This window comes from Lygodium microphyllum, chromosome 30 (genome assembly GCF_053477565.2).
Source record: "Lygodium microphyllum isolate KBCC chromosome 30, Lygodium_microphyllum_v1.1.10, whole genome shotgun sequence".
Lineage (NCBI taxonomy): Eukaryota > Viridiplantae > Streptophyta > Polypodiopsida > Schizaeales > Lygodiaceae > Lygodium > Lygodium microphyllum.
In genome coordinates this window covers 96,738,841-96,810,929 of record NC_141164.1, presented here as the reverse complement: position 1 = coordinate 96,810,929, position 72,089 = coordinate 96,738,841, and the positions used below count along the sequence as shown (strand labels likewise).

Here is a 72,089-nt window from a genome sequence, read left to right as displayed (position 1 = left end):
TTTGGAAAATGAGCATAGTGCCATACATAAAATCTCAAAACAATGGTTCAGACTCTATGTGGTAAGGTAGGTGTTTGATAATGCTACTTATGCATTAAATGAGTCAGATGGGATAGCCATAAAATTTTTGTAGTAGAGTAAATAATCAAATTATTTAAGAGGCAGGAATCAACTCCCTATAAGTTGCCAAAGTTGGATGAAAATTTGCAGTCGTTGTCATGCCGCTATGCGCACATCATGTGAAAAACTCTAGAGTGCAGCTTCCTTACAGATTCAGAGAGCCCATGCCATTTTAAACATTAGTGTTAGTATCCATGGTTCAAAAATATTAGATTTTAGCCATTTTTTGATATTTTAGATATTATGTCTTGTAAAAATCAATAAAATTGTAGATAAATTGTAGATTATGATAACATGTAAAAAAAGGCATGTAGCTTTCAACCAATTTGAGAGGATTTTATGTGAAGAGAGATATTGACGAAATCACACGACGTGCGATCTTTGTTTTCAGGTAGTGAACGACACTCCAAAGTGGGAGATGAAGGAGTGATCTGGTTGAATTCTGGGCAGGTGTCCTGCTATTTTACCCCCCTTTTGGATCCAATGGAAGCATCAGATTGGTGATTTGAGTAGCATAGAGGAAGGTATTATTTTATACACATTTTTGTCTATTAGAGTTTTATCTTCTCATAATGCTGAAAGAAACTGATAGGCTTTATCTCTATTAGTATTCTTCTACATTTTCTAATTCTTTTTGGGATTATTCTTCTACATCTTCAATTCCTTTGAACCCCTTCTCTTCCGCCTACTTCTCTCCCTGAATTTTCCTTCACCCTACTGTCTCTTACCCTCGTAGTAGACTCTCAACACCAAACATATGGACACTGTATTAGGGGAAGTTTATGCTATCATCAGAGGTGAATTCTGGAAGATATTTGGGCTGATTTGGGGCTAATATCTTCAACCATATTCAAATAATTAGCTACAACATTGTTCTTTTAATTCATTTTTAACTCTATAGAAGTCATCTTGTCAAAATATGCAAGTATTATGTGCCCCTATGGCAGGGCAATGTTTGTAGATCATTCATAGATGCTTTGAGTTGAACTAAGAGGAGATTTTTCTCTTATTTCTTGGATGTGGTAACCTATCCTTATTAGGAACTCAATTTGAAGCCCTCTTGAAGCAAGTCTCTTTGCCCTACAAGCCTTGTAATTGACTCATAAGCTTTTGTCCCTAATAGTCTAGTTTGAATGTAATCATGCAAAGTTGATTCATGCTACAGCATCATGTATGAATGATGGGATGATGGAGAGTTGTTTATGATACATGATAGCATATTGTACTTGGTTTTGTAATTTTTGATTGCTCTTATAGTCAAGAAAACAAGCTTGATTTGAGTTAAAACTTATGAGATAATACTCTTGTGATATTTGCTAAGAACATGCAGTTGGAAGGTCTATTAACATCTTCAAGAACTTGGCTTGAAACCTTCAACCCTTTTCTTATCTCTACCATCTCTAGAGTCTAAGCTCTTGAACCCCCATACATGCTTCTCTCTCGAATCCCTATGATTGAGTGTGAAGTACCTCTTAAACCTTTAAACATTCACTGTAATCTACTTATCTCTTGAAGACACATCTCTATCTATCTTGTCTAGTTTTCTTGCCAAACCCCCATGATGACCTTCAACCCCATGTGCTGCGACATTGGTGAACCCGATGTGAAGGTCAATGTGAGTGAAATCCAAGATAGGGGATTCTTTAGGAGATACTCTACAACAATTGGTGTGCATACTGCAGCAGACTCAGCAACAAAAAATCCAAATGTTATGACAACAACAACAAAGGCAAGCTGAAGAAAAGATTGATTCCATAGCTATCAAGGCCCTAGAGGAAGTTGGGCGAGAATTAAACAAATTTAATGGTCAAAATTTCTATGTTTTCATTCGCTTGTATGTTGAGAAAATGCTCTTCTTTGGTGTACTCCAACATGCATGGAGTTGTTATTTTGCCAGACTAGCCAAGCATGGTCTTTAAGAAAGAACCCACGGTCTTTTTCAGCAAGGTTTAGCTGCAATAGCTTTATACCATGAGTTTGAAAGTAAATTTGGACAACTTGATGTTGAAGACCAACAAAGTATGGAAGGTCAGAATATTGAATTATTCCTTAAGGTTGCAGATCCCATTCTACAAGAGAAGCTTGTTTATCACCTAGAAGATGCTACCTTCGAATTAGGAGTCAAGACTGCATGGACAAATATTACTGATGCAGTTAACATGATTGCTCAAAGAGAGCAAATACAACTAAGATTGGGCTCTACTTCAACTTCAACAACTCCATTGATGGAGCTTGTTTCACCTTCAAAATCCCCTATTCCTTTGACTAATCAACCAACTCTTTTTTCTTTTGTTTCTACTAAAAATGATGTCATGGATAAACTCATTAAAAGCATGCATGACCTTCATCTGAATCTTACATAAATTAGTTCCAAGGTGGAGAAACTGGATGTCAAAGTTGAAGAATGAGGACGATCATCAACTCAAAGACCCATGAGAGAATGCTTTAAGAGGCATTGTATTTGGTGTGACAGCCAACAACATGACAAGAGGGAGTGTTCTACCCTTCGTGAGGCTAAAGCACAGAAGCTCGTCTTTTGGAAAGACAGAAAATTTCATGCAACTCAAACTGGTCTGCTACTGGAGCCAAATTTTGGCAATGATGCAATGAAGAAAATATTAGAAGATTTAGCTATAAAGAATGCCTACACAGCAATTGGTGTAACTACCTATGGGTTTAAATTTAACCAACTAAATCAAATTTGAAAGCATGTAAAGCTAATGTGTAATCTAAAGTATGGATGCAAGCACTGGATCAAATGGAACGTGGTAAAGCAGTCAAAGAAGATTTGGCTAATGCCAATCAATGCATTCAAGGAATAACTAGTTGGAAAGAACCGGTAGATTTTTTTTCCACCTTTGCACTTTTGGCTGACATCAATCATAAAGAAGTCTTGATTGAAGAAAAGAGAAGAAGAGAAGATGAATTAGGGCCTTCCTCTTTTGGTCCTCCGAAACGGGTAACTAGAAGAACGCCTGAACAACCAAATCTTGATGAAAATATAACCCCAGATCAAGAGATGGAAGATGCGCCACAAGCAAAGAAGATTGAAGGAAAGAAGAAAGGCAAGCAACGAGGCTATAAATTGCGGTTTGACATAGAATCTACAATCGATCCCAAATGAGTCCTAAAAGAACAAATTTTGGGAAGCAAAATTAAATTCACCTTAGGCAAAATTCTTGGAATTGCCAAACGTGAATTCCGTGATGTAATTATTAATGTACTCAAAAGGAAAAGAAAATATGTTGGTGATGAAGCTGAAGAAACAATGCATGCTTTTTTGCAAGTTCTTCGAGTTTTTGTGCAGGATGAAGAGAAGCTGACTTCACAAGGAATTCATCTTGAAGCAGTTAAAGAATTAATTGCAGTAATTAAAGCTTAAGATAAAGAAAGCATGAATGCAAAAATTAAAGAAGTGAAAGCTGAAAATATAATGGTCAGATGGTCCAATTAGTTGAGCAGTCCATCTCTCAAAAAGAAGGCCATCTATAGCACATGTATGAGGAGGAAGAGGCTCGGTTCATTCCAAGTAGTCACTACTCTCGTATACATTGGGCAAGAGCAACAACGGAGATACTCGTCAAAATTGGAGAAAAAGAAACACCATGTATGGCACTCTTAGACCATGGCTCGGAGATAAACGTCACGGCAAGGAGTCTCTATGAGAGTAGTGGATGGCCCATAGATGTTGATCCAGGCTGGCAAATGAGAGCTGCAAACCACTCTTCTGAAGAGTTATATGCTGCATGTCCTAATGTGCAGGTAACTATTGGAGACATAAAAGATAATTTTCACTTTTTATTCAAGATTCTTGTAGTTACCCTATCATTCTTGGGAAACCTTACATTTCTCAAGCCTGCTTGGAAACAAAAGCTCTTGATGATGGTTATTCCTATGCTCGAATCCAAAGCAAGGATAATGAACGAGCTATCCACTTTCTTACTATGTGTGTTAACCATCATCGAAACAAAGATGGGCTGCGTGATTATCGTGTGCCTCCTAATGCTCGAGAATTCAAGGGTTTTCGAGCTACACTGCTATAAAAGGAGGCTATGGCAGTGCATCATGTAAATAGATTGAACCTCTTTATGCTACAAAAAGTGTGTCTCTAGCAAATCTGTATGTATGTACATGAAATAGTATGGGTTGTTATAAGTCTCTTCCAGCCATGACTAAAGCTAAAAGAAAATATTTTTGTCATGTAAAAAGGGAGCTGAAAACTTATGACATGATGGCTGAAAATGAAGATATTTCAGGCATTTTTTTGGACTAATTACTACTATTGACACATTGGATGAAATATATGCAGCTGCTCATACAAAAAATCAGGCTGAAAATTAGTCCATAGAAATATGTACATTGGATTTTTATCAAACAATTCAAGAATTTTTTGAGTAGGAAGACATTGGTTCACTCAACAAGGCTGAAGTGCAAGTGGAGACAAAATACAAGATGGTGGATAAGAAAGTCAAGCCTATGGTAGTCCCACTGCCTCCTGAAAGTGAAAGGCGGCTGGCTGAAAGGGTAGCAAATTAGCCAAGTCTTCATGATCCTTCCAACATTGGTCACAAATTCACATCTAAAAGTATTAAAAAGCTCAAAATAGGTGAAAATTCTTTCCTTTCACCGGCTAAAAAACACTCTTTTATGCAAATGCTAATGAAACATGAAAAATATTTTGCATTTCAACCAAGTGAAATGGGATGTGTGGATCCAAATATTGTGGCTTCTATGGTCATTTTTTTAGTCCCACATGTGCCTTGGAACCTGTAACATTTCGAACTTCACGCATGAAGCACCTCTAAAAAGGATAATTGAATTAAGTAAATGACAAAAAATTTTATTTATTATTCCCCCCAGCCAACTGTCGTGCTGGAGGGGGGAGGGGAATAGGAAGTGTGATTAAGCTCCTCGATGGAGCTTGGAGGATAAAGGAGGGCATGCATGATGCCACACAGGGGAGGGAGGATCCCCTAGGACCCCCCTCCCCTCACCTATTTAAATCGTGCTGTGATTTGGGTAAGGCTACAGAGGTGTTGTCGTGAGAGCCTAACGGGGATGCCATCCAACTGCATAGAGGGAAAGAGTGAGGCTCTTTGTGCAAATCGTGAGAGAAAGGGAAAGATTGAGAGCGTGGCTACTGCCATAAGAGGGCTGCCGTGGAGTGAGAAAGTTTGATGCTAGCTGTGAGAGGGAGAGGAGGAGTGGAGAGGAGAGTGCAGTCGAGACCCTGCGGACTGTCGTCGTGAGCCAGGAGGTCACCACCATCAGCCACCAAGGTCGTTGCCACAGGAATCACGCCGTCGGGTTGCCGATTGTCGACTGCCTTCCCCCCCCCCCCCCACATGCTTCTTTTTAGAAGCTCTAGAAGTTTCTAAGGGGGGCCCTCTATAAGCCCCCTTCCCCCCCCAAAAAAAAAAGCTTTACCTTAAAGGGCCTTCATACGACCCTTAAGCCCTTCCTCCCACCCCCTCAAAATTCCCCCCTAAGGGCTCCCTTAGGCCCTTCCCCCCCCCCCTCGATTTGCCAGTAAAGGGCTTTCAAGTGGCCCTTAAGCCCGTTTCCCCCCTCCCTATGCAAGAATTCCTTCTTTAGCCCTTTCATACCCCTTTCCTTTTCCCCCCTAGCCATGGTTCGTGTGGGATTGTTAAAACACCCCCTGCCCCCCCGGGAGTTCCAAAGCCCTTTATGTGCTCTTGCATATAACACCCCCATACACGAAATTTCCTCCCTAAGGGCCCTTTCATACCTTGTTCCCCCCCCCCCCCCCCCCCCACACACAAAAAGAAAAGAAGGTGTTAAGGGTTTTTTTTTACACCTTCTTTCCCATACCAAAAGCCCTCGTAAGGGTCTTTTACACTTTCCATTTTCCCCTTTCTTGTAAGTATTTAAAAGGCCATTAAGCCCTTTCCCATGGCTTTAATGAGCCTTACTTGCAGAGGATTTTAAAATACCCCCTTCCCGGGTTTTTAAACCCTTTCCGTGGTTTCTTCCCTCCTCCACAAGTATCCCTTCAAAGAGCTTCTACGAAAGGAAGGAACAGAAGACTCATAAAGGATGGTGGTATTTCAAAAGGAAGTTCGCAAAGCCACATCCAAGACGGAAAGGCTGCATTCGCGATGGCTCCTAAGAAAGCCCAAGGCACAACCACAGGAGGATCGTCTCCTAGCATCCACGTGGACATCTCACCAGAAGTCCGTGCTTTTCTTCCTGATTTTTATTTTATGTCATTATAATTCAATTGGGTGTAGATAATCTTTGGAAATAGGATGCATTTTTCATCTTAAATGCTTTAGAAAAATTAACTTATGACGAAGGAATTCAGTCATTAGTATTTTTAATAACATGAACAAAATAAAGTGAGCAGAAGATTGATATGCATTCCTAGCAAGTAGTTTTGTGCATTTCAATGAATTGAACTTAGATTATTGTCCATATTTACAAAATGAAATTAAGATAATGTACTCTGTTTAAGCATGGAAGTATAAATTGCATGCCGCATTATTAGGCCATATCTTCTTCGCAATGAGTCATCATGGGAAGTGCTAAGAATCCATAGGAAAGTGCAAGGCATGAAATGATTCCTAAGTTGCTTAAATTGGTCAATTATCATTTTTCAACTACATTATTATTACTAAAAGGTTGCTTGTTTAACAGGAATCTTGTTCGCAAGTTATAGGATGATTAATTGGAATTAGGTTATAACCTAACCTATGCTTGATCTTAAATCGATAAGTTAGGGTTAAAAATCAATTTACGCGTAGGCAATGAGTCATGTGTTTATGGAAATGATAGCATAATTATCTTCAAGAATTAAACAAATTTGCATAAACCTAAACACCTAAACCCGCGGAGTACTCGTTTTAGAAAGAGTTAATTCAATTCCAAAGAACTCACTAGGATTTTATACGTGACCTAGTCGCACGTATTGCTAAAACTGAAACTCCTATACCCTAAATACTTGCCCACATTCACCGAATGTAAGGACAGTGGAACCTACTTAAGAAGTGATCTAGGGTTTGTCCCTAAGAATCTTTCGCTAAAAAGATGGAACTTGGAACCCTAGGACTGACAATGTCAACCTAATGTAATCAGGAACAGATTGTTTTGTGACTCCATTTGATGGGTAGAATAGTCCCATAGTTTGATGCGACACTTGTGCAACAAGTGCAGAGTCGTATGATCTTGTGATTGGATCACAAGGGAATGGCCAATTCTCGGAATGAGGTTAGCAGACTCTTATGCAAGTTATCTTGCAAGAGGATGAATAATCGTCCTAATATAGTATCTTTCTGGGGTAAAGATAATTGCTTGGAGTAAAGGACAAACCAATAAATTGGAATAACATATGAACTTAAGGTATTGACCAAGTCGGGTTAATAGAGTATGACCCTAACCTAGGATATAGGGGATCTTGCCAAGTTGCAAGTCATCCCGGATCGAGTGCTGGATGCAATTCGAAAAGAAGGATTCATTCCTTAGCAGTTTCCCAACAATAACAACCAATGGAAATGATTATGCTTAGTACAGATTTAAGAGCACTATTTTTCTTTGTTTGATCAATGAATTAAAGGATAAATGGATATCTAATGCTTCAAGTTGAAGGCCTGAAGGGAGAGGCAGCTTCAGTTACCCTCGACTGCCTGCCTGACCCTAACCAAGGGTGTTGTCAACTGCACCGGGAAGGTGGACCGAACCCGCCGCGAGAGGTCTCTCCATTGAGCGCTACTTGGAGCAGGAGAATGCTTGGGTGCCAGGGGGGCTCTGGCCGTAAATCGCTCTCCTTTCGGGCCCTGCACAAGAGGCTAACGTGACTCGGGATTGGATCTCGAGGTGCGCATACTAGTCTACGAGCGGAATCTTGGATTAGTGATCCCTGTGGATTGCTGGACAGCCTTCGGGCGGATTGTGGATAAGCCTATGGGCTGAACTTTATGTATTTCCAAGATAAATATGATAACCTATTAACAAGGAACTTGTTTGACATTGCTTTTCTATGTCAAGTGATATGATTACGTGAAGGAACCAGTGCCTAACAGGCTAATTAAGGAAGTTGATTGATACATGTCCAACTAAATGTGTTAGGTAATTAAATAACTAAAACAACCCAAGGAAAGTGCGGTGGATGGGTCATAGGTACGTCCTATAGATGGGTCATCCCGGTTGGCCGAGAACTTTTCTCAAATCATGATAGACAGCAGGAAGATTGTTCAAAAGAACACGAACGACAAGAGCGTTGACGTAGAGTTATAATTAATCCCGATTTACACTGTTTTAGGGGAATGGAATGGGACTATGCCTTATGGCAGAGAGGTTGAGCTTGGCATCCCTCTCGTTTCCCATTCTCCTTGAACCAAGTGCAGCATGAATCTGCTTCAAACTTGGTGTTTCTGCGTAAAGTAGTTTGCTTGGGTTCGACGTTAGTTGCCGTTAGGAAATGACCAATAGGGAAAACCCTAATTCAGGTCGGTCCTAAGTGGGAATGGCCGGAATACTTCTGCTACGTGGTAGACACGGAGAGTCCTAGATCGCAAACCCCGTAACATTCCATGGGAGTGTCGGGCAGAGCCTTCTAGATATAGTTTCCAATGGACTGCTAGGACATGTCCTGAAGATAACAGGTGGATATGTTACAATTGGTATCAGAGCCAACCAATGAAGGAATTGTTTTTATGAAATCTTAATAAGATGAAGTAAAGCAAATGTTGTTGTTCCAAACATTTCCTTACTTTCAATGCTGTCTTGCAGAATTACGAAGAATGGAACAAGTTTTTAGTGTTCCGAGTCATGTTTATGACTGCGATGCGTTCCCTTGATTATCGACAAAGGGTTGAGATAATGAACATCCTAGAGCGAATCTATAATCCATTGCCTTTGTACATGGAACAAAGATGGACGAGTATCTCAGGAATCTACTATATAGCTGCCCACCGGTTTGCATACTTTCAAACCAACCTAAAGAGAATCAAGAGGTTGGAAAACCTAAAAGTCGTGAATCTGTTCATTTTTGTGGAAGCTCACGTAAACTCAACTTTACATATTCGAGGTCGGAGGGTTGAACTAAACTCATATGTATATGAGGAAGTGACTCGTGTAATCCCCACCGACAGGATTAAAGTGTTGGGGCACCATGAGAAGAATGGGTTCCAAAGGAAAGGATACCCTGAACATCCAATTACTTACCGATTCCTGAAAATCCATGAACCGAAACCATACTATTATCCAATTCTTGTAGATAAATGTAATACAACATTATTCACCCCAAACTAAATGTAAATAGTTGGCTTATCATCCCAAGACATGTTGTATTCCGAAAGGGCTATGCCCATATAAATACAAATAAGACTTCTTTTTATCAATGTCTGATTGTGTATGAGAATTGATAAAAAGTTAAGTGGTTAGATTGCTTGGTTGATAGCAGAATCAAAGATGTAATATAAATCAATAACGATTATCGTGTCATAACGTTAAGAAACCTTTATCTAGGCACAACCCCAGGTACAGGTTCCCAGTTCACCTCCTACATCAAGTACTGTTGCCAGGAGAAGAAGTTTCTTCTCAAGAAAATTAAGCCACCCGAATTTGACAAGAGAGGCAGATCCGTCCAAGCAGATGCTGAAATTTGGATTGAATCCATGGAGGATTACTTCAAAGCAGCCGATACTGCACCCGCCAATCAAGCTATGCTCGCCAAGCTAAAGCTCACCGGCGAAGCCAGGCTTTGATGGAAGTAATGGTGCAGGGATCAAGGGATCGCGGAAGGATCCGTTACCTGGGAGAAGTTGAAGAAAGCCGTGCACGAAAGATACTTACCACCTACATATCGCACGCAGAAAATGAATGAGTTCTACGAGCTAAAATAGCTAGGACTCACCCTTGACACATACTATTCTAAATTTGTCTCACTTCTTAAGTATGCGCCACAGATGGACATGACACAGCAGGTGTCAAAATTTTGTGTTGGTTTGAATCCACCAGTAAAATACCTGTCTCAAATCTATGCGTCCATCAGATCTTCAGGACGCTCTCATTCAAGCTGTGCCTATAATTCAGGAGGTGCAAGCTAGGCCAAGGGGCAACAAGACTTCGTCTTATAATGACCCAAATAGAGGAGCATTCAGGCCTCAAATGAAGAGAGTTCAAGGTCAGAATCAGGGACAAAGAAAGAAAGCAAGGACTAATAATGTCAACAACTTTGTCCCTACTCAAAGTAATGGCCAAAACCTCCGTTGTTTCCACTGCAACGAGCCGGGTCATTTCAAGAGGCAATGTCCTGAGCTTGGAGGAGGACATCGCCAAGCACCTTTCCAAGGAACGAGCCATGGTCACGGAGCCGCTACCTGAGGTAGAGGAAGAACCGCCTGCATTGCCAATAGGCAAATGTGTGAAGAAGAAGAAGATCCGACTATGGAAGCAGAATTTGAAAGGGTGATAGTCCATGCCGCTCTTCACAAGAAAGGCCCGAATCACCAGTTCTCGGTGACTCAAACAGTCTGAAGTGGCTCACGGCCCTCTCCCAGCGGCGCCCCACTTCCTGCTCCATAGCTCAGCGACGATGGCCTCAGGATGCACAGGTGGGAAAGGCAATCACATCATCCTTATTGCAGGGTGGATGAGCATGTGGCGACCTCTCTCCTACACAGCGACAGCAGATGGTGTTTTTTTTTTCCCCCTCCGATCTCAGGCGGCCCCCTCGTTTAAATAATGGAGGGGAGGGGGATCTTCCCTCCTTGCGGGTCGACAAGCATGTCCCCCCTACCTCATAAGGCTCCACCAAGGAGCTTAAATGGCTCCTTCTATTCCGCTCCCCCTCCAGCTCGTCAGTCCGCTGGAGGGATAAGGGGGGGAATTTTTTTAAAAAATATTTCTCCCATTTTATTTCTTCCGCGGAATATTACATTCTCTCCCCCTTGGAGGAATCGAGATGTCCTCATCTCGAGATAAACTGGGGATATTGATGGTTGAGAGAGCTTTCATCTATCCAAGTGGCATCCTCTTCGCGATAATCTTTCCACTGGACAAGGCATTCTTTCAAGGTTCTAGATCTTAACTGTCTTTCCCTAACATCTAAGATCCTTTATGGCCTTAGTTCAAGGACTCCTTGACTAGGCATTACAATTTTGGTCATGAAGTACATGATTAGGATTGGGTACATATTTTTTCAATAGGCTGATATGGAATACATTGTGAACCTTTAGGTTCTCAGGGAGTTTCAATCTATAAGCATTGGGTCCTAGGCAGTTGAGGATTTTATATGGCCCACAATATCTTGGACTTAGCTTCTTGCATTCTCCTAGGGATAGAGAACTCTTTTTAGGGCGTACACGGATGAAGACCATGTCTCCTTCTTCGAAGACTCTATCTTGACGTTTCAAATCTGCGTATGCCTTTTGCCTATCCTTGGCTGCTTGTATGTCTTGTCTTATTGACCTTATTTGATCATCCATGTCCTCCAACATTTGTCTTGAAGCTTCAACTCTTAGGGTTGGATCAGAAAAGTTTAGGGGACTTCGACAATCATGACCATATAATGCCTGGAAAGGGGTCATTTGAATGCTTTGCTGGTAAGAAGCATTGTAGGCAAATTCAACTAATGGCAAGTATTGAATCCACCTCTTCGGCTCTCGACAGCAGTATGCCCTAAGCATATCCTCAATGATTTGATTTACTCGCTCTGTTTGGCCATCCGTTTGGGGATGGTAGGCGGTGCTAAAACAAAGTTGAGTCCCAATAGCTTCAAAGATAGCTCTCTAGAAGTGTGATGTGAAGAGAGAATCTCGATCACTAATGATTCTTCTAGGTAACCCATGTAGCTTGAATATCTCCTTGATAAACAATCTTGCAATGTCGGAGGCTTTATAGTTTGTCTTTACTGGAATCAGGTGTGCAACCTTGGTAAGCATGTCAACCACAACCATAATGGAATTGTATCCTCCTTGGACTTGGGGTAAGCCCACAACAAAATCCATACTGATGAATTCCCATTTCATTTGGGGAATGTCAAGCAGTTGCAGTTTCCCTGGCATCATGACATGTTCGGCCTTGATACATTGGCAAGACAAACACTCAGTGACATACTTGAGAACGTCACCTTTAAGCCTCTCCCAATGATAGCTCTTCCTAACTGCATTAAGAGTTTTAGCATAGCCAGGATGTCCTGCGAAAGGAGAATCATGAGCTTCCCATAATATTTTCTGCTTAAGTGACTGGCTTGCTGGTACACACAGCCTTGTTCTGTAGTAGACAAGTCCATTATCAATGGAAATTTCCTGATACTTAGCTTGCAACTTCTAATTCTGCTCCTTGGTAGATATTTCATTTATCATTGTTTGGTAGGCCAAATCATGGCATGCTTCCTCTCTAGCTAGTTCAAGTATAGGGTTGTTTGGCATAGATACCTTTGTAGCCAGAGATCTGGCCGTTGATGGATTCTGCAAGATTAGGGAATTTAGGAATACCTTGCGACTGAGTGCATCGGCAACTACATTTTCTTTCCCTAGTCGGTACTTGATTTCAAAATCATATTCCTCCAATACTTCAATCCACCGACGTTGCCTCATGTTGAGCTCATTCTGGGTAAAAATCCATTTGAGACTCTTATGATCGGTTACTAGAGTAAACTTGTTACCCAACAGGTAGTGTCTCCAAAGCTTTAGAGCATGGATGAAAGCTAGTAATTCCAGATCATGCGTGGCATAATTCTTTTCATGACTCTTCAATTTCCTTGAAGAGTATGCTACTGGATGACCTTCTTGCATAAGTACACATCCCAAGGCAAGAATGCTAGCATCGGTTACTACCTCGAACTCCTTATTGAGGTCAGGAAGTTTTAGAATAGGTGCTGATACCAAACTTTGCTTCAGTTTGTCGAAGCTATTTTGTTCGGAAGTTGACCATGTAATGGAAGTCTGCTTCTTTAGTAGATCTGTAAGGGGTGCTGCAATCAAAGCATAGTTTTTGATAAAGACCCTATACCATCCTGTCAATCCAAGAAAGCTACGTATTTCTTTGACGGATACTGGTATTGGCCATTCAAGCACATCTCTAACTTTGGCTGGGTCTACTGATATTCCCTCTAATGATACTCTACTTTTGAGTTTATTGTAGCATATCTAGCTGCATATTCTATATTTTAAAATGCTACAACACTTTTCATTGCTATTGCAAGAAATCAAGTTTTTATTTCAAGAATTCATATTACAAAAATTCAAATTTTTATAATCCATTCTATAATTCAGACACTCCTAACAAACCTAAGTACTCATGAATTTTTGAAATTTGTTACAAGCCTTTAAATTCTAGCAAACCTAAACAATAATTTGGTAGATAAAGGATTTGAGCACTTCCTGATAGAAAAAGTTGCAATATACTTCTAGTACTATCATCCAACTGATCATAAAAAATTATCACTGTCATACTCAACAACTGATCAACATGGACAATATCAACCATTCATGTTATAGCATGAATAGCATAGATATCTACTTCAGGTAGTTGCATAATTCTTTTTTCTTCAACTTGATTCTCAAACTAATTAGAGTTATAGAAAATTCAAAATAATCAGGCTAAACTCAAATATCAACTTGATCATTCAATGCATATAGATCCTTGAGAAAAAAACTTGAATTGGAAGATGATAACAAGCCAATTAAGCATGCAAAGTAGCAATTTCATTATCCTTTCGCAATAAAACTTTCTCAAGATCATTAATAACCTCCACATAATAAGATACTTGTAAATCCATTGCGTTCTTGACATAAGAAACCTATTATTGAAGTAATCCATTCTTTTCTTGAAGTTGATTTATAACAGTTTCTATTATTTCTAATGCATTTCTTTTCTTTTCCAACCTAGAAGAAAGCCATTGAACCATCTCATTTGAAGATTGGTTCATAAAACATGCATCATGAAAATCTTCAAGATAACCACATAAATTGATTCATTTTGGTAAATTGTGACATTCAACCTACTATTGTAAACGTCAACATTGCTAAAAACTTATAATTTACTGTTCTAAAACTTTTTTAATCTTCAAATTTGCTCATATGGGCAAAGAACCTGAATATTTACAATAGTGAAGACATGTTGACCTTCTTCAGGTTTAATAGTACAATGACCTACAATAATATCTTGCATGCTAAAAATATAGGTATCCTAAAGCAAAACATCTAGACATGGTGCATTTTACACTACATATAGTGGAATTTCAAGTACTTTGAAAGCCTTTTCACTCAAATCCAACTTATAAGTTGCATTATCATCTTAATAAGAGCTCAAAAAAAAAATAACAACAACTACATCTTTACCAAAAACACCACTCTTGAAATCAATCATCCATGACAACATAATATTTTGAACACATAATTGATCTTCTTAATCCTTAAAATAATCAAATTTCTTGATGATAACTTCATTACTTCTTTCTTTTTCAGTAAGACTGATTGGAGATTGATTATGAAAATTCGTAGAACACCAAATTAAAGAAAACACGTTCAAGTTATTGATGCAAGATATATGATGCTCCACTCTCCCATTGTTAAGCTCCTTTGTTGGGTTTGGGGCACTCAAGTTTCCTTGCTTGCTTTGGCTCTTATCCTGTCTCACTCTCTCAATCTCAATCTTTGGCAAAACCATAAGTAAAGGGTAAAAATCATGATCATCACTTGAACTTGATTCTAAATTAGAAAGGAGAAGATCCTCATATTTCTCCTTGAGATTCTTATCTACTCTAAGCAATCTCTGCACACACTACAAACTTGAACAAGACTTAACTTTCCAATCTTCATGGTCATCATGCCATTGATAAGGATCATCAAGTACATTCTCAAAAGAACTCAACTTTTCCCATGCTCCATCGATCCCTAAACCTAAACCCTTCCTTACTACTATTGAAGAAAACTCCTTATAGACACCATTAAACTACTTATAGAAATCAACCATGTACAAATATTTGCAAACTTTTCCTCTTTCACAAGATTCATGCATATATGGACAATGTTTTGAAATATATCCCTATTTCACAAGACTCATGAATATATGGACAATGTTTTAAAATATGTCCATGCTCAAAAAAGATTTTGCATCTTCTTTCCTTATTCTTAGATTTAACCATGATAAAGTATGTCTATAGTTTGACAATTACTTGCTTTTTGGCCTATTAAGTTTTGCAATGATAAAGTAGCAAGTTTTCAACCTATTATATTCAGGTTACTCCTACAATTTCAACAGTTCATGTTACTTGAATTACTATTTTGCAAGAATTTGTGGAAAATTTCTCCATTGGTTAGATACATTGTCATTTCTACAAATCCTTAACACATTCACACTTTAGATTATTATCTTTAATAGGCTCAATTTTAATAAAGAGAAATCATTTTCTCCCCTTCTGTTATCTTATCTTCTTCCACATCTTCCTATTCATCATCTTAGCCTGAGAAGCATTTCTTGCCAATCCATTCCTCATTATTGTATTTTATTAAAGCTGATTTTACTCTCTCCTTGGTTGGTAGAAAATTTTTCTACTTTTATTTGTTTTTGTTTCCAACATCTCCTCAATATCTATTTCGTAGAAAATTAAGTGAACTAACTTGCAAGAAATTGCATAAATTATATGAAACTATTTGAATTATAGGAGACTATGTGAATTTCAAAAAACCACTTGAGTTGCAATAATCTATTTGAATTGAGGAATTTTCCTGAGTTATATGTCTAAGAAATTTTGCACATGTCAAATGAGGAGTAGGTTTAGAGTTGCAATGGTAAGAGTGCTATAAGTACTACACACACAAGTTGCAAAGTAGGTTATTACAAGTTACAGCTTTTAATAGCTTTAATATTCTAAAATCTAGTGTTGATTGTACCAAGTTTGCAGCCAATTAAGTAAGTATGTGGGAGATATATGCTTTGGAAAATCAATGTCTATAGTAGGTTGCACGCGAAAAATAGGACAGTAGGGTGTGCAAAGTTTTTTGGGAAAGAAGATTACAGAATTAACTCTAGTGTCTTCAAGAAAGTTATAATTTGAAATGAAGACTATAGTCTTTCTTCAAAAATCTCAATCATCAAAGCTATAATTGAATAGTTATGAGCACTTTTATCTAAGGCTATCTTCATTGACAAGTTGTTGAGAACAAGGAGTGACTAATCATGGTGAGTGAAAAGCATTAACTGCGAAGCATTGCCCCATGTCGAGGGGAGTCAGAATCAACTAGCGTGATTTCCCTATCCAATATCAACTCAATACATCGCTCCCTTATCCACCACATATATAAGTCATGGTAATCTTATCACTACGAGAAAAAATGTAATTACAAGTTCATAAACTTAAAAAGGGTCCCTTAGAAAACCAAAAACATGAAAGAGACTTGTATTCACCCCATCTATCTTGAGTATCTTTAAATCTATTTTCTTGTAAAAATTTGAAATCACTCTCCATCCACAAGTATATCTGTAACTTTGCAATGGTACTTCTTGTTAGAGAAAGTAATTATATGGTTTTTTAGGATCAGCAATATCCTCATTTGTGGTATCTAAGGAGGTAGTCATGAGCCTACTAGCATTGCAAATGGAAACATGTAACTAAAATATATAATCAAACAAAATAAACAATTAACCAAAAAGCTAGCAATATTCCATTCAATGCACATTCTTGCTTGGCCATGGATACCACTTAAAGAGTTCATGAGGATAATTTCTCTAGTGATTATATCCAATGTAAGAGGAAAAAAATGGTAATTTGTGATGAAATCAAAAGCTTTGAAAAACACTTATTCTTAGCTAAGAGAAGCTTTTGATAAAAGCTTTGAAAAAAAATTATTCTATGTACTAAAAACTTTTTATTTCTTAGCTCATAGCAAAAATAAAGGAGTGTTTTTTGCAATCAACAACACAATTATTCTATGTACTAAAATTTTTGAGAGTTAAAATGCATGATCTTATGCAACGATAAACTACAAAATCTGACAATTGAATATTCATTTTAAAAACTAGCATGGACTTGTCCTCAAGAGATAAACTAAGATAGTCCTCTTCTTCAGAAGTGCAAGAAACATTGACAACCATTTGTTCATACACCGCACCCATTCTCTTATAATTAATAGGGCCAAGCACATCGATTTTTCTCTTGCAAAACATCATTCTAAGTTTTCATGATCTCTTGCATTTTTTCTTCTTGGACAAAATCTTGCTAGGATGCGGTCCTTATTGGGTATAGATGTATCATATCCTCGATGTTTAGCCCTTTTACTTTCCTAGAAAAATTTGGGGGAATGTTAACGATTTCAAAGGCTTTTTTGTCACTAGTGGACAAGGGCCTCAATACCTTGTCAAACATGTACCTGATTTTGCTGACCATACTAAAATCTTTATTCATCAAGGTGATCCTATGAGCATGAGTAGCAACAATGTAAGCATCATTCATAAAGTCAATAACAAAGTCTTCAATCGCCTCTGAAAGACAAAGAATCTCTACAACCTCTCATTTCTTTTGCATGCTAGTTTTAGTCAACACTCTTGATAATCTATGAGAAATATCCTTTACAACTTTGGTAAAATCTATCTTTGGAATGACATGTTGTGTAGCTCTCTAGCCCTTCCTTATCACAATAAAACACTTCTATGTATAGTAGAACATAAACCTTCTCTTTTTCCTTGGCTTGGAAGGCTCACTTCCTTGAGCAGCAGACGAGGGCCTAGATTGTTTTATTGGCTCATTAGGTGCTCTAGGGGAGATTGGAACCTTGGCATCTGTAGGAGAGGACAATCTAGCAAGATCATAGGGTTGGTCATCAACCACATGAACCTTGCCTTGGGCAAGAGGAGAAGACACAGTCTCTACACTTAATTACTTTGATAGCATGGTAGGAGAGTGGGGAAAACCAACAGTAAGAGGGATCTCAGGAGAAGGACATCAGCTTGTGGAACCTCTAATGGCCTTGCCTCTTGTTTACTATCCTTGCTCTCTATATAGACTTTCCTTGTTATTTGTTTTGTCCTTGCCATCATTACTTGATAGAAAATGATTGGAAGAGCAATTAAAAACTATTCACTAGAGGTATTCTCGATACAATGCATAGAGGATAAGTTGATACGATGTGAGAGTAGTGAAGCCAAATCTCCACAGGGTCCTATTCGTGATGTGTTGTGGAGTAGCTAATGCAATGCAAGTGCACATCAAAGCATAATCTTAGTAGGATCCTTTTCACTCTATATTGTGGATGAGTTGATATGGCATGAGAGTGGCAAATAAAAATCTCTGTAGGGATCCTCCTTGCTTTGTATCATGGAGGAGCAAACAAGCGTGTGCAAAGCACAACAACCATATCCACATCGTTTTGTAATGTCTTATTTTTAATGAGAACTTACACCTATTAAATTTTTAAAAAAATGTATATAGATTTAGTAGGCTCTAAAAAAATTTGAAAATTTTTAAATAAAATTTTTGAGCTCCTATTCATGCCATATTATTTCATAACATGAAATGATTCATTGATTTATCAAAAGTTTATATCAAAATTTTATATTGTTATATAAATTATTCTACTAACAATTTATTTATCTAACTTCATTGACTTTTTCAAAGTTCATGTTATTTCATGTAGAAGACTTTGTATAACATCATATAATACTCTTTAAACTATTTTTTAAAAATAAGTAAGATCATGAATGCTATAGAGTAAATAAGATCTATAATCAAAATGATTATTTTGATGGTCTTTTTTTGGTGAAATGTGGTATATATTACATTTGAAGAAAGATATACAAGGATAAGGCATTAATGGTGTAGTGATGCTTTCAATTATAAAATCAGTTTGCATTAGAATCAGAGTTTTGAGATAAAGAAATAAAGTCAAGTCCTTTCTATTTCTTCCTACAAATCAAGGGAAGAGATCTTAAGAGATTTGCCACAATATGATAACATAAACAGTATCCTCCCGTGATATTAAACCACCATTTAGGTATTGAAATCCGATAGTACTATTAAGAATTGCATTCGAGGATATTGAAACCCAATAGTACTATTAAGAATCATAGTTGATGGTATGATGAGAAAAAGACTCGCAAGAGCTAATATCAAGTAAAAAGTTATATCCTTTATATTCTCTAGAGCATCCAACACACACGAATCCCTCTTAATCCTAAAGTTAATATGATACACAATATCACTAATACTTTTATCTATTTCTAGGTTAATGTTTCTTATATTTTAAAATACTAAAAGTTGAATAATAAATTTATTTAAATCTATTACTAGGTAAAAAATATTTATCTCCTAGATATCAAAGTATTTTCTTTCTTCTAATTATAATATATTATCCTTGTCTTATCCATTAGTGCTTGCTAAAAAGTTGATATTACAACACTATATAATGAAGATATTCTATTAATTTCAAGTACTAAGATCAAGATAAAAATTTTCACTTTCTATTCTATTAGCTTGAGGTTCATCCTTAGTATATCTATCCCTACCAATTTGTATCAACACAATGATACTCTTTTAACCATATTCTTATGAATCAAATTAAAGAGATGGAAAAAAAAAGCTTGGATTTCGTTGAAACATAATCTTACAGAGTAGATGTCTTAGCAGATAAAGTAAAGATGCGGCTTGGATGCACTACAAGGGTAGAGGGGTATAGTAATGGGCATTTGTGAGGCAAATTAACGGCATCACTATTTGTATCACAAATGCGACACAAATAGCGATGGTACTCTGAGAAGAAAAAGTGGGTGAAACCCGAATGTGGCATTTTTCCGCAAAGAGTTTGAGAGAGACCAAAAGGGAGAGAAAAAGAGATTGTGGCTTTGGGAGGGAGAGAGAGAGAGAGGAGGAAGAGAGAAAGAGAGAGAAGGAGAGATTCTCACTGCTGCCATCGCCATCGCAACCATTCGCGAAGAAGAGGAGGAAGTGCACGAATGAAGAAGAGAGGCCATCCTTGCGAAGAGGAGATGAAGAACCTATCCTCTGGTCTTGTGGTGTGTACAATGCCTCCTCTTAGTTTGTTCTTCTTATTTCATCTTTTCTTTTGTTTTTTTTTCTTGAGAATGAGGTGCATTGAGGAGAGAAAGAGAAAGAGGGAGAAGAAACCTGAAAGATAACAAAGAAAGAGAGAAAGAGAGAGAGAAAGGGAGGGAAAGAGGAGAACGAGTGAGAAAACATGAGGGGATGGAGAGAAACAAAGAGAGGAGCAACAAAGAAAGAGAGAGAGAGAGAGAGAAAGAAAGAGAAGGGGGAGAGAACATGAAACGAAGAGTGAAGAGAGAGGTGGATAAATTGTGTTAGGTTAGTTAGAAAACTAAAGCTACTCTTCGAGGGAAGGGGGTGTTTAAATTGTCCATGGATTTTTTATACAACATAGTGGTCTTGGTTAGCCAATAAAATTACATTAAAATATGAAATTCTAGATTAAGTTAAGTTAGGAATGATCGAATGGCAACTATCCTAGTGTATCATCCTAGATCCAAATGGATGTTATTTTAGGGGGACTTGAGTTGATACTATATCTTATTAATAAAGTGGTTGATACACATTACTTCCCCTCATTTCTCACTCTCTTTAAACCAATGCAATGTTTTACTTAAGTATGAGAGATGATAGCAAAGTAGTTATCTTCAGCTAATATTAGATAACCATGGTAGGAGAGAATAGTCATGATTAAGGCTTACTTTAGGTTGATCCTTGTGGGGTTGCAGTGGAACTTTCCCTATGATGTAGACTTAAGTAGTTTGAGGTAATGCAGTTTGATTATTACAAGGAAGTTTTGAGTAGAAGTTACATTGATTACCTCTAGATAAATTTTTTCCATTAGGATTCGATGGATAGACATGTTACAAATTAGATATGCACTTAGATATGACTATAGTCTCTAGATTTGCAAGGCCATGCACTCTCTAGAATTCAGATGAAAAGAGAGCAATTTGTGCACGTCTTAGATTGACTTTATGATCTTTCTACATTATGAAAGGTGTTGGATATGAAATGGCATGTATTGCTTTATCAATGTTGATCATCTTCCCTGTATTAGAACTAACTTTAAGTAGATATAGGGTATGAAAAATCTAAAAGTTGTTTAATGTTTATTTTGAAGAAATCAATGGTTAACCATACTATTAATGTATCTATTTCCATAGGTAAATCTTTATAATAGGATTCTTATCATGATATAATGTCTCTTAGCTATTGGAAAAACATAAATAAAATATGACTCTTTGCCTTCTACTTGTGATATAAGCTCAATAGCTCCTAAAAATTTATGTTAAAATGTAAGAAGATTTATATGGAATCTTTATAATCTATATTAAGCTAGTTAATTATGTATTGTAAACCAAGACATTTCAGTTGACGTTAATTCTATTGAGTTACAAGAGAATAATTCCCTTATCAAACAAATCAAAAAATTGAAAGAGAATGAGAACAAAAACCAGTTGTTTATCGTAACGTAGACAAAATGGAAAATGATGATGGTTCTAACATTCAAGATCACGAGGTGTATCTTAATCACCATGTCCCATGTCCTTGCTCTCAATGCAAGCTCGCAATTAGAGGAAAGCGTCGCTTGTATATAGAACATGTGCAATTCTTTCGTGAGTTCCAATCCGAGATCATTAATCAAACAATCTCAGACTTTGTGCAAATGGTAAGAAAAATGTGTATCAATCATACCTTACATTTGCAAACTAATTGAATATCATATATGAAAACATTAGACATGGTTGTAAAATTTATACAGGGAGGTGACGTCTCATCCCAAGAAAGAATGTACATATTGTGGCCAATTAGAAGAGTTCATGGGTGTGTGATGGATGGAGTGCTTGAGCCAATCCACCACTTGGAAGGCATGGGTTAGTCTATACCATCAATATCAAAGGAGACAGGGAGCCTTTTGGACCTTCCTCCAATCCTGGAGCCTAAGATGGAGGCAATGATCGATGCATTGATGCCCATGGATGTCAAGACATCTCATTTGCTAAGAGAGGAAGCATCCATACTATTCTATGATGGATGCGGAGTATCTCCCCTGAAGACACTACTTGTAGTTCTAAGTATGAAAGTAAAATATAGGTGGATCGATGCGAGTATGATGTTGTTCAAGTACATTCTATGTACCCTTCGTTGATTTCTTTTCGGCAGCATTATAAAAGACAATTTTGATTTTTCAAGGTGTTTTATTATTTCTTTTTAGGTTGCTAAAGTATCATATATTACCACTTGAAAATACCATACCTGAGCTTGTGATGATGCGCGGCATGTTTTATGAAAGCTTGGCATGGACTACAACAACATCCATGCATGTGTCAATGATTGCATGTTGTTTCGAGGAGAGTATAGGACTATGGAGACATGTCCAAAGTCTGGTGCTCACAAGTATCGACACAGGACTTGCAAGGGCAAAACATCCCTCAAAAAGTTCTTAGACACTTTTCACTTATCCCCTGTATGCGTCACATGTTTTGTATGTTGGGCATGGTGAGTGCTCGGGGAGTTCACTATATATATATTCTCTATATAACGTGCATTCATGTCATATTTATAAATATCCTAATTTCTGAATTTTTCTTGAATTAAAAACAACCCTTTTCTATTCAATATGTAAGTAATCCCTTCATATGACACCCTTCTATCTGTAGAAAATGTATAAAAATGGTATTTTAAAAACCCCTTATTTTGAACTCATGTTATATATACATATATTCATGAGTGAACTCCTCGAGGCTTTGCACAAGAGCCAAGGAATCTTTGGCTCAGTCTTGCTATGGATGGCGTGAACCCATTTAGTCTTCGCTCAACTTTTTATAGTGTGTGGCATGTAGTTAACTACAAAATCCTGCCATGGCTTTCTACAAAGAAAGAACACCTAATCCTTAGCTTTCTCATTCCTAGGCCACTACAAAGTTAAGAATATGGACGTCTATCTCCCTCCATTAGTTAGTAATATCTATCATAGCTTGTTCAAGTTTGTGTTCACTAAATAGGGATGTTGGGGCAGGTTTGGTTACCTTAGGTTATCATGCATGTCTATTGTGTGGACCACAATTAGACTCCCAAAGGTCATAAACCATGAAGAAGATAGTATATCAAGGATAGTTAAATTTCTTGCCAGAGGGTCATAAACTAAGGGAAGGTTTTTTTGGATGATCTCCAACACGAATGAATGCCCAAAGCTAGTATGAGTTGAAAATGGTCCACACGGAGTCATATCTAAATGGAATGCGACGATTCTCGATTTTCTACAAGTTTTCGTATTGAACCCACTTACAGATCAACCACTTGTTGGATCTTATGCATGACTGAAGGTTGGTTGGTGTTAGAAGCATTAGTACATATTTCACACTAGCTACCAACACTGGATTCAGACAACAGTATGCTATGGTCGCGCTGAAGGACAATGATAGACTGATCGGAGATCTGGTGGTTGAAAATGGGATATAAAAAAAAGATGGATGATGCAATGGAGGGGAAAGTGAATCATTTTTCTATGTTTCACCATGCATCCATGGCGACATTGGCTCGCTAGGTACGAGCAAGCCATGAAAGATCGAGAAGAAGTGCGATCGGAATTTTGACATGCTTTGTGCCATTGACCAATTCGATATCCTAAGTGCATGGAGGAGATGCCGCAATTTATGTCTGTGCAATGGCTACATAGAGCCTTGATCTCAGCCTCTCCTGAAAGGTTAGACATCTCTACTGAGGAGTGCAAGTGGCCCTCCTAATTCAAATAGTGCATAACAAACTACATTGATCTGGTACTATATCTTTGCCAATTGTAGGTAGGAGTAACAAACTAAATATAATAAGTGATAAGTTAGTGGCCATGTGAGTATCATAATGACCACCAATGTGCTAAGTGTAGATGTGCAGACCCATCTAGCCAGGTGGTCCATCATCAATGTCCGCACTCCCCCTCAACACTCCCCCTCAAGCTTGCCATCTCAACACTCCCCCTCAAGCTCAACTCTATCTCTGCAACTTCAACTAAGCTTCAAAACATCGAAAGTTTCTTTGCATCTAGTGCCTTTGTGAAAATGTGAGCTATCTGATCTTGTGTGGTGATATATACCAAGTCAATCTCTCCTGCAAGTACCTTCTCTCTCAAAAAGTGGTAGTGCAACTCAATGTGTTTTGTCCTAGAATGGAACATTGAATTCCTAGCTAGTTATATACTTCTCATGTTATCACAATGAATGACAACTGGACCATCTCCTTGCGCATCCAAATCATCTAATAACTTTTGCAGCCATACCACCTCACATGCTACCATAGCAACATCTCTATGCTTAGCCTCTGTACTTGATAAAGCAACTCTAGGTTTCTTTTTGTTGCTCCATGTAACTGCTGCACTACCAAGTGAAAACATGAATCCACTAGTAGATCTTCTGTTTGACATGCTACTACTGACCCAATCTGTATCTCTGTATTCAAAGACCTCTACATCCTTCCTTGCCTCATAAAAAAATTCCATAATGTAAAGTGGATTTCACATACCTCAATATACATCTAATTACATCCAAATGAGGCTTCCTAGGCATCTGCATAAACTAATTGACAAGGCCAATAGCATAGCTCAGGTCTGTTGGCCTTGTGATAGTCATATAAATCAAACTCTCTACTATCCTCCTGAACGTGCTCACTTCATAATCTATGCCATATGTTTGAGCATAGCCTTTTACAACCAGCCTAGCCTTATACCTACTGACATAACCATTTGTATTATGCTTGACTTTGTAAACCCACTTACAACCAATAACTTTCTTACCCTTAGGCAAGGGTACCAAATCACAAGTCTTATTGGCTTCTAGTGTAGCCATCTTCTCATCCATTGCTACACCCCAGTGAGCATGACCAACAACATCCTTAAAATAAGTGGGCTCAACATCCTCAAGTACCTTCACCATATAAGCATAATGGCAAGCTGCATAACCTTCAAAACCAAATCTTTTAATAGGTTATCTGACCCTGCTAGACCTCCGTACCACTGGATCACTCAGTGGAGCCTTTATATTACTATGTGCTCTCTGTACACCTAGTGTCCTGACTAAAGGAATACGAAGCTCATCATTCAAACTCTTTGAATCGCTAGAATCTCCATCAAGTCCCAAATAACTAGTAGTGCATCATTACTATCCAACTCTTTCTTCATTCCTTTATCTTTGCTTGTAACACTTATAGATCCACATGAAGATGTGGGGCTACTCCTTAGTCTCCCAAACAAAGAGGCTCAATGTAGGTATAGTACCAGATAATGTTTTTGATTCACTAAGTCTATGTAATTCTTACTTTTCTTTTTGCACATAGCTATCATGATTATTATCATCATCTAATACATCACCAGCAAGTACATATCAACTGGTAATCTTATAAAAACTAACATCCTTGCTCACTCTGAACTCACTTGTGACAGGGTTATAACAATGATATCCTTTTTTCTCTAAATAATATCCAAAAAAAATACATTTTTCACCTTTGGATCAAGATTTTTTTGTAGCTCATTTGGCATATGAACATATATAACACAGTCCAATACCTTCAAGTGTGATACATTGGGCTTCTTGCCCCTATAAAGCATTCTTCACGAGTCATCCCATGAACTGTAGCCATGGGGGTTCTGTTTATAATATAGAAAATAGTATGAAATACTTTATACAAAAAATATTTAGGTATATTCTTTTCAACCATCAATGCATTGTGTGAGATTGGGTGGCATAAATCATCATCCATTTGCACATAACCTAGATTTTGTAAGTCTTGCATCTCTCCAAACCACTCAACATGATTGGTCATATGATTAGATGGACCTGAATTGACATACCATACATCATCATGTGTTCCCTTTCCTATAACTTCATTCATCATATGCTGCGTAACAAACAAACACTCATTTTTATTTTCATTCTATTGTGAATACAATGCATTATAGTTTTCTTAGTGCAATTTACCATTGCAAATATCATTCTTCTTAGCATAATAATGAGTTACAATATGACTTGTTTTGCCACAATAATGGCAAATAATAGAAAAATTTTCAAAACCTTTGTTCTACCATTCACCTCTTCCTCTAGAGCTCCCCCTATCTCTAAAGTTTCCTCGGCTTCCTAAAACTTGCATTTCACTAAATTGTTGATTTAACCTATTTTTCTAGTTATCCCCAGCATGCCCCATATGACGGCCTCTCAAAGAGAATCTACCATGTCCCCTTCCTAAACTTGAGTAAAAAGCTTGGACATGTTCACCATTTCTTTCACATGAGTCACCCTTGATTTCTTCGGTAATCATGAAACAAACCAGCTCATCAAAATCTGAAAATAGCTTCCATAAGTATACAAAAGTGAAAAGTGATTTCCATGCCTTCTCATTATTAAGGACATTGAAAGTGGATGAAACCAAATTACCATCATCAAGCAACAATTGCTGCTAAAGCATCTAGAATGCTCCTCACCTTCAAAACATACTCATTGAGATACATTTTCCCTGTCTTCAAGAAATTCAACTCTTGCTTAAGTTGAATCTTCCATGCCTTTGTATTTATTGAAAACATTTCCTAAAAAATTGTCCAAGTTGCATGTGAAGTTTCTATATTCCTGATATGTTCCAGCATAGTATTATCAATGACTGCAGATAGCTAATACATCACCTTTTTGTCTTTTGCATTCCATTCTTTCCATACCTTTAATTCATTTACATCAAAGGAATACCCAGCTTTGGCTCCTTTTCCTCACCTTAAACAAACTCATAAAGACGTTTTCCAATGAGAAAGTTCGTCTCACAGATTTTTCATGAAGGATACTTGTTCTTGTTGAACTTCTCAATAATGAGATTTCCATTATTCTCTGCCATTATTAGAAAAATTGATACAACACAACAAGTTAGTCTTCTGCAACCTTTGACAACAAGTGCACAGCAATACACCAAGCAACCTTTTTCACTGATTACTCAATAGTACATGGAATATGCAACATGTTTGCAGATAAACCTTATGTTTTCTTCCTAGCAAACTTGAGTAAGTTGCCCATAAATATATGTGTGCATCATGTGGATTCAAAATAAGGTATTTTTAAAATACCAATTTTCTACATTTTTTACATACAAAAGAGTATAATACAAAGGGTTATTTACAGATTGAATAGCAAAATATTATATTTTATTTAGGAAAAATTCACAGATAAGGATATTTATAAATAGGCCTTGAATACACATGATGTAGAGGATATACATATAGTAACTTCCCCGAGTTGGCAAACACCTCAAAAATTACAGATTCAAAATCTCTAACCTGTGCATCCACTTTCGATCTTGAGGAAGTTACTATATGTATATCCTCTACATCATGTGCATTCAAGGCCTATTTATAAATATCCTTATCTATGAATTTATCATGAATAAAACATAATCCTTTTCTATTCAATTTGTAAATAATCCCCTTATATTATACCCTTCTATATGTAAAACATATATAAAAATAGTATTTTAAAATTACATTATTTTGAACCCACATGATGCACACGTATATTCATAAGTAACTTACTTGAGCTTTCCATCAATACAATCGAAATCACGATATACCTTGAAACTACTATCTGCAACCTAGTAGCTCTAAAACGGGGCTTGAAATGACCTCAGATGCCCAAAAAAACTGTAGGATATACAATGCTCTGCTCACACACCAAATCTCATTGTAATCTAAGATTTTCACTCTACCCTGCTTTCAATGCCTCCATCCAAGAGGATTAATGGAAGAATGGGAGAGCTTCTTACCCATTGCTTGCTTGCTTGAACCTTGCTTCTTTTTCTTCAATTCAATCTTCATAATTAGTCTCTCTCAGTGGCGCCACTCTGATCCTATGCCAAGATTTGCATGGTGGGGGGACTTCCTTGAGCTATTGCACCAAACACACACTGTATACACAAGAGGAAGCTTACTCAAGAGCACAAGAAGAGCCATGGAGGCCAAAACGTTTTCTTGTTGATTTTTTCTTCTTCTTCCACACACTATACAATGTACACAAAGTATAGATAAGATACAACATAAAGGAAAGTGTCTCTACTAATTCAAACAGTGCATAACGAACTTCTCTAATCGACTGGCGCTATATCTTTACTAGCTGTAGGTAGGTGTAGCAAACTAAATATAATAAGTGATAAGTTACTGGCCATGTGAGTATCATAATGACCACCAATGTGCTAAGTATAGACGTGCAGATCCATCTAGCCAAGTGGTCCATCATCAATGTCTGCATGTGTTGAGCTTGCCATCTCAACAAAATCCACATTCTTAAAGGTTGACCTTAAGAAGGAGGTGTGAATACTTCATCCACTAGGATTTGAGACCCCCATTCCAAAAACTGAGTTTTAAAGCTGAAAAAGGGCATTGTATGGGTTGCTAAAGCTCATAGCTAGAGCCTAGTACGAAGGGAAATATGAGTTTCCGCTTAAACTTCAATATGATATCACATATAGTTTTGGAAGCACTCTTATAGAGAATTGTGACTAAGACTGTGCATGTAATAATGATTCTATGAAGTGAATTTGTAGATATTGTTTTTTCTCTAGGTTCAAGAACCTTTACTTGGATTAGTAAAAAGCAACCAACAATGGCATTATCTTCTACCAAAGTAGAGTACAAGGTAGCCGTTTTTCAACATGTGAAGCAATATGATTCACCTCCACTTCCATTTCCTGCTTGAATTACTTTTTATTTTCCATCCTTAATCCAAACAGTTACCACTACCATCATCTTGCCTTTGGACTTGCAAGTTGTATATTCGAAGATTGTGGAAGACAAACAAAGTGATTGCATGAATTGTTGGGAGGATAGGACTTAAAAAGAGAAGTTGATCATAGATTCGAGAGAAAGAGCACCATGGTGAAAGTGTTTAAACCTGCCTGCACTTGGATTCAAAGCTACATTGTGATTGTCTATGCTTGGCGTTTCTAATGTTTATTTGGTGTGACACATTTGGTCATAGTAGTGACTTATTAGGAAAGGTTAAAGATAAAGACCCCTTACATGATCTTATTGCCAGTATGAAATGTTTCATGAGAAGAAAGCTATGCATACCATCGAGGTTAATTTAAATGTTAGAAAATATGATTGATGACTTGATGCGTGTTTAATCAGAGTTAGCTTGAGGGCTAATACATGGGAGTTTCTCATATTAGATTTGAGTTTTGAGCTCACAAGAATAGATAGACAATGTAATCGGGAGTTTTCTTAGCTTCTCTTCTTGTGTCTTAGTAGAGCTTTTTCTCTCTCTCCTCTTTCTTGACTTGCCATGCTTTTCAGATATCGTGTGTCTTTGTGGCCTATATGCACATCTCTTTGACATTGGTTTTGTGGCCTATAAAGGGAAGACCTCTCCAAAGCTACCACTAATCTACATTTCACCCACTCAAAGTCCTTCCTACTAGCCTTAATCTTTTTACCTATCATTTTTCTAAATGACCATCTAGCCTTTATAGGATGGAATACAAAGCCATTTTTGTATAAGTTTGTTTGGAATTAAAGAAATTTCTTATTTTCTCATCTTTGTTTTTATCTCTATTGCATACTGAGGCTCTTATAGCACCAATCGTACTCAATAAATCCATAACTACATGCTTCTTACTAGTAGTATATACCACTTTTAATCACATTCTTATAAAAAAGTATCCATTTAGCCAACTTGCCTATAAGTCAAGCTTATTAATGAAATATAAGAGAGCTTGATGATCCACATGAAAAATTGCTAAATTTTCCAACATGTCTAAATTTTTGAAAAGGAAAAACCATTTCCAAAGCCTATCTTTCAATGGCTGGATAATTCTTTTTTATCATTGTTAATAACCTACTAGCATAGTATATAGTACAAGGTTTTAACCACCCTACAACGTTTTCTTACATCAACATAGCTCAAATAGCAATGCAAGAAGTACCTAAGGTATTATATATAAAAAGGCCAATCCCATTCATGAGGATATAGAATGGGAAAAAAACTTAAATATTCTTCAAGATATCCTTATATTCCCTCCAAAAAAACTATACACCTTCCATTGTTAAGATAGCTAGAGGAGTATATATGTAAGCTACTTGAGATATCTACTATGCCACTTGATTTGGTCAACAAACCTTGTTATCTCTTGCACTATTGTAAAAATTGTAGATTTTGTACTAATTAAATCTTTCAAGGATTTATGGCCATCGCTTCTTACAAATGATACACCTAAGTAATTCTCCTCTTTTAGTAGGAGAAATAGACTTAAATACATTCAAAGACATACAAAATTGTTGACATATTTCAAAATATTCTAAGATTTTTTTGATAATTAGCTCTTTTTTCAAATCATATATGAAAAATCTCATGAAAGTTTTAAGATAAGTATCAAATGGTTTATGAGTTAGTCCATGAAACTTTGGAGGATGATTCTTAATGCCAAAATTTATAACATTTCTACTCTAAATTTTAATATGTTTGAGAATGAAGCTTTAAACTATGATCACACTAGACCTAGATGGATGTACATATATTAATTCATAGACCCTTTATCCCTTTGATTCGTCATGATCCATCACTCTACAAGTTTTTTAACCTAGTCTCTATATCAAAGCTGGCTTACACTATAAGATACAAGCAAAATATCAACATTCAAAGCGATGCAAATGTTGATTTAAAAAAATTCCCCCATCGTTGGTATAGGTGTCTCTACAAATTTTTCAGAGATTGTGTTGCTATCTATGTCGCTATTTTTTGATGCAAAATAGTGATGCTTTGTCACACAAATAACGACACAGATAGTGACGCGTCAGTAAATTAGCAATGCAAATAGTCATGAATATAGAGGAAAAAACATTTGGTGGTAGGACATACACCCATAGCGCCATGTTCTATATAATACTCAGCAAAGAAATTACATATTGGATACACAATCACAATCAAGACAATGTAAAAACTACCTAAAACCTTAAGACTAATAACCCATAAAATAATACAAGACTCGATATGAAATTTCATGAAATTACATGGAACCATGGAGAGGAGAGACAAAACAAACAGGAAAATGTATTTGTAAATATCACAGTGTGATTGTATACCAAGGATCATAAGTATATCAAAGGAGTGCTACATGGGAGAGCCCTGCACAGATCTGAGGACCAAAAAAGAAGATGATGTTTGTTCCACGAATCCAAGCATGTACTATAGATCCTTGCCATCTAAAAGCTCATCCCGATGCAAAGAAGCCTTGAATAGACTTTGCAAATTGAATAACTAGATATTAGTCTACTATACATATGTGGGAGCTTTCACTCGACTGCCAAGACCCATGGTCTGCTTATTGCTGAAGCGTTTCAAGTAGAATGCTAACAAATACCTCTCACATAGTTGTATGCGCTCTCAATCCTACAAGTGTAGTGAGCTTACCTTAATGCTAGATCAAGTACTCTCCTCTCTCAAGCACACTGATAGCTCCATGATCCGAGATGTAAGATCAAGCAATCTCAATTCTTTATCTTCAAGATCCATGCTCCATAGCCGTATGTGTGAGACAAGAGAAAAGAAGAAGAGAGGAGAAGATGGAGAGCTTCACCACCATGGTCCTTCACCCTCACACACTCACTCCCTCTCTCTCAAGCACAACCACAATAAAGTAGGAAGAAGAAGAAGAAAAGGAAGAAGAAGAAGAAGAAGAAGAAGAAGAAGAAGAACCACTCATGCCCTCATCCCTTTGAGCACATCTCCTTTTTTACATGATCTTGACCCGGTCATCTTGCCAAGGTTCTCTTTTCCTATTCCCTTCTATTTACATTATCCATTCACCTATGCATGTCGACTCTTTACAACTTGCACAAGAGGGAGCTTGGCACTTTTTTTCAGAAAATCGGGGGTGCCTTTACATATTGAAATGCACCTTTGCCTTTGGCTCGACTAAAAAGATTGCCCTTGCACTTTTGGCCTTTTCTTCTCTTATCCTTTTATAAGGACACCTCTTTCCATTTTGCTCCATATTTTTGAATTTTTGTTTAGTTTCTTTTTTATCCATCTGCAGTGTGGTAAACATTACCCCCCTCCTAGTCAAGTGCCAGTCCCATGGCACTTGCGGGACTCTATTGATGAGGGCTGGAATGATAGAAGGGTGGTTATGTGAGTTAATGCTATGGAATTTGTGGCAATTGGACATGATAAAGAAGCATGTTGAAATGGTTGATGTTGTTGAGACTAAGGGTATATTGAGTGGGTGATAGGGCCTCCAATGTTAGTGGTTAGGCGTGGGTTGTCAGACTCCCTGAAAAAGAAAAGAGACTGCACTACCTGGGGGTTATGCCTAGCACACTATGTTGTGCTTCATGTTTATGCTAGTGGAACAGGGAGCTAGGGTGATCTCCCACACTTGAGGATCTAGTTCTTGTACCAATTTACCAATGGAGGTGTTGTGGGTGCAACTTATGGAGGCATGTCTAACCGTAGGCGAGTGAGAGCCCCCTAGGTGTGTCATGCCCTTAAGGTGTCCTAAGTATGTGAAGTGGGGAGAGGGCTAGGGTGGTCCCTAGGTGTAGTGTTTTTGATGCTTTTAGAGTATAAATGGCTGATTTCCTTGTGGCTTCTGTGCTTTTTTACAATCTTCCTTCTTATCCTCGGACTTTTCTCATCATTTATTCTCTTTCTCTACTTTTTACTTTGATTTTTTTCTTTGGAATGAAAAAAATTAATAAGGAAGCATGCTAAGAGGCCTCCCATTATGGAGTAGTGGCCAATGTGCATGGTGCACTACAACAAAAAGGGTTCATAGACGCGCTTGTAGACGCAATATTTGAATTGTGAAAAAAAATGTCGGGCACGTTTATTAACGCGTCTACAAAATCACGTCTAAAAGCGCGCTTATGATCAGAGTTACACACACACACTTAGACGCGCCTATAGACGCACATATAAATGCGCTATATAAATATATAATCATATTTATAAAAAAGTGGACATATTCATAGTGTGCGTCTATATAGGCGTGTATCTACGCGTCTACAACCACGTTTACTCTGAAAGTTTTTGACGAGAATAGACACGCATTTATCCTGCAATTTAGACGTGCTCATAGACGCGCAAAACAACGGTATGAAAAAAAACCAGAGAGCATGTGGCTTTGCAAGCCACATGCTCTCTGGTTTTTTTCCCCCCATCAACATCAAATTGTATGCTTAGGGGAAACAGAGAAAGATTATTTCAAAGATTGGATACTAAATACAAAACAATGTATGTCGCACACGAAATTTCATATAGATAGATGAAACGTTTTTACATTATGAGTTCTAGTGCTTGTGACGTCATGGTTGCAAGCACTAGTTGAAAGTAATACATATCAAAAATGAAAATTACAAGCCAAGGGGAGGCATGCATGCATGGGGCTCGTCTATATCTCCTCAGAAGAGGCATCATCATCGCTACCACCACCGCTGCCTGTGCCGCTGCCGTTGCTGCCACTACTACTGCTAGTCCCCCCTTCGCTATCCTCAACTGCATCAGGGTTCGCCTACACAAAGGATTAAGGTATATAAATACCATTACAAACAATAAATTAGAGTTATCTATACTTTTCATGTAAAAAATAAAACATACCTCTTCTGGTGGTGGAATCCTCATGGCGCGATTATATTGCTCCTCCGTGATGAGTCCCTCCTCGTAGAAATGCTGCCAAGTGGACGCCCGGTTATGACCTCGATGGTAGTCTACCTCTCTAAGAGTAGGCATCCTACCAACGATATGATACTACAAAACAATTTGAACATACAACGTATTAAAACACACTACATAATGAAGTGAAACAAATTACAAAATTTAATTTTAAAAAAGAAATCAAATAATACTTACAAACTCAGCCTCCCATGACTCCCTGCCACCCGATCCATAATGTGAGGATCCCATAGTTGCCATCTGGATACGTCGCATCTCTGCATGCTGGCGACTTTTCATTTTCTCCACTGCTCTCTTCTTGGCCTCTTTCCACTCCTTGCGGTGGCAATTGGGTGGTTGGCCATATCCACGGCGCCCCTGCTCTTGTCTCCGCAATGACTCCTTGGCGCGCGTCATAAGGTGAGACCTCTTGTTATGAAGCGCGTCTCTTACCTTTGACCATCCCCAATCATGTGAGAATCGTGAATTCTCGGGATTAGGGTACCTTTTATGTACTGCCCGCAGCACCTCTTGCCACAAACCATTTTTTTGGTGCTTGAAGGGAATCATGCAATCTTTGTATGTGGCATGCACGACACTCCTCAAGTAGGCTATCACTTCCCTCCCCTCAAAGTCATGCAAGATACCACCAACATGAGTGATAGAGTAGTACATTTGTGGAGGCTCACCTCTCTCATTTTTTGGTGAGGGTGATCGAGAGCCACCACCTAGGTAACCCCCACAAAGCCCTCGACCTCCTCGTCCTCCCGCACCACTCTCCCTCCTCCCTCGATGTGCACTACCCTCTACCTCACTCGATACACGTGCTTCTGCAGATGCACATGCTTCGGCCGATCCATGTACCTCATCTGATCCCTGTGTAGGCAAAGATGTGATAGGTGTTCCTGAAATCACACTGAAAATCTCATCTGCAGTAGGAGGGCGACCAAGATAATTGGTCATCTCCCCCATGAATTACTCCTTGTTGAATGGGGTGTTGGAGGATCTAGGATTCCACATCTACACAAGAAAAATCATATTACCCTGTGCAGATAAAATATATTACATACAGCGTCTATACCTGCATCTTTGTGCGCATCTATACCTGCATCTTTGTGAGCGTTTGTCAGTGCGTCTCTGTGGGCGTCTGTTAGCGCATCTATTTCCGCGTCAATAGCCGCGTCTACACTGTCATCTGGACGCCTGACAGACACGCACAATCGCACCATTTCCTCTCAAACTTGCTTTATAAAAAAAAGCTAAAAAACCTCCATAGATGACAAGATCCAGCATGTGAAGAGAGAGAAGAGAGAGACAAGCAAACAAAGAAACCAAACAAGATTGAGAGAGAGAAGAAGAACTCACCTTCTTTGCTTGTTCTAATGGGTGGCGGCGGCTAGGTTGCAAGCTCCTTGTCCTCCTTCTCCCTTCCCTTGGTAAGTTGCTTCAATCTTGTTCTCTTCCTTGCTGTTTGGCTCTTGTTCTTTACTCTTTGGCTCTTCTTTCCTCATGTCATCTTTTTACTCTTATTTCCTTGCCTCATTGTCTTCATGAAGTGATAGATAGACAGAGTAGTGATGTCGAGCTCGAACTGCAGAAAACGTGCAAAAAATGCAGGAAAGCACAGGTTTGAAAAGAAAGCCACAACTTTTTTTAAATTTTTCTATACTTGCGTGGCGCGTCTGTCAGCGCGTATAATAGTGCGTGTATATGCGCAGATAATTCCTATTACACGCGCTTACAGACGCGCAGCAACAATTTAAGAAATCAATGCATGCATTTAGAGAATCAATTGACCTATGTGGTGACATATATAACAAAGCTTGAGGATAAGAGATAACACATTGGCGAGTCAATTGGCACATATATATGTAGTGACTTACTAGACCATCCCACTTACGTATCAATAGATGGATAAAGCACGAATGGTTTTTAGCTAGAGAAAGATAATGCAATGAAGGTGTACACAAAAGAGATAGAGAAAGGCATATTATCCATTAATCAATCAAAGATATGTGAGGTATAAGTGCACCTTGACATGATTGGAATAGCTTGCATATGCACAAGCCAACTGATTTACATCAATCTACTCATGCTATGAATTGGCATGCATGGCTAGGTTAAGTGCACAACATTAAATGAGACATGTGAGTGTATTGATCAGTTATATATATATATATTGCAAATGCACAAGTCAACCTTTGATTTATATATACATCCAATCACATTTGTATAGGGCATGATTGGATGTATATAGGGCATGAAATCACATATATGTAATTAGATTTGAATGATTGGATGTATATTTGTAATACTCAGAAAGAAGTAAAGTTGGTAATGTATATCATGTCCTATGCATGTATATGCCCTATACATGTATATCATGTCGTATATACATGTATATCATGTCCGTATGATCCTATACATGTATATCATGTCCTAGAATATGATCCAGGTGTAATTATGTCGTATATACATCCAATCATGCCCTATTCAAAAAAATACTAGCTGTTAAGAGGTTTGGTCATATTCAGGTAACCTCTTGCTTGCATGATATGTTTTAAACTACTCATAATCTTGGGAAATTTAAAGAAAAGATAGGATTCTTTGCTACCCAAGCCTACCCTGCTTACTCTATTGTTGCCTGAGAGATTGTTGCAGGGGCTTCCCCCAATTATGAGGTCAATCTTTCCCACTGCATCCACAATGTCAGCCAACTTATCATCAGTAAGATCTCTAACATCATCCTCCATTTGAAATCAGCCTGTTTGGAAGGTTTTGTTCCACTAGCTGGCTATTATGTTTTTACATTTATCATTGATATCCACAATAACAACAACCTTCAAAATTATACCCAATTTGTGCAATGCCACTTCTTTCCCACCAAGGCTCGAGAATAAGGACAGATTTGTTAAACCTTGCGGATATAATTCTTTCAGTGGTGAAAGACTGTACGCAATAGTATTGACCTGAAATGAGTTGCCCAATGCATCATACCGATCTGAAAGGGTAGAGCAGCCTCGAGTGTGGTCATGATCATATCCAAGCACCAGCTCAATCTCATGGGGTTCAAGTGGGGCAGCTTGGCTTGGGCTGACCCAAACCAAGTTTCATATTTTGCATGCCAGGACAATCTCATGTTGAAGATAAGAAGGTATCTTGCTTTCTTTGTGGGAAGAAAATATTTTTCTAATCAATCCACATATAGTGCTAGGGGCACCCTATGTGTTTATGCAATTCAGCTTCTCTCTCGGATCCCATGGGGGCCAATACTTCTTTGTTTTCGGAAGCACCTCAAAGATTGTCATGGGAGCAGGGGGAAGGATCAACCTTCTTCCATCTACTGGAAGGTTATAAACATAACCACCTCAGCCTAAAGCATGCTGAAAAATATCTAGAGTCTGTGAACTCTGGGTCTATGCCATTAAAATGCCATTTGATGGTCTCCCACTCTGAATTGGGAACGTTCTCAACATTTTTAAAATAGAAAAAGGGAGGGCCTTCCATCAAACTATTCAATGGTTTTGGCTTGCCTTTAAAAAAGCCAGGAATTCCAAACCCCATGCCCTTTTTGAACTTGAAGGGTGGGATAGAACCTAGATGTGGACGTGATGTTTTTCCATTCATAGATTGAGTCTCGAGCCATAAAACACTCGAGTCTTCACTGGCACTTTTATCCAAGTCTAGAGTAGAAGTAATGCTGATCTTTGTTTTAAGGCCCAAGTAAGTGTACCATAGCTTAAGGGCTCTTTCATCTACCCAGTATATTTTGCTACAGACACCTCGTGAGGGTCCAGCATGTCTAGTTATTTGAACACCTCGTGAGGGTCCAGCATGTCTAGTTTGATCTTTTATCTTTTACGACTAGTGCACATTATTCAATTCACTTTGGTGTGAGGGTAAACATCTTTGAACTCAACGTATAGATGAAAAGAGAAATACCCAAGATTGTAGTGTCCTTGCTCACTTCGAGGATGCCAGCGGTACTTCGAGTAATTATTAACTCTATTTTTTTAATTCAATGATTCAATGTGTATTCTTAATTCTATGGTTTTTATCATGCGCACACGTGCATGCTTAAGAATCAATTTCAGGTGGTTAAATAATGATTAAATTTGGTTTTTTAATTATGTGAATTGCAATTTTAGGTGGTTAAATAATTGTGCATCTACTGGCGCGTCTATATTAGAATCTATTTGCGCGGATATATAGATGCAAAATTCACGTCTATTTACACGCACGTTTACATGCACTTATAGACGCTATGATAGACGCGCCCGACTTTGCGCGTCTAACATACGCGTCTATGCCTCGTTTCTGTTGTAGTGGTGGCTTGAGGACTTTGCTGAGGAATACCCTACTTTGTAGATACCTCTATAAGATGGTTTTCACATTGAGTAGAGTAGATAACAAAAATGGGTGGTTAAACTTGGTGAATCTACTATCACTCATGTCCTCTAAGAGGTTCATGAAAAATGTTGGTAGGAGAGTGGCTCTTATCATGAGGAGGTGCACCATCACATAACTATCAATCCTAGCATTGAGGTCAAAAAAGAGGGGCTATAGCCACTCTTCATTTGCCGTAGGATTTTGTTTTAACAACAATTGACATAGGCAGAGATAATTGCAAGTGGTGATGAAAGGAGGGTTAAGAAATGAGGAGAAATCATTCAAGAAAATTGTTATAGAGAGGCGGAGGTCTCTTTTGGTAAAAATCATACTCTCTTCAATGATAGAGGCCTTTACATTATAAATCAAAGAGAAGTTGTATCTACCATGCACGTCCAGGTTGAAATCAACTCTAATTCTTTTTGGGCAAGGCATGTAGATAGGATCATCCCGCTCATAAGATAGGGTGCTGCAAAAGATGATCCATGCCTCTAACCTAGAGGCCTAGATGTTCTGGTTCCACCTTCATTGTGCCTCATATCCTTGCACCCTCCAAGGTACCTCTGTCACCTTGTCCTCCTAGTAATTGGTAGGTTTCTACTAGCACCTTGTGGGGTGCCTCCTTTAGTCCTCTAGCCATCTCCTTCCCACACTAGCTAAAATCCTCCACTACCCTAGGAGATAGTACCCTGTCCAATGAGCAAGGGAAGGTGAAAGAGAACTCGAAGGGGCTACGGTTCTCCATTTTTTTCCACACTGCAAGTTCTTGGCCCTAGTTGATGGGATTGCACTCTTCACTTTGAGGGATGGCAACTTGAGGAATGTGCGGTGTCCTAGCTTGAAACTTTCTACATGTAGTTTCCACTTGCTCCCTATGCTTGTGCCTTGCCTCCATCATTTGTTCAAGTGGCCCTGCTTCCTCCTCTTACTCTTCTATTTGCTCTTGTGGCAGCATAGGGGGGTTTGATTTCTATGTTTGCTCCTCCCCTCAATGATTTGCTTTGAAATTAGGTCCTTCCTCCTTAGACCGCGACTCTAGTGGCTCTTGTTGCGGTAGTTGTATTGGCTATTCTGGCTCCCCAAGCCCTATCAAAGTGAGTTCTTGTGCAGTCAAAAGCCAATTGAGATTAGGTGAGCACATTGCTCCTCCAGTCCCAAACTCGTGCTAGTCTCGAGTTCCCTATCATCATGTTGTCCATGCTGTGGAACCCTCCTTGTTACTTCTAAATTTCTCTTGAGCTAGTCCATTATTTTTTCCCCTCCTGGCTGCATGACATTCAACATTGTTCATAAGAATACACATTGATGCTCCAGCATTCCTATCTCAATAGCCACGTCTTCGCATTTTACTAAGAGACGCACACTCCTGGCAGCATGGGCTAGCTTGTAGGCCAAGTTTCTAATTGGACCTTCATTTTTGACTGCCCATTCTTATGCTCTTTCCTTCATCTTCTCAAATCCTTGGTTTTAATACTAGGTTAGAGTGGCAATTACTTACTCTTACTTCTTCCACAGTGTACTTGAGCTCATGGGCTTTTCTCATCACCACCTGCTCTTTAAGTTTGCCTTGTTCATGGAGAACTAATTGTAGCCGGTTACGTAGCAACGTGACTGGCTTCCTCTTGTTCTCCTCATCCCATTGGTTCCATGCATCTTGCAGCTCCTTTGTAGCCTATTCTTTTTTCCTCTTCAACTCCTTTATTTCTAGTTCTAGGTGCTTATTTTCATGGGAGTTGAAGGCACACATTTTTTCCAAGAAGATGTGATTTTTCCTCTCTTCATCATATAAATACTCGAGACTCTCCTCTCCTTCTCTTTCCTTTATGGCCTCTTTTAATGAAAACATTTCCCTATTAATGATCATTATCACCCTTTCTTGTTCCATCTTGTAGTCTATGAATGCAACCTTTTCTTTTTCAAGCTTGGCAAGGGCAACCTTTTTGTCTTCAATTTCCTTGTGAAGTTGGCTTTGACATTCCTTTGCCAATTCATCTTGATCTTCATTATGGCGCATGGTTGAAGGTACCGAAGTGGTTGATACTTATATGAAGGGTACCTTTGGCCCTTGGCGTGATGTGGCATTAGCACAACTGGTCTCTTGGTTCCTGTAAGAGGGACTTCTTTGCTGGGAGCACATGCAATCTCTTGCACTTTTCCAACTAGGACTGCACCTAGGCCATGAGGTTGCTTTCATTGACCACCCCCTTTGTAGCACCCTGTGTTGGGGTTTTCATCCATTACCCCCCTTTCCCTTATAATGATGAGAATCCTTCCTAGGATTATGGAAATCAAAGTGTATGGGCATTCAACGTGTGCATGGTGTGCCCTACTATCTCAAGAACTAGTTGTAAAACTTGGGGTTATATTCAAGGGTTGCATAACAATCCAAATCCTGGGGACGAATCCCTACTTATGTGATGTATATCAATATGTCAATCAAGAGGTCACCTAAGTTGAGATGGCTTGCAAGGTGAAGTTCTTCCTCTATTAGAATCTTATCCAAGCATGGGTGAAGCATGACATTGTCTTCTAATGGCTGATTCTTGTTTAGGGACAACACCCTAATGAAGGTGGGGGCATAGGTTGGGTCATACTTCAAGGTCTTGATGGTGCATATTTGCTCTGCAACATTGGTCATGATTTGATATCCCTCTTGGGCCAATGAAAGGCACAAACTTCACCACTTATGCATGAAATCGGACTCAGATTCAATGAGTTGTTAAAGTTTAGAGAGTTCCTAGAGTGGCATGGAAATTTTTCTCTTTTGATAAGATGTGATCAAATGTTGCCTTTTTGTCTTTTCTCATGACATTTCTTCGCTATAATCATCTCATTTGCAAAAATTAAGATGAATTTGTAATCTTCCCAAGAATATGGTAAGGAACATATCTTAATTTCTATAGGCTCATCAAGTAGACCTAGGTCTAAACGTTCATAACTCCTAGCAAACAATGTGAAAGTTGAATCCATCCATTAGATGCATGTCGGTAACTCATCCCCTATGGCCATGGCCATGTTGGATGCCACTTCAAGAATGGATCATCATGGTGATGGTGACTTAAGGTGTTCTAGCGGCTTGGGTTTGGTTGGGTAGGACAAGTTGACGAGGGCCTTTCCAATGGAAGATCCATAGTGGGTTTGGTAGGCTCAACTTGTGATAGTTGCAATTCTATTGATGCATAGGTGTCAGGGTTCTTGATGATTATCTTAGACCCCTTAGGTACGACTACATTTGGTTGCTCATGCCCAACATTTGAGCACGTTCTGTTGTAGTTCTTCTCCTCCCTTTGTTTTGATTGAGGTTATGGAAGCTTAGTTTATGGGGAGTGCAATCAACGATTGGAGTTAGCATTCGCCATGTTAGGAAACCACAATGAGTTGTTACCCTAAAAGATATCCTTGGGCTCGCAACAAGGCCTTCAAGACCTAGCGTTGTTTAGTCACATGTGCACTATGGGAGTTTCAACTTTGCTGTTTAGGCCTAGAGAAATAGGTGTGAGAATTATGCACATTTGGTGTTTGATGTTAATGAAACTTTGGTTGATACATTTGGAAACCCACTTGTGTGGTTGGTGGTCCTTTATGTGACAAGTTAGGCACTATGGAAGCACATCGGAACACACCACTCCCCTCCTTAGGGTGGCCACTAGATTTAGCTATTGGTAGCACTACAGGATTTGGGATAATTGAGATGCTCGTGCTGAAAGCTGTCACAATTCTAACATGCTTGATTGTAAGGTGGATGTGCGGAAAATCGTAGTCTACATTGCAATGAACTTGTTTTTTGAATTCTCATCCTAGCAGGATTTCCTTGCCAACACTTTTCTTATTCAGTTGCACGTAGAAAGTGAGTGGTAGACTCTCAATCTTGATAGAGACCATCAATTTGCATTTTCCTAAGAGTAGGTAGGATTGTCCCCCCAAAATGGACTCAATTTTTCATTGGTTGGCTACAATTGGAGTAGACTCAATGCAGTCCAGAGTTCATGCATTAAGATATTGGCATCAGCTGTGTCATCAATTGGCACATCAAGGGTGCACGTTGTTTGGAAGTTCAGTGTGATCCACAAGTAGAATGGTGCTACTCCTTCCTCATCCACATCCTCGAGCCTTGTGATGGTCACAACTCTTACACTCAATGACGGGTCCTTTATTTCATGAAGTGGGTTGATGGGGGTAGTACTTTTTGATGCAGCTTCTATTGAAGAAACCTATATTTTGTCCCTCTAGGGTTTCTAGTTCCACATTTTCCATTCTACTAATAGTATGAACCTTGAAGGGTCCCAATCTCCTAAAATTCATTTTTTGCTTGTTTCCTTTGACCAGAGTATAGAAAGACTAAGTCTCCTTGCTCAAAGTCTTGCTTTTTGACCTATTTGTCAAACCAACTCTTTTGGCGTGCCTTTTTTTGTAGATAAGAGTATGTTTTGTAATGAGACGGGTTTCAGATAGGCGTTCTATCTCCACTAGACATATTGTCCATGCTTCTTGGCGCTCCCATCATTCTTGGGCTACTATTTTCAAGCTAGGAACAAAGAATTCCATTGGAAAAATAACTTCAATTCTATAGGTCAGTTGGAATGGGGTTTTTCCTGTGGCTATTTTGTATGCCATTCAGTACCCATAAAGTTGCCATGAGTTTGTTGTGGTAATCACTGTGTGAGGTAGAGACGGTTTTCATTAGAATACCCGCCAAGATCTTGTTTGTGGATTTGGCTTGACCATTGTCCTGTGGATAATATGGAGAGGATTTTCTATGGATTATTATGAAGGTGGATAACAAGTGAGTGATTACTTCATTCATGAAGTGTGTGCATTCTTGGTCTTTAACCAACTCTATGCGGCAACCAAACAAGGAGATTACTTGCTCCCATAGAAACTTGGTTGTGGTTGTTGCATCATTTTTGCAAATTGCTTGGTGAGATAGTCTATGGAAATGATGATATATTTGGCCTAGGAGTATTGCGCAAGGTTTATTCACAAGATAAAGCAACGCCGCCTAATGGTCCACGAAGAAGGTGAAGGGAGTTGCTAGAATATAGTGCCTGAATTTCTTAATGATGAACACCATGGCTAACCCTTCTCTCTCCATTTTGGAGTATATTTTTGTTTTTGTGAGTTGTCTGCTGCTAGCAAAACTCAGTGGATAGTCTAGGTTATGTTCACCATGTTGGCAAAATACTACTCCCATAGCAAATTTTTGATGCATGAATGTGCACATGAGACATGATGGACTAATCTAGGGCTCTTAAGATAGGAGCTGAGGTTAGAGCCTCCTTAAGATTTTCACAAACCTATTGACATTCTTGAGTCCACTCGAATACTATCCGTAGCTTGTATAAGGGTCTAGCAATCAATGCATAGTTCAATACTACGAACCATAGATAGCATCTTGTGTGGCCTAAGAAACATTGAACTCCCTTGTAGTTGGTCAGCGAGGGAAGATCTACAATCACCTTGACTTTAGACAAGTCTGTGGCTATCCCATTCTTTGACATAGCATGCTCTAAAATGCAACCATGCTTAACCCCAAAGCTGGCACTTTAAGGGGTTCAATGAGAGATCGTATTTCCTACATTGTTCAAAGACTATTCACAACTTTTCCAAGTGCTCTCCCCACAGTAGGTGTGGATGCATAGGCCATCAACATAGACTTTCAACCATTTCCTAAGCATGTCCTTGAAAATGGCACACATGAGGCATAGGAAAGTAGCAGGGGAATTTGTTAGTCCAAATGGCATGACTATGTAGGCAAACACCCCCCATTCGGTGAATGTTGTCTTGTTCCTATTGTTTTGATGGACATGCGCTTGGTTAAAGCCTGAGAATCCATCTAGAAAGCCAAAGGCTTCATTTCCTGCCACCCTCTCTAACATGTGTTTTGTGTAAGGCAGTGGGTAATTGTCTTGGTTGGTAGCTGCATTGACCTTCTTATAGTTCACACACACTCGAATCTTCCCATTTTTCTTCATGACTATGACTATGGGTGATATCCAGTCTGTATGCTCTATCTTGTAACTAAATCTTGCCTTCAATAGCTTGTCAATCTCCTCCTTTATGGTGTGTGCATGCTAGGATTCATTGCATATGGCCATTGCTTGATTGGTGTTGCATTGGGGGTCATGGGAATGTTATGAGTCATGATACTCAAATCTAATCTCTTTAATTTATCCAAAGACCATGCAAACACATCAATGAACTCCATTAGGAGATTTATGAGATCATTCTCTTCCTTCTCAGTTAGGTCATCTGCTATGTATATGGGTTGAGGCTTCTCCTCCCCTCTAGCCAAATTGAGCTCCTTAACCTTGGTTGATCCTTCGATGGGTTCACTTGCTTGCCTCTTCCATTTGGCTTCTACCAACATCAATATATTTTGTCACCCTTTTTATACCTCGTGAAGCACTGGGGCAGGTCCTAGGATTTTTTCTACCATTCATATTTTTTTGAGACTCTGACTATCTCCTCTTCTCTGACTATCTCCTCTCCTCCTCCTTTTGGGGCAGTTCCTAGGGTTTTTTCTACCATTCATATTTTTTTGAGACTCTGACTATCTTCTCTTCTCTAATTATCTCCTCTTCTCCTCCTTTTGGGGCAGGTCCTAGGGTTTTTTCTACCATTCATATTTTTTTCAGACTCTGACTATCTCCTCTTCTCCTCCTTTAGCTTCTTGTGCCTTAGGTGGACTCCGAAGTCCCCCTTGATGTGCTTGGTTCAGGGTGGTTGAGGTATCTAAGGGTAACTATTGGAGCTTGCCCCTGACTCAAAATTGTACTTGCCCTCCTCACTGGAGGAAGTTGTATCCCTTGGTGCCCACAACTCTAAAGCTGTCTCAACTTCCAATAGTGGTGGGGGGTAAGGAAGAGATGTTCTTGCTTGCTCATGATTTACCACCTTGAGAAACTCTAGCTAAGCTCAATCATAGACTACCTTGGCCAGTCCTTTGCTCACTCGAAACATGTTCATTTGTATTGATTTAGAGTCTTTCCTGATCTGTTCAATTATCCTTCCTTCCGAAGCGTAGTCTATGCTATGTACTTCCTCCTTTCTCTCCTCACTAGTGGAGCAATAGTCCTGGTACTCATCTTTGGAACTTTTAGATTGGGTCTGTAGGTTGCTTGAAAGGTCCCTACTCCTAGATGTTGTCTCACTCGTCAAGAGAGCCCATTTATATGACAACTTTAGATCATGAACCTTGGACTATTTCCACTCCCTGCTTTCCATAAGATCCTTGAGGGGCTTCAAGAAGTTAGTGGTGAGGTTGCTGGCCAGCTCCCTTAACAAGTGCTCCAGGATTCCATGAAGTTCAAGTTTGTTTGCTAGAACATGATAGGTAATTGATGTTGATTGGCCCATGGGACTTCCGGCCATCATGTACATAGGTATTGTAGGTAGCTTAGAGGTGATGGCACTCTTAGAGTTGCTTGTAGAATCCATAGCCTACGTATACTCGTCCTCTTTCTCTGAGAATGGAAGGTCAATGGTTGCCAACATGTGCATCCAATCTTACTCATCCTTAAGGCAAGGAATGTACTTTGTTAAAGCCCCATGATTGCTTCTCACTTTTGAGTTCCCCCTTCAGATTAGGTTAGAGATGGCATCTAAATCTACGAGTAAGGTCTTCCAAGTGTCCATTTCTACTCAAACTATTGCTTCAGATCTATTGCCCAAGAATATTAGACCACTACCCCAATCCTCTATTACTCTAGCATTTCTCATCCATGGCCTTCCTATCAGGATATCATACTCCACTCCCATCGTTACTATGAATTTTGTTGAGAATTGGATTCCTGCCATATTTAGTGGAAATCCTTTAGGAATCCAAAGGGTCTTACATTCATTGAGTTCACTAGGGTGACATTGAACCTTGCAGTTTCCACTGCTGGATTTCCCCAAGTTTGCAAGACTATCCTCCTTTGTGTATTATCCCCTAAGGCTACAAGAATTAAGATTGTGTGCATCTCACTGCCCTTCGAAAAGGCATTTAATTGTGGGAACTTAGAGGGCTAGGTATGTGTGCCACGACATCATGGTCTAGGAGGTCTTGTAGCTTATGGTCGTTACTGTGTTCAACCCATTGCTTCAACTCTTGCCAAAGTGTGTGGTTTTGTCTAAGCAGTTCCCCCAATGATACTATCATAAGAGTCATTATGAGTGCTGCTAGCAAGCTACTATCCCTCTTTTCCTCCTCAGCTTCATGGACTCCTTGCCAATGTTCTTGAACTATTTGTGTATTCTTGGTCTTCTCACTGTGCCCATGCAACTGCTCACCTAGTGGCATTATCTCTCCTATCCTCAAATATGTAGGTGAGGTTGGTGGGCTCATGATTGAGAATTCCTCATCCTCTCCCTCAACTATAGGTTCAGAATCTTGAAGATGTGCATGGGATTCTTTTATCCACTTCTTGATCTTATTTGAAACTTTTAGCTACTACTAGTTGCGGTCAAGGTACTCTCCAACCTTAGCACTTCCCTTCTTTCTTGTTTTATGAGAAAATTTTTCTACTTCAGCATCTGTAACTGGGTTACCCTTGGTTAATGTGGTCTCACTCTCAGTTTTGAGCATGATGTTTCCATCGATTCTTTTCTCCTTTCATTGTTGATCCTTCTTCCCTATGGAGGATGAATCCAAGTTGCTAGATCTAGGTATAGTGAGACTTTTAAGGTCATGACTGGTATAGTGAGATTTTAGATTGGCTATAGCTTGAGTCTAGTCAATATTCTTCCCTTTCTCTTGCTTGCAAGAGACTACTCATTCACTAGTTTCCACAACTCTCTCAAAGCTCCTAATTGCATTGCTACCTTGCAGTGCTATTCGAGAGCTTCTCTCCCTAAGCAAATCATCTACCCATATAGCTTCCTCAAAAACTCTCACAAGCATGTCCCTCTACATGTTTGAGTTGCTTGCGAGGGAATTATATAGCTCTTCATTGCAAATCCCATTAATGTACATAGTTGAGACTACTCTCTCATTGGGTTGCTCAATCATAGGTGTCCTCTGATAGAAACTCCTTACATGGGTAACATAGTCTTGTATGTCCTCCTTGTTCTTATGGGCTGACATTCATCAACTTAACAATGAGGTTATTGGAGTATCCTAACTCTCCGAGAATCTCTTGACGAAGAGATCTTTCAATTGGGTGAAGTCATTACACTCATTGTTGTCTACGCTGGTGAACCAAGTCTCTCCCTTGTCTCTTAGGCATAGATTGAATGCTTGTGCTTAATGATCAGGGTCTGTGAGATTATTTGCCTCACATAGCTACTCAAACTGCTCGCAAAGCTATAGGGATTGTTTTCCGCTTGGTATTTATCAAGTTTCTTTGCAATTATGGATACTTTCATTTTGGCTTCTAACATTTGGGGTAACTCCCAACTCGACTAGCAATAATGCCACCAAGGCTGCCCCACTATGCTCAGTGCTAATAGTATCTAGCAATCTCTTGGTGAGCATCTCTATCAATGTAAGATTGGTTTTGAGAACTCTCTCCCTATCCACATTTCCTCCCGTTCTATTCTTACTACCCAATATGGCTAGGATCCTATGAACCTAATTGAGTTCCCTCTCCTAATACAACCTCTAAGCCCTTTGCTGATCTTGACTATAATTTTCCATGTGTTGCAATGCCATCCTTGCTAGTCTCCTCTCTTCCTCAACCTCTGCTACAACATCTACCATCAATCTTCCATGGTGCGCTATCCTCGTTTGCTAGTCATATTGTGTGACAAGGTACCAAATGTCGTCAAGGTGCTTAGATATACTAAGGTCAAGGTCCAAGTCTATTTTGTTCTCATTTGAGCTAGTACCTGCCATGGGAGTTGCCTCTTGATCCACCAATGCATCTATGAGGTCGACTATGTCCACTAGAGACGTATCCCTAATCGTGCCCAGCCTTTTCTTCACTTGGTGATGTGGTGGTTTGGTCCTCTCTGTATCTTCGGCCTTGGTTTTCTAGTTTCCTTATGATTCCTAGTTTGTACTCCTATTGGTGGGTTCATTTTTAGGTTAATTCCCTTAGTGTGTTCCTTATTCATCTACACATTCATAATTGTGCAATACATATGCTCTAGCAATGCATCATGACATGTGCTGTGTAAAATCAGGCTTTCTAGATTCCATACATGCTTAGGTACCTACATTGTCAAGTGTGACTTTTAAGAAGTCAACTCCTTCAATTTGTTCTTGATGCGGTTGGAAGAAGGGGTGTTGAGTCTAGCCCTATGAGTTAGCTTTGGATATTTAATTAGTTGGCAATGGCCAAAGGTCAGGTCTTTTGGGTTCTCTATGGAAGTTCTAGGCCAAGCTCCCTTCTTGGACCATGCATGACTTTTTGAGTGATGCCAGGAGGCATATTCCACGGTGGATTCCGTGCCACGGTGGATTCCGTGAGGTTTTACGGTGGATTCCGTAAACTTTGATGACCGGGGCTCATACACAAAGTGGATTCTTTGTGCGAGAAGTTGATGGGGATGCCTGTCCTTTTCGGGCGTTTCATTAATTTAGTGTGTACATGGGTGATTCCATAGCGGGTGATTCCGCAAAATGCATATTAAATTAATAAACGTTTATGAGTTTAGAGTGCGCACTCGTAATAAATTAAGGTTAGGATTTATTTCTAACCAGTTGATTTATTTATGTAGCTGAAGACTGCTAGGTATTCACTTTTGTCTGTTTAATTATATTATTTTACTAACGATTGTGAATGCTTTAGTTGATGTGTAGAGATAGCAGCAGTGGCGGAGGAAAGCATTGGTGGATAGCGAGTATTCGATCTATGGATTATATTTTGATAGGCGCCACGCCTATATTTTGTCATGTCTATTGAGGCATCGATTATTTATTATTATTTTGTATGCGCCCATGCGCACGGTTATGTTATTTCTATTTGGACATTGTATTGGGCGTGCCAGACTCTATGGGCACCGTCCATTAGCTTTATTCTTATTTTTGTAAAAGCAAACTCAAAAGCTAAAAGCTTGCTATATTTTTGTAAATTGGGCTATTATTGAGCATGACGATGAAATATACATAAAATACATGCTTTGTGAAGCGCTCACACAAGGCATGGGGGGAGATTGCACCCAATTGGTCTCTTGCTCTTGTCGTTCATGCTTTTTACCTTGTAACTTGTGCAAAAAGTAGAGTTCATTGTTCTTGGGGACCTTCTGGCATTCACTACGCGAGCTTACAACGACCGATCTACGCACTAGTGGTATCAGAGCGGAGCTGAGATCAAGAGCTTCCAATCGCTACCCATCTCATGCGAAGGCGGAGCTTCTGGAACGATCGGGCTCTACGGTCAATCTCGTCGCGAACCGTCGATATAGGCAGACTTCTAGCGATCAAGAACCCCTGTTTCTGTCATTGGATCGCGAAGGACCGGGCTATACAGGTAGAGGACCACTCCTACATTTCCTTCATCAAGTCGTCAAACAGAGAGAGATAAGTCATCAAATCTATATCTTTCAAGCTTTAAGCTTTAAAGCTTAGAGACTTAGAAGAAGCTTAAGCTTCAATTTTTCATCGTGAGGTCTCAGAGGATCTCCGGCGCCGAAAAAAACGCCCCCCCCCCACGAATCTGCACCGTTTTCATACTATTAAGCCTCATACTATTAAGCCTAAGCTTAATCAATTAAGCTTAGTCTACTCAAGCCAAGCAAGTCATAAACTCCAGGCCACACACCACAGAAGTCAAGTTCAGCAAGTAATTTCTGATCAAGTTCTGCAAGTTTCTTAAGTCGAATAAGTTCTGCAAGTCTGCAACTCTGCAAGTCACATAAGTCTACAACTTTGCAAGTCAGACTAGTCGACTGGAGTCAGAACTTGTGCTCAAAACTCCTACAAGGACTGTTCCTGCGCAGAAACTCCGAACTGCAAAGTTGTTCATTGGAAGGTACTCTACCCATACGCAGGTTTGCTGAAGCATTTTTAGCATATGAAGAAGGAAAAATCACAGATTTTCTGAAGATGGAGAAAGATATATCCCAAAACACATAAGCCTTGTAACCCCGCACTTGAGCTACGCTCATCCGCTAACCTGATTTTGAGTGAGAAAGGTCTTTTGAGTTTTACAAGATGACGGAACCACATATGGATGATCTTATGGCTGAAGGCGACCTACCTGAGCCTACAATGGAGCAAAAGCTGGACTTAATCATGATGCAATTGGAAGAAGAAGGAAGGGCTAGGCAAGCATTGCAAGCGCAACTGGCAAAATTACAAAGAGCGTCTATTGATAAAGAAGAACCTCAAGCTGAAGATCTGATTCGACGTACCATCGACGCCACTCTTGAAGCTCAAACCATTCGCAAGGAATCAAAGATAAGTAAACGAAGTTTCAAATTCCGTACTTTCAATGGCATACGAGAAGGAAAAACTGTTCTAGCATTCATTAGTCAGTTTGATGACTATTTCTATGAGGAAACCTATGCAGAAAAAGATAAAATCAAGTGTGTTACTAATCATTTAGTAGACAGAGCATCACTTTGGTGGACTGTAGTACGCAAGAGCATAGATTGTCCTGCTACTTGGGAAGATTTCAAGAAGAAGTTCATGCAGAATTTCCTTCCACCGCAATTTCATGAGAAAGCTATCAAGCAATGGGATCTTCTCCAACAACGGGATCGTGAGCCTATACCTCAGTATACAGAGCGTTTTTGGAATGCACTCCTCCAGCTACGCATGCTTGAAGATGTACCAGAGGCGACACACAAGCGGAAGTATATGTCTGGACTCCTTGGGCATTACTACACTGAAGTTAACATGTTCAAGCCTGCTACTCTTGAAGACGCCATTTCACTAGCTCACGACACTGAAGATAAGCTACGAGGTAGAGACAGACGACCATAGCAATTCCAAGCCAATGGTAATTATAGATCTAAATAATTCAATTCCAATTTTAGAAGATTTAATCCAAGTCATTTCTCTTCATCATGTTTCCGCAAAAATTGGACAAAACCACCTGCATTACCATCCAATGTCAATCAAAACCCTAAGCCTATTCCACAGCCAAATTCTAATGTACCTAGACTTCCCGCCATTGCAAATAATGTAACCAAAGCCAAGCCAATAGTATGCTATAAATGCCACCAGCCTGGACACCTAGCAGCAAATTGTCATTCAAAGAAGCCACCAGCTCATATCAACTACCTTGGAGCAATGGACAAAGACGAAAATGAAGATATGCCTGATTTCACTGAAGATGAGGACGACACTACTACTACTTCCGATACTTTACCAGGTATGCCTACTCCACAATCATTATTGACTATGAAATGTTTGGTGCATGGAAAGGAAAAGACTATTTTGCATGATGACAGTAGTACTCATGATTTTATTTCAGCAAAATTGGTAAAAGAATTGAAATTACAGACTGTACCTACGCATTATCGCATAAAAGCTGCATTCTTAGGCACTAGGTATAATGGTACACAGGAAGTGCAAGACTTAGAGATTCAAATTGGTCAATACACTGAAAGAAGAAATTTCTTAGTTGTTCCATTATAGTCGAGTGACATTATTTTAGGTATGCCTTGGCGACACCAGCATAACCCAGATATAGATTATTCCACACACACAATGAATATTAATTTTCAAGGAAAATCTATTACATTATATGGTATGCATGCATCTAATGTTTTTCCACTGCTTTCGCATACTCAAGCTAAACGTGCATTACGCAAGAGTAGTAAATCCTATCTCATTTGGATGAATGAATTGCAAGTAAAAGAAAATCATATGCATCCTAGGCATAAAGAATTTCTTGCATATTTTAAGGATTGTTTTGCAGAAGACCTACCACCTGGTTTACCTCCATGTCCAGAAGACCATAAGATAGATTTGATCCCTGGCACACAACCACCTTGCAAAGCACCATATAGGCATAACCAGATAGAGCAAAAAGAAATCCAGAGTCAAGTTGAGGAATTACTAAATAGAGGATTGATTAGACCTAGCAGTTCTCCATTCGATGCACCTGTTTTGTTAGTCAAGAAAAAGAATAATACCTATTGTATGTACATTGACTATCGCGCTTTAAATAAGATCACTGTAAAGAATAGGTATCCTATTCCTAGAGTTGATGACCTTATGGACAAACTGCAAGGATCTGCTATATTTAGTAAAATAGACCTTAAGTCTGGTTATCATCAGGTGAGACTAGATAAGTCTGACATATTCAAGACTGCATTTAGAACACAGTTTGGTCATTACGAATTTTTAGTCATGCCATTTGGATTGACTAATGCACCTGCTACGTTTAGTAGAATGATGAACCGTATATTTCTGAAATATCAGTATTGTGTAATTGTTTTCTTTGATGATATTTTGGTGTTTAGTCAAAATGAGAAAGAACATTATGAGCATTTGTCATTGGTTTTTCAGTTATTGAAAGAAAATCAACTGTATGCAAATCCTGAAAAGAGTGAATTCTTTAAAACAGAAATTGAGTATTTAGGTCATATTGTATCATCTGATGGAATTAAAGTTGATCCTAAGAAAATTGATGCAATATTGAATTGGCCTGTACCTAAAAACGTGCATGAGTTACGCTCATTCCTTGGTCTTGCTAGTTTCTATAGGAAGTTTGTACATAATTTTTCATTACTTGCTTTACCATTAACCAAACTTCTCAAGAAAGGAATTGTCTATCAATGGACCGAAAATCAACAGAAATCATTTGACTTACTGAAACATGCATTAACCCATGTCCCTGTTCTACAGTTGCCTGATTTTAATAGACCATTCTTTCTAGTAGTGACCGATGCTAGTGGATCAGGAATAGGAGTTGTACTTATGCAAGACAATCATCCTATAGCATATTCTAGTTGTAAGTTGAAACCCTCTGAACTAAAATATTCCACATATGACAAAGAACTATTAGCAGTTGTACAAGCATTAAGACAGTGGAAACACTACTTAATGGGTTCAGAATTTATGATAAAGACTGATCAGCAAAGTATTAGACATTTACTTAGCCAACCCCAAATCTCTGACCGACATATCAAATGGGCCTCCTTTATTCAAAGTTTTCATCCTATCATTCAATACCAACCCGGAAAAGAAAATGTAGTGGATGATGCATTGAGTAGAAGACCTGCCATTCATAATATTTCTGTCATATCTTTTGATTCTTTGATTGCTATGAAAGATACATATCATCAGGATATTACTTTTCATGCTGATTGGAATAAATTAGTTCAAAATAACTTCATTCCTATTGATTCATTGTCATATAATGATGGATTTATGTTTTATGAAAAGAGATTGTGTGTTATAATTCCATTCCGATCTTTTGTTTTGAATGAAATTCATTGTCCCCCATACCAAGGTCATAGAGGTATCATATCTACCTTACGTACATTAACTGAATATTTTTATTGGCCGCATATGGATGCAGATGTATCTAACTTTGTTTCTGAATGTTTGATTTGTCAAAGAGTTAAGAGACGTCATTGTAAACAGTATGGATTACTTATGCCTTTGTCTATTCCATCTAAACCTTGGAAACAAATTTCTATGGATTTCATTACTGATTTACCTAATACTAAATCTAACCATGATATGATTTGGACAGTTATAGATAGATTTAGTAAACAAGCATATTTCATTCCATGTAAGAAAACTTTAACAGCATCACAAGCAGCACAGTTGTTTTTAAAAACTGTTTTTACTAACCATGGATTGCCAAAAGTTATCATTTTAGATCGTGATTCTAGATTTTGTAACAATTTTTGGATTACTCTATTTGCTAACCTAGGCACAAAGATTGATTTCTCATCTGCATTTCATCCAGAAACTAATGGACAAACAGAAGCCACTAACAGCACAATTTTAGATCTTTTACGTGCATATACTATCTCTAAACCTCAGACATGGGACACTCATTTGCATTTATTATAGTTTGCATATAACAATACACCACACACATCTATAAAGAAAGCACCGTTTAAAGTCATTTATGGATATAGATTATCTACACCTGTTGCATCTTTGTCAAATAGAATTCAAAGTGATGATGATATTGCTAGTATGCATAATAGTATTTTTGATGAGGCAGCAATCATAGACCAAACAAGCCAACAAGAAAAGACAAGCAATGACTTTCAAAGTTGATGATTATGTTTGGCTGAGAATAGAAAAACGTAGACTGCAAAGTGTAGATAGACATCCAGTTTTGTCAAATTAGCCCCTAGATTCTATGGACCATTTAGGATCATTCATAACATTAATGATAATGCATTCAAGTTAGAATTACCTCCTCATTGGAAAACCCACCTTTATTAGAGGAAGAGACTGAAATACTTGAACCCGAAGCTATTATAGACATTGACTTTATGACCACTAGAACTGGCCGAAGGTATTCTAGATATGTAGTTAAATTTAAGAACCATCCTGTAGAGGAAGCACAATGGATGCACGCTAGAGACTTAAATGCTTTCCCCACTCTGTTAGCTCCACATTGAGCTAATAGCAATTGAGGTCAATTGTTATCCCACCCCGGGGGTATGATGCCAGGAGGCATATTCCATGGTGGATTCCGTGCCACGGTGGATTCCGTGAGATTTTATGGTAGATTCCATAAACTTTGATGACTGGGGCTCATACACAAAGTGGATTCTTTGTGCGAGAAGTTGATGGGGACGCCAGTCCTTTTCGGGCATTTCATTAATTTAGTGTGTACATGGGTGATTCCATAGCGGGTGATTCCACAAAATGCATATTAAATTAATAAACGTTTATGAGTTTAGAGTGCGCACTCGTAATAAATTAAGGTTAGGATTTATTTCTAATCAGTTGATTTATTTATGTAGGTGAAGACTGCTAGGTATTCACTTTTGTCGGTTTAATTGTATTATTTTACTAACGATTGTGAATGCTTCAGTTGATGTGTAGAGATAGCAGCAGTGGCGGAGGAAAGCATTGGTGGATAGCGAGTATTCGATCTATGGATTATATTTTGATAGGCGCCACGCCTATATTTTGTCATGTCTATTGAGGCATCGATTATTTATTATTATTTTGTATGCGCCCATGCGCGCGGTTATGTTATTTCTATTTGGACATTGTATTGGGCGTGCCAGACTCTATGGGCACTGTCCATTAGCTTTATTCTTATTTTTGTAAAAGCAAACTCAAAAGCTAAAAGCTTGCTATATTTTTGTAAATTGGGCTATTATTGAGCATGAAGATGAAATATACATAAAATACATGCTTTGTGAAGCGCTCACACAAGGCATGGGGGGAGATTGCACCCAATTGGTCTCTTGCTCTTGTCGTTCATGCTTTTTATCTTGTAACTTGTGCAAAAAGTAGAGTTCATTGTTCTTGGGGACCTTCTGGCATTCACTATGCGAGCATACAGCGACCGATCTGCGCACCATCGAGACTTGGAAAATGCTCAGGTAAGTGGGCTTCTGTTCTAGTTAGTGATATCTAACATAGCTCATTCAAGTTTGTGTTGACTAAATAGGGATGTTGTGATAGGTCTGGTTACCTCAAGTTATCATGCATGTCCATTGTGTGGGCCATAGTTAGAATCCCAAAGGTCACAAACCATGAAGAAGATGGTATATCAAGGACACACCACTTTCTTGCTAGAGGGTCGTGAACTAAGGAAAGGTTTTCTTGGATGACCTCCAACATGAATGAATACCCAAAGCTAGTTTGAGTTGAAAATGGTCTATAAGGATTCACATCCAAATGGAATGTGATGGTTCTCTGTTTTCTACAAGTTGCCATAATATTGGGCCTACTTACAAATCAACCATTTATTGGATCCCATGCATATTTTCAAGAATGTTGGCAACTTATCATGGGACCACATCATAGAAAAGAGAGACACTTCAGGCACATGAATGGATTTCAAGGAGGTAGGCAAGATGGAGGTGCTTCGTCCATAGTTAAGCACTGATGGTTGCTTAGAGCTACCTCATGCTCCTATCCTGTCCACTAAAGAAGAGCGCATTGTGAAGAAAATTATTAGGTCTATCCGCACCTCAATGGGTATGTTGCGTTCCCTAATCAGGCCTGCTTTCTCTAAAGATGACCAGCTATCAAGACTGAAATCCCATGATTGGCATATGATATGCCATGGTTGTCTTGACCTTGGTTGCAAGTAGCCTACGTGTTTTGTTATTTAGTGTCTATTTGGTGTTCGTAATGCTTCTTCATTTGTGAGAGTTTGCACTATCGATCATGATTGTGGGATGTCTCACTACAGAAATACGTGAGGCAATTTATACTTTCACTATAATGGTCTTCTTCAATGAACTCATGATCTTTCATAAGTGTAGATGCTATAATTATATGAAAGAAACTTCCATGTCTTATCATACAAGAAGTACCATGCACATTTACATGTGATTTCAAGGATTGATTTTCTTGAACAAAATTTTTTCTTCCATCCTTGTACCCTTGAACATATGAAATTTTTTTTATAGAACGAGGATATTCCAATTAATAACGTTGTCTAAAAGAGAGAGGCTATTCAAATAACTCTTGTATAAGAAGATGATCCCTGTGTGAAGGATGTATCAATGTAGGCTACTACTAGAAATCATCATTATGATAATAAAACCTTGTATAATTTGAATGCTGCCCCAAAGGGAATACTAATCATAAGTATACATTCCAAAAGAGTAAGGATTAACCTCTTGCTACCCAAAAGTAAATGCATGATCACTTGTATGTCGCTTCCCATATATGGTGGTGTCAAAAAAAGAAGAAGACTTAAGTGTGTCATAATCAATATCATATGAATAAGAATGTTGATGCCCATAACCATAACCATAACCATGGCCATGCTACATTCATAATGAATGTACTGCGTAGTCTTCATAAGGCCTTGGATCATTAGTAGGCTGATAAAAATATCTCAACCTTGATGACTCACCTATCTCAAATTTTCATTATTGTTATTGATTTTATTGTCTTTACAAGGTAGGCCAATTCAAATCGAGTTCAAAATTGTGGGGCTACTATAGGAGTAAGTTTATTGTTGGACATAGTGAACACAAATCTTGGCTTTTCAAGCTTTGTATCCATACTTGGGATAGGAAGTTACTATATGTATATCCTCTACGTCACGCGCGTTCAAGGCCTATTTATAAATATCCTTATTTGTGAATCTTTTATGAATAAAACATAACCCTTTTTTATTCAATCTATAAATAATCCCTTTATATTACACCATTCTACATGTGAAAGATTTAATAAATTTCTATTTTAAAAATATCTCATTTTTCACACATATACTCATGAGTAACTTACTTGAGCTAGTGTCCTAGGGAGTCCACCTTATAAAACATGTTAGATACCACATGAGTTCAAAAGAAAATGTATTATATTTAGTAAAATTTATAGGATTATATTTACAAAAGGGTTTTGTAAATTATAATTTAAAATAAATCCATAAGTTTAGTAAAGTAAAAGGGATCATATTAAGGCCATATAGAATGTAAAGAAAGGGTATTTCTTAATATCTTTTTGAACACATGTTATATAGATTATTTGTTATAAGTGGACCCCCCATGCCCAGGGTACCTATGGTGAGAGATATAACAATAGTCAAGGCTTCCTAAATGGGCTTCAAGTCCCACTCAGGCCTACCTATGCATCCCTCTATAGTCTTTACTAGTAGGGAAGAGTCATCTCACTATTGTCCTACCATCTCTTCAAGCATCTAACTTTTTCCTTGTTGGGAATTGATGATGGCAAATCAATACTAGGCTAATCAAACATTGATGAGATATATTGATTGGAAATAGTCTCTCACCCTTTCATGAGATGGAGTAGTGATGAAATGGATGAGATAAGAGGGATTACCATGGACAATTAGTGACAATGATTTTTCACTTATCCTTTCTTACAATGGATTTATTATCTTCAATGCTCAAGCACAACCAATCAAGATTAGGGATAAGAAAAAATGACATAGTAATATATAAATTTTAGACAAGATTGGACTCAATAGAACCTTCAAAGGAGCATTTAGCTACAGATTTCAATGAAGCAAGCATTCTAACAAAGAAAATGACTCAATACATTGAGAGATTAAATTATTAAATTTCCATACAAATGGAATAATCTGCAACACAAGTGGTTAAGGTAGAGAGATCAACAATCACTCATCTCTTCATAGTCTTGTTGATGACTTGATGCATCAGTTCCAATTGAAACTCATAAAATGGATAGTCCAAGATTGATGTAGAACCTTTCTCCAATGGTCTTCAAGGCTTCTCAATGCTTAAGATGAAGAAATTGAACCTCTAGACATAAAACCCCCAAATCAAGGTATTATTGAAGCCTTAAGCCTTTGAGAATGCTCCCAAGTTGAAATCCTTGCTTAATGCTTGTATACGACTATGTATTAGAATCCTTTAATGAAGATTGAAACCTTTACTTAAAAATTCCTCAAGATTAAATCAAACCTTGAAAGTACCCTACTATGCATAGAGTTCCTAAAGAAGTATATGGCTCCAAATAAAAGGGAAATTTCTAAATCCTTGCACAATACCATGCCTTGAGTGTGGTAGAGTTGATATAGAACCAATATGAATATATAAAACCAATATTTGAAGATACCATTGAAAATTAGAGAACTTGGGATCAAGATTCATGACTCCCCTGTGGTGAGAAGGAGAGTATTAGGTGGTTGAATAGAAGGGAATATGACTTAATCTTAACTGAAAGAATTGCCATAAGAAGAGTATTCCTAAAGCCTTCAAGTGATGAATCCCCTTCAAATCTATGAAAGTTAATCCATAAAATTGTGTTTTCAATGTTTCCATTTCTAGGGTTTGTAAAGGTTGAAGATGACATGAGTCAAATGGGAGACAAGTTTCTAAAATATGATATTGTCATTAGAAAAAATTGAGTAAATAGATCATGTGTTTAGAAAATTCCAAATCTTACCATAATGATACTCCATCTCTAGCTTTATGAAGTGAAGAATACTTCAGTGTGTGAAGAGAAAGAAGTGGATTTCTCCATGGAACCTTGTAAGAAAGCGTAAAGAAGAATAAGCAAGAGACTATTCTCAAAAAGTAATTGGATTTTGAGTTGTCTCCAACCCCTATGCTCACCATTTTATTCCTTATGACCTCAGAGTTGGCTTGTAAAGTGTCCATGACCTCCTAAGTTATTAGATCTTCTCCATTTTCCTCCAAATCTTCTTCAAGATATCCATGGTTTACTATAGTAGAGTCTATCTAATCATTGTTATGGAAAACACCTAGAAAGTGACCAAATCTCTAATTGTGCTACAATCAATCTTCCATGCTTGAAACTAGACAAGAGCTTGAAACTGACATCTTGATTGGTTTTTCCTATCAATTCTTGGCTATTGTATGAAGGTTAGCAACATGGGAAGCCCAAAGAGTAAGGTTGGATAGTTTCCTAGCCACTTGTCTACAGTATCGCCACCCATATCCCATGGAATACACATTATTAGATAGTTAGATTGCTTAATGGGTCTACCTTATAAGGGAATGTCTGGCCTGACCTAGGAGGATCTACTTGAGGTTCCTAATGACTCAACTATAGTTAGTAATAGCATTTTATTATTAACCTAAGAAGACCACTATTGCATGATCGATCATAACTCATAGTGGGCAAGCACTATGCTTGGTTTACTGAGATTGAGAAACAAGGGATAGTAGAGTATTGATCCCTTTGCCCCATAAGGCATAGTCTCACATTGGACCCCTAAAAAAATGCATGTAAGAAAGCTAGTGTTCATATCTAAATGTAGCCATTGAGAAGCTCTTAAAAAGTATCTCAACTAAGCAAGTCCACTTAGCCATAGGACAACTCCCGCTAGGAAAGTCATCCTTGTGCGCTTAGGTAAAAACCCAAAACATCCTTGGTTTTTGTCCTAGTAAATTTAGTCTTGATATTCAAAATCAAACTCCTTAATTAACTCTTCACATGGTTCATGACATACATTTAGATCAAGTACACAAAACAAATGAAAAGTCCTTTCAGGATAATTAGTTAATTGCAAACAAGGTAAATACAATCACTATTAGCCTATGATTACATCGTGCCTTCAACTCAATAAAAATTTGGCTTTGGTAAAAAATTGTCCTATAGTAAGCCAGAACCCCTATAGATAGATCATCCATTACTGACCAAAGACCACTTTGTACTAGAATTATTTATACCAACCTTCACCAAGCCATGCTCTAACTAAGATAACGACCTTCCAAAATTCAATCATGCTTGTAAGTCACTAATCTCATCATGGACCCATGAGCATCTTCCTAGAGCCTTACTAGTCATCATGCTCTTGGGTGATTAGTCAAAACTTGTGGAGAGACTCCTCGTGTATGGGTCTTGTCCAAGCACCCATATGACAACACCAACTTCCGTGGTAAAAATGAGTGGTGTGCTTGGGAATAGCCACACCCTCCTCATATAATCTATATGGAATTTATCCATCAACATCTTTCTTATTAATTCATAATCACAATCATAGCATATATTTTGATACTAGGAATACAAACTTTTCCAATCAATGCTTTGTTAATTACATCTACTAGATTAAAGTAGCAAAGTAAATATTAGTTCCATTACTTAATGCTATTGCAAAAGCATACCACATCCTTCTTAGAAAGCTAATGGTCTGAGTGGTTGGGTAGCTTGATTACGGTAGAGTAGATTCAATCGAATGACTTTAGAAGAAGGAAAAATAATATTCCCTTTGGTTAAAATACAACTAATCAAAAGTCACTAGGAAACTAGTGGTAGAGGTGGAAGAAGGGTTATGCTTGTTGTCACAATTGATTGCTCCACTCTCCTTGTGGCTTTGACTTGCTCAATAAAAATATACTTGTCTTTCAAGCCATCGTATCACAACAATTTGGTTGGCTCTTGAAGTAGAGTGGATGGTAGAGAGGTTGGTTAGGAGAAAGTGATTTAATGAAATGGTTGATAAGGATTAGATTGAAGTTGGGGTAGGAGGGCAACAAGGAGAAAGTTTGATGGGTAAAGTATAATTGAAGAAGGGTTAGCAATCATAGCTCCTTTGTCTCTTATGATTGGAATCAAGGCATCCTCTTGAACTAACAATGTCTCTATGCGATGCACTTCCCTTTATATACTATTTGAGGGTGGGGATGGGAGAGAATTACACATTTAGTATTGTAGCTTACGTAATCAATAACATTAGGGGAGGGTCTATTTTGAGACACCGAAGTCGATAAGCATAATGACATGTTTTCTCTCAAAGCCTGTCTTTCTGGCCTAGAAAAAGTTAAAAAAATACTTAAAACAAAAGAAGAGTCCTTGCATCATCCAATCACAATGCATGTGCGATTGGCAAGTATTGTGTTGAATTGTATCTCTCTTGTAGCTTATGACCAAGCAATAATCAAGGCGTAGACCTTGACATGCTTGGCATTGAGGCTATGGGTCATTGTCATTGTTTGCTACATAAAAGGAGCAACAATTTTCTTGGAGGAAAATCTTCGTGAGAGGTCTCCCACTACGAGATATAGACCTTATAGCGACGTTTAAAGTGACCAAAATACAAACAAAAAAATTTGCCCCGGTTGTCGCAAAAAGCGTCGTTATTGACGACTCCATAGAACCGTCACTATATGCGACGCATATAGCGATGGTTACAGAGAATTTGCGACGCTTATAGCGATGCCAATAGCGATGTGAGCAGTAAATTTGCGACGCAAATAGCGACGGTAACAGAGAAAAAAAAATTTGTGGCAGGGCAGCATATAGTACTATGTGATGTATGAGAGCCATACAAAATAGTTTCTGCACTGCTGCATACAAAGCGTTTGCAAACAAAAAGAATGTATACTGAAATCATAAAACTGATACATGAAATAAATACATGATCGCATAAAATGCGATTGGTACAATCATGAAACGATATCACTAATACATAGAAAATGTCTACATAGATTAGGCGACCAAAAACTAAAGGTGTGTGAGCTCTAAGGATCCAAGGGCGAGCTACAAATCCTCATCCCCCGAAAGCTCGTCCCGCTGCAAAGGAGTATCAAATGGATTCTGCAGAAAAAGAAACAACATATCAATCCACCATACAATAATGCATTCAAATATCTCATGGTAACTACGGACAAGAAAGATGAGTGACTTACAGGGCCACCGCGTCTATACAATCGGTCGATCAATGCCCTGAGACCGTGCATCTCTGCATATCGAGTCTCAAGGCCTTGCGGATCGCGATTTGTAACGGAGTGCTGCAAAGAAAACAAAATGCTAACTGTTAGAAACATGATTGTCAGTACAAAGAATATCTCAAAAAAACAAATAAGCAAAACAAAGGAGAAACTTACAAAGTCCTCCAAATATGTCCTGTGGCCGCCACTCCCAAGATGATGCACCGATCCGGCCTCGATTCGTGCCCTCGCCGCCTCCCGCTGCTGACTCCAACGTCCTAGTGAATCTGTAGCCTCCTCCCTCAGTCAGCACCAATCGTCTGCATCTAACCACTCGGGATTTGGAGCCCCACTCTTGATTGCCTTGCCTGCGTCGAATCGTCTATGTGACATGTATGCACGCATGCAATCCATCATCCAGCCCGTAGAGAATCTATCTACTGCGGCTGGCACCGGGAACTCCTCGTGCAAGGATGCTACTATGTAGTCCTTGCTCCCCTCCGGTATGTTCCTCCAATGATCCAGGACGTTGTGCCGAAAAACTTGTTGGCACAACTCCCTCATGCGAGCCATCACCCTCCTCCCCTCATCGTTCATGATGATGGCTCCTAACCTACTATCCATTAGGTATCCATAACCCCTAGGAGTATGCCTAAGATGGGCTCTCTCCCATCTCTGTCCACACTCCTGGGCATATCCTGGAGACCCCTGTACATCCGGTGTACCGACTGGGATACCCTCTCCCGGAGTGCCACTCAAAGGGGTGCCACCAAAAGGAGTGCACCAAAAGGCGTGCCATCTGCCGACGGCTACGCAAAAGCCGGAGTAATTGGAGTGGACGTCCCCATAGGTGTGACAAATCCTGGAGGTGACTCAGCTCCAGTTGAACGACGAGACGGAGACACCACGTCCATGTCTCCACAGCAGCACCCCCTGATCCTCCTGCAGTCACAGTCCCTCCCTCTGGCCCAAGTCGCGAGTGTCGAGATCGTCTACTCGAAGCTGAAGCATCTGATCGCGCTGAAGCTGATCTAGCTGAAGCTGATCTAGCAGAGTGCCCTAACAAAGAACGAGACAGCTCCTGATCTGCCATCTCTCTGAATCTCGCGAGCTGATCTGGAGACATGCGTGCCATCATGTCCTGAAACTCCTCATCGCTCATTCCTCGACTCATCCTGAAAATGTCGATACCTGCACAGATAAAAAACGATGTTAGAATAATCAATTTAAATTATACAAAGCACATTAATATAAATCATTTTTGAAATATCCCTCTTAAAATGCATATCTTATCTACCTTTATGGAAGATCTAAACAACGAATTGAGTAATACAATTCTTCAAGAATGAAGTATTCTATGGTCCCATGTTAATCTCCTGACACAACTCTGCATACACTGGAAGGTCGATAGACATGTCACCACAAAAGAACGAGTCTGCCTCGTTCTCAAAAAATTCTACGACTTCTGTATTTCCATCATTGTTAGCCGATGCGGGCTCCAAGCTTGCGGTGGCCTCCACCCCTTGTAATATCGATCCCTCTATTTGCATATTTTCTTCATCTATGCCTGGAACATCGCTTTGATCATATACTCTCGCACCTCGAGGAGTTGAAGGTATAACATACCACCATCGAGGTTGTCGGGGGTTTGGATAGAAGATTACCTATTCACAAACACTTACAAAGCGAGTTCAAACCATTGTGACATAAACCATGTCGTATTACAATTAGCAAGCAAATGACTATTTATACCTGTTTACAATGGGCCGGCAACACAAAGGTGTCGCGTAAATCCGTCCATTTTTTTTTGGAATCTATTTCGAGAAATCTAGATGGACCTCGTTGAACTGTTGCTCCAGCTCCTCCAAGTACCATTTTTAACCACTGCACATCGAATAGTATCATGTAGAAGCTACGGTAATCCACCGTAATAATACTTTGCAAGTTCCCAAAATACTCCATCTCATCCACAACCGTGTTTGGATCCGTTGCTCGTCGACGGCTCTCTTGCTCAAACCTTGCCATGACACCACAGTCCATTGTGGAGCGCATTTTGTCAATACGCTCCACCCGAAAATGCCGTCCACACGACCACGCTGCACTATATATTTTGTACTGCACATTGAAACACTCAAATTAGATGTAGCAAGCAAATTTAGATATGACACATTCTAAACCCCTCATTACCTTTGGACTACATCCCCTCGAGAACTCCCACTCCTCCATTGAGACCTCTGTCCCTTCGCTGGATGTTGCGGTCAAGGCTCCATGCAACCATCGTGTTGACATAAAGCGCGGCATCTCCTCCATGCCTTCGGGATATCGAATCGGTCGGTGATGCGTACTGCGTCGGAATTCAGCTCGCGCTTCCTCTCGACCTTGCCTTGCAATCTGGTACTTGGCGAGCCACGTCTCCATGGAGACATGGTGCAACATACAAAAGCGATTCACCTTCTCTTCCATTGAGGCATCTATTCTTTTTTCTACCCCATTTCCAACCACCACATCTCCAGTCAGCCTATCATCGTCCTTCAGCGTCCATAGCATTTCATTGTTTGGTTCCACCATTGGTAGCCATTGTAAGATATGCACTAACGCCTTTGACACCAACCAACCTTCCGCCATGCTATCTTCTGGACGAGCTTGTTGTCGCACAAAGCCTTTCAGGGTTTTCATGAAGCGCTCTAGGAAGAACATCCATCGCGTATGGACAGGTCCAGCAATCTCCACTTCGTCCATAAGATGCACAAGAAGGTGAACTTGTATCGTGAGCATGCTAGTGAGTAGGTATTTCTCAAAGAGACAGACCGTCTCAACTGCTCCCCGCCTTGTGGATTCAATAGAGCACGTCTTAATCTCTTTCTGTGAGATCCATTGCACCAAAGTCGACAACTTGTAAATGGCCCCGCGAATTTCTAGAGTAAGGCATCCTGCGATCGCGATCGGTAGGACAAACTGCCACAAATGAGAAAGCATTATGAATAATGGCCACTTTTTAAATTGCAAAATGCCCACGCTAATTACAATCCATTCTATTCACAAACCTGACATATCTTATTCCAAACATGGGATTTTAGCCCAGACATTTGGTCATCTTTAGAAAATGCGGACCTGAGAAAACGCATCATACCCGTCGGAGTGCGGATAGACTTGATTACTTGCTTCACAATGCGCTCTTCTTTGGTAGACAAAACCCAAGGAGCGCGAGGAAGCTGCACTCCCCCTTCAGCACTCGACTGTGGCCAAAGCGCCTCCATCTTACCTACCTCCTTTAAATCCATTCGTGACCCTATAGTGTCTCTCTTTCCTATGATGTGGTCCCATAGCAAGCTGCCCATATTTTTGAAAGTATGCATGGGATCCAACAAGTGGTTGACCTGTAAGTGGGTCCAATATGGCAACTCGTAGAAAACTGAGAACCGTCGCATTCCATTTGGATGTGATTCCGGGTTTACCATTTTCAGCTCATACTAGCTTGCAGCGTTCATACGTGCTAGAGGTCGTCTAAGAAAACCTTCCCTGAGTTCATGATCCTCCGGCAAGAAAGTGGCGTGTCCTTGATATACCATCTTCTTCATGGTTTGTGACCTTCTGGAGTCTAACTGTGGCCCACACAATGGACATGCATGATAACTTGAGGTAACAGACCTGTAAGGCGATCCACGACCTAGTGAATACTTGATTGAATGAAATAAAATATAGATATTACCAGCGAGAACAAAGGTTTGCTCACCTGAGCACTCTTCCAATCCCGGAAAGTCATGCATCGTCCACATGAGAATGGCTCGAATGTTGGCTGACCGTCGACCATCGCGCCTGCTCATATCTTGCACCGTGACCCCCTCCTCCCACAAAATCTTAAGCTCATCGACTAATGGACAAAGATACACGTCCATATGTTTTACTTTGTAGCGGCCCGGGACGAGCAAGCTAAGGATGAGATGTCATTTCTTCGTAGAAAGCCATGGAGGGATGTTGTAGTTGACAAGCACTATAGGCCACACATTGTAAGAAGTCGAATGGATTTACACCATCCATGGCGAGACCGAGCCGAAGATTCCTTGGCTCTCGTGCAAAGCCTGGGAAGGTAGAGTCAATGTGGCTCCGCGAATCCGCTGATATTCGTTGAACTCCATCCGTGGACCTATTCTGCACATGCCACGTTGTCAAGCTTGCCATGGCAGACGTGCGAAACATGTGGTTTATGCGGGGGATGAGCGAAAAGTGTCTGAGAACTTTTTGAGGGATGGTTTGCCCTTGCAAGTCCTGTCGATACCTGTGAGCACCACACTTTGGACATGTCTCCATAGTCTCGTATTCATCTCGAAAAAATATGCAGTCGTTGATACATGCATGGATGTTATTGTAGTCCATGCCAAGCTTCCGTAAAACATGTCGTGCATCATCACGAGACTCAGGCATGGTATTTGCAGGTGGCAATATATGATATTTCAATAACCTGAAAAAAATCATAACACACCTTGAAAAAACACAAATGTTTGCATAAATACTATTTAAAAAAAAAACAATGAAGCCTCTGTACAAGGTACGTGAATAACTCAGTCACACTCGTATTGCTCCAACCGTATTTTGCTTGCACACTTAAGAGTGCAAGCAATGTCTTCAATCGAGATAGTCGGCACCCATCATATAATGGTATGGATGCTTCCTCTCTAAGCGGATCAGATGTCTCAACATCCATGGGAATCAATGCATCGATCATTGCCTCCATCTCAAGCTCCAAGATTGTAGGCAGGTCGGGAAGGTTGTCTGTCTCCTCTCGCATTGACGGTATAGATGGGCCTTGCGAGTGGTCGATTGGCTCCTGCAATCCATCCATCGCATGTCCACGAACTCTTCTAATTGGCCGCAAAGGGTGCACTCCCCTTTGGGTCGAGACATCACCCCTTGGATAGAAAATTTTCCAACAAGACCCAATCTTATTGTGTATGGTTTTCAATTAGCTTGAGAGTACAATGCATGATTAATATTAACTTCAAATTACCGTTTGCTGAAAATCCGCAATCGCCTGATCAATGATCTCAGATTGAAACTCGCCAAATCGTCGTACGTGTTCTATAGACAATCGGCGTTTTCGTCTAATTACCAACTTGTATTGAGAGCAAGGATATGGGACACGCTGATTAAGATACGTCTCGCAGTCTTGAACAATAAGACCTTCTTCGTTTTCCATCTTATCTACATTACAGCAAACGAGGCTTAAATGGATAGCTTTATGGAGATGTACGTCAAGTTGCAAGTTGACCATAAATCTTGCATTGTATATAGTAGTTGAGAGATATTCCGATATTATATCTCGGCCTTGTATCATGCTCAAGGATTTGTTTGTCCCGGTAGATAATTATTTGTTATATCTCGGCTTTGAGTATAAGTAATCCATTTTAAAATTAATGCGCGCCATCTATGAAATTTAATAACTATAGTAATAAAATTTATTTCAATCAATTCTACTCATAGTCATAACACCTGAGAGAAATTATCCTATACTCAATTTAAGGGTTTCTTCTTCTATAACAATACTTTTGGGTTCATTTTAATGAAGTACCTTAATGACCATTAGCTAGGGTATCATTTTCTTTTAGTCCTTCCGTTGACTAGTTGGCATGATTTCTAATTTGGCATGCCTATAAAGTTAATACAAAAACAATGAATTATGCATATCACAATTAGATCCCCTACTTGGACATTATGAAGGAATTGACCATTTTTAAGCCATCTTAAAGAGTTACCAATGTACGTGGCCCATGGCAAAGCACATTGCATACCATTATCAATAAGTCTATTATCTTAAATTTCCTTCCCCTCCCTCTCCCTCTCTTTCTCTCCCTCTCTCTCCCTCTCCCTCTCTTTCTCTCACCCTCTCCCTCTCCCTCTCGTTCTCTTTCTCTCCCTCTCTCATTTCCTTCCCCTCCCTCTCCCTCTCCCTCTCTTTCTCTTTTTCTCCCTCTCCCTCTCTATCTCTCTTTCTCTCTCATTTCCTAAACAAGCAAAAAATAAAGTGATTTAAACATCCTCCAAGCAAAAGGGAGAGGGAGAGATACAATGCATTCTCCCTCTCTTTCTCTTTCTATCCCTCTCTTATTTCCTTCCCCTCCCTCTCCCTCTTGCTCTCTTTCTCTCTCATTTCCTCTCCTAAACAAGCAAAAAAAAAGTGATTTAAACATTAAACAAGCAAAAGGGAGAGGGAGAGAGAGAATGCACTCTCTCTCCTTCTCCCTCTCTTTCTCTTTCTCTCCCTCTCTCATTTCCTCCCCCTCCCTCTCCCTCTCCCTCTATTTCTCTTTCTCTTTCTCTTTCTCTCCCTCTCCCTCTCCCTCTCTTTCTCTCTTACTCTCTCGTTTCCTCTCCTAAACAAGCAAAAAAGAAAGTAATTTAAACATTAAACAAGCAAAAGGGAGAGAGAGAGAGAGAGAATGCACTCTCCCTCTCTTTCTCTTTCTCTCTCTCTCCCTCTCCCTCTCTTTCTCTCCCTCTCTCTCCCTCTCTCTCCCTCTCCCTCTCCTTCTCTTTCATTTCCTGTCCTAAACAAGCAAAAGAGAACGATTTAAACCTTCAACAAGCAAAAGAAAGAGAGAGGGAGACTCACCAATGAGATATGGCGAGCGTGGGGCGGCTTCTCTTTGCAATGAGGGCTCCTCCTCTCCTTCGCGAACACAGCGGTGGCGGCGGCGGCAGCAAGTCTTCTTCCTCTCCTTCCTTCTCACAAAGCCTTCGCTCTCTCCCTCGCTCTCGCTCTCAAAAGTCGAGCAAAAGAAATGAGAACGGCGCTCGGGTTTCGGCCGCGCTTTTTTTCCTGCAGCATCGGCGACGCAAATAACGATGCCAATAGCGACGCCGATATCCGCCGTCGCTAATCGGCGTCGCTAATTGCCCAATTCCTTGTAGTGTCCCATCTTGGTACACCCAAAAATGCTCAATTGTAAGGTGTGTAACCATCAGGCTAATCTTTATTGTTTCTCTACACTACAAAGAATGTTTCTATACAATCATTTTGAAATGGCTTTTCAAGTTCCTTACACCTTTGAAGTAGTAATATATAATGCCATGTTAAATAGAAACTTTTATCCTCATTATTGACATACGATTAGATCTACTGGCAAAAATGCATGAGTATCTTATTACATGAAATTTGGCTATATTATAAAAGTAGACTATAAGCTTGAGGGGGTCACATAAAAAAATGTAAGTGTACCACACGTGATCAACAAACTTGGTTATTAGATCTAGTAAAACTTATAAGAAATATCTATATAGGGGGACTTTTAATTGCAATTTGGAAAATTTTTATAAGTTTCTTAAAGAAAAAGGGATCATTTTATTACCTTGCAACATGTAAGGAAAGGGTATTCTCATAGAATTAATTGATGTCAAAAATTGTATACAAAATAGCTTATACAATATTAAAAGTATTACAAATGGAAACCAAAACAAACACAAATAAAATTTGAGCAATACAAAGACTTTACAAGCATTCCCATAGTATTTGTCAATGTGCAAATGCTTGTAAAATCTCATCCCATCTTAGGAAACCAAGCATGGGATATTAACAACTTTGCCCAAGTGGTCAAAGCTCGCTTTGATACCAATTGCTAGGTTGAGGGTTGCAAGAATGCAAGTACATAACTTACAAAAGAAGGAGCTTGAGAGAGCACAACTCAAAGTATATTGAAAGGTATAACATATGAATAGAGAAAATTTACAACACTAGGTATGCCTCAAAAGTGAATAGACATTTACAAAAACTTGAGAGACAAAAAACTCTTAAACACGGAAAAAGGTACACTAGTGGTACCAAGTGTGTTCATACATCACTTTTGAAATATGGTAGCAATGTTTATTATCCTTGCATTTTTCATCAATGTGTGTTTAGACACATGCTCCATTGCTAGAATTTCTAACTACAATTTTACTTTAGTATGCTGGTGAAAAGTTTGGATTGTAAAGTATTTTCAATACTTGCACTCATCATTGTGTTTAGAACCATGCTCCACTTTGATAACTATCTCAATTTTTCTATCCCTTGTAGTGTACCAAAGCCAGTCAATGCTTTCATCCACTCTTAAAGATCTTGTACTTGCCACAATGGAAATGGGAGGCCTACTTGAGGGATTCCATCATTCAAAAGCTTACAATATATGCATGTGCGTATAGGGATGCATCTATGCATGCAGTCACAACTACATAGAGGGTGTGGAGCTGCCTAAAGCTTCATATAAATTCCTAAGCAGTAAGTAATGGAGTTTACATAGAGCATCTATATGTGTCTAACATAAAGAGTAATTAATGGATTTATACCTAAACATAGACTTGTAAGATAAGTGATAGTTAATGGATCTCTAGATTTAACTTTAAAGTCCATTAGAAGATGTATAAAGCTAAGGTTACCTCAATATACCTTTTACAAAGGTTTGTTATTTGATGAGAGAGAGAGAGAGAGAGAGAGAGAGAGAGAGAGAGAGAGAGAGAGAGAGAGAGTTGAAGGGCCACTATATTCAAAATTCATGCAAGAGCAATAAGTTTTACAAATAGGTTTGGCTTTAGTTGATTTTTGTGTGATATTAGAGATAATGAAAGTTTTCATGGTTTAAGAAACTTATGAGAAGCAATTGTTGATATTGCAAGTTAAATGTGTGACATTTGGTTTGTAAATGTTAAGATGGGAGAACAAGCGTATAGTCATTGTACATGTTTTGCCTCGTTACAATTGTGATTTCATTGGTTACTTACAGTTGGGACACACATACAAGTTTGTTCAAACTAGGAAAGCATTAATATGTGTCACCACTCATCGATCTCCTTGCCACGCATACAAATGTGACGAAGGTGCTCGTAAACATTGGTCCATGTGAAGCTAGTGCTTGCTCGCCAAGTGGGAACCAATCACGAGCTAATGTGAACAGCCGAATCAAGCGCTGAAGACGCGTATACACATGGGTGATATTTTAGTAGACCGAGGGGAGGGAGGGGAATCGAGATTGCAAGGACATGTGAAACAGTTGTGGCGCGGAGGGAGGGGCACGCGGGTGGGTGCGAGGGCCCCAGAGTGGAGAGCCTGTCTGTCCTTCGCCGTATGAGAAGGCCACACACGGCCGCAGCAGATTCCAGAATGTAGATCGTCCTCTCGCTCTCTCTCTCTCTCTCTCTCTCTCTCTCTCACAGAGTATTCATCATGAGTCTCTTATTTAGGGTTGTAGTGTCTCTTAGTCGTAGGTAGTAGGGCTAATCACGGCCCCGCCAGCACGCCGTGTTAGGGCAGCATACCATACATATGCGCTGATGATGATGATGGGCCCAAAATATGAGCATTGGCTGGTTACACTGAGAGCTTGATACTGCTGGGCTCTAGCATCAAAATACGCGCAGCACTAGAGACTTTATATATAACATGGAGAGCACCTGTCAGCTGAAAGCAGCTCTGGCAGACTGAGGTTTTCTCCTCAATTCATCCCCTCGCATTGCTCTCTCTCTCTCTCTCTCTCTCTCTCTCTTCTACAAGGTATCAGATAATCTCTCATCGGAGTGCAGCAAAATTATGGCTCGGCCCCAGCGATACCGAGGCGTCCGACAGCGCCACTGGGGCTCTTGGGTATCCGAGATACGACACCCTCTCTTGTAAGCAACTCTGTTTAACAATATCATTAGGGCTATTATGATCAGCTCACGAAGCAAAGGTGGTCCTCTGCACACCTGCGCATGCATATACTTAGTGATCTTTCCTTCATTGTCAGACTTATCACTTTCAGATAGGTTTATGTAAACCTAGGAGCTTCAATGGCGCGCTG

At 39.1% G+C, this 72,089-nt stretch overlaps 1 protein-coding gene across 2 annotated transcripts in view; it reads left to right on the top strand.

Moving 5' to 3' along the window:
- Positions 1–71,537: 71,537 nt before the first annotated feature.
- Positions 71,538–72,089, top strand: part of LOC148010148 (ethylene-responsive transcription factor WIN1-like) — a 1,910-nt gene continuing 1,358 nt past the window's right edge. Inside the window, exon 1 of one of the 2 annotated variants that reach the window (XM_087672657.1) lies at positions 71,538–71,919. In XM_087672657.1, coding sequence (XP_087528783.1) covers positions 71,840–71,919 — 80 coding nt within the window. In that variant the 5' untranslated portion in view covers positions 71,538–71,839. The other variant, XM_087672658.1, reaches the window with a different exon arrangement.